The sequence below is a fragment of the Pongo pygmaeus genome, chromosome 7, assembly GCF_028885625.2.
Source record: "Pongo pygmaeus isolate AG05252 chromosome 7, NHGRI_mPonPyg2-v2.0_pri, whole genome shotgun sequence".
Classification (NCBI taxonomy): Eukaryota; Metazoa; Chordata; class Mammalia; order Primates; family Hominidae; genus Pongo; species Pongo pygmaeus.
Window position 1 is genome coordinate 68,040,456 of NC_072380.2, and position 72,089 is coordinate 68,112,544.

Sequence of the window (72,089 nt, forward strand, 5' to 3'; positions counted from 1 at the left end):
CCATTCCTTCTGAAACGAATCCAAACAATAGAAAAAGAGGGACTCCTCCCTAACTCATTTTATGAGGCCAGTATCATCCTGATTTCAAAACCTGGCAGACACACATCAAAAAAAGAAAATTTCAGGCCAATATCTCTGATAAACATCGATGGAAAAATCCTCAGTAAAACACTGGCAAACTGAATCCAGCAGCACATCAAAAGCCAAGACAAAGTTGGCTTCCTCCCTGGGATGCAAGGCTGGTCCAACATATGTAAATCAATAAATGTAATCCGGGGGGAGGCGCCAAGATGGCCGAATAGGAACAGCTCCGGTCTACAGCTCCCAGCGTGAGCGACGCAGAAGACGGGTGATTTCTGCATTTCCATCTGAGATACCATGTTCATCTCACTAGGGAGTGCCAGACAGTGGGCACAGGTCAGTGGGTGAGTGCACCGTGCGCCAGCCGAAGCAGGGGCGAGGCATTGCCTCACTCGGGAAGCGCAAGGGGTCAAGGAGTTCCCTTTCCAGGGGTGACAGATGGCACCTGGAAAATCGGGCCACTCCCACCTGAATACTGTGTGTTTCCGACGGGCTTAGGAAATGGTGCCCCAGGAGAGTATAGCCCGCACCTGGAACAGAGGGTCCTACGCCCACGGAGTCTCGCTGATTGCTAGCACAGCAGTCTGAGATCAAACAGCAAGTCGGCAGCGAGGCTGGGGGAGGGGCGCCCGCCATTGCCCAGGCTCGCTTAGGTAAACAAAGCAGCCAGGAAGCTTGAACTGGGTGGAGCCCACCACAGCTCAAGGAGGCCTGCCTGCCTCTGTAGGCTCCACCTCTGGGGGCAGGGCACAGACAAACAAAAAGACAGCAGTAACCTCTGCAGACTTAAATGTCCCTGTCTGACAGCTTTGAGGAGAGCAGTGGTTCTCCCAGCACGCAGCTGGAGATCTGAGAACAGGCAGACTGCCTCCTCAAGTGGGTCCCTGACCCCTGACCCCCGAGCAGCCTAACTGGGAGGCACCCCCCAGCAGGGGCAGACTGACACCTCACACGGCTGGCCAGGTACTCCAACAGACCTGCAGCTGAGGGTCCCGTCTGTTAGAAGGAAAACTAACAGAAAGGACATCCACACCAAAAACCCATCTGTACATCACCATCATCAAAGACCAAAAGTAGATAAAACCACAAAGATGGGGAAAAAACAGAGCAGAAAAACTGGAAACTCTAAAAAGCAGAGTACCTCTCCTCCTCCAAAGGAACGCAGTTCCTCACCAGCAACGGAACAAAGCTGGACAGAGAATGACTTTGATGAGCTGAGAGAAGAAGGCTTCAGACGATCAATTACTCTGAGCTATGGGAGGATATTCAAACCAAAGGCAAAGAAGTTGAAAACTTGAAAAAAATTTAGAAGAATGTATAACTAGAATAACCAATACAGAGAAGTGCTTAAAGGAGCTGATGGAGCTGAAAACCAAGGCTTGAGAACTATGTGAAGAATGCAGAAGCCTCAGGAGCTGATGCGATCAAATGGAAGAAAGGGTATCAGCCCTGGAAGATGAAATGAATGAAATGAAGCGAGAAGGGAAGTTTAGAGAAAAAAGAATAAAAAGAAACGAGCAAAGCCTCCAAGAAATGTGGGACTATGTGAAAAGACCAAATCTACGTCTGATTGGTATACCTGAAAGTGACGGGGAGAATGGAAACAAGTTGGAAAACACTCTGCAGGATATTATACAGGAGAACTTCCCAAATCTAGCAAGGCAGGCCAACATTCAGATTCAGGAAATACAGAGAACGCCACAAAGATACTCCTCGAGAAGAGCAACTCCAAGACACATAATTGTCAGATTCACCAAAGTTGAAATGAAGGAAAAAATGTTAAGGGCAGCCAGAGAGAAAGGTCAGGTTACCATCAAAGGGAAGCCCATCAGACTAACAGCGGATCTCTTGGCAGAAACCCTACAAGCCAGAAGAGAGTGGGGGCCAATATTCAACATTCTTAAAGAAAAGAATTTTCAACCCAGAATTTCATATCCAGCCAAACTAAGCTTCATAAGTGACGGAGAAATAAAATCCTTTACAGACAAGCAAATGCTGAGAGATTTTGTCACCACCAGGCCTGCCCTAAAAGAGCTCCTGAAGGAAGCGCTAAACATGGAAAGGCACAACCGGTACCAGCCACTGCAAAATCATGCCAAAATATAAAGACCATCGAGACTAGGAAGAGACTGCATCAACTAACGAGCAAAATAACCAGCTAACATCATAATGACAGGATCAAATTCACACATAACAATATTAACTTTAAATGTAAATGGACTAAATGCTCCAATTAAAAGACACAGACTGGCAAATTGGATAAAGACTCAAGACCCATCAGTGTGCTGTATTCAGGAAACCCATCTCACATGCAGAGACACACATAGGCTCAAAATAAAAGGATGGAGGAAGATCTACCAAGCAAATGGAAAGCAAAAAAAGGCAGGGGTTGCAATCCTAGTCTCTGATAAAACAGACTTTAAACCAACAAAGATCAAAAGAGACAAAGAAGGCCATTACATAATGGTAAAGGGATTAATTCAACAAGAAGAGCTAACTCTCCTAAATACATATGCACCCAATACAGGAGCACCCAGATTCATAAAGCAAGTCTTGAGTGACCTACAAAGAGACTTAGACTCCCACACATTAATAATGGGAGACTTTAACACCCCACTGTCAACATTAGACAGATCAACGAGACAGAAAGTCAACAAGGATACCCAGGAATTGAACTCAGCTCTGCACCAAGCGGACCTAATAGACATCTACAGAACTCTCCACCCCAAATCAACAGAATATACATTTTTTTCAGCACCACACCACACCTATTCCAAAATTGACCACATACTTGGAAGTAAAGCTCTCCTCAATGTAAAAGAACAGAAATTATAACAAACTATCTCTCAGATCACAGTGCAATCAAGCTAGAACTCAGGATTAAGAATCTCACTCAAAACCGCTCAACTACATGGAAACTGAACAACCTGCTCCTGAATGACTACTGGGTACAAAACGAAATGAAGGCAGAAATAAAGATGTTCTTTGAAACCAACAAGAACCAAGACAAAACATACCAGAATCTCTGGGATGCATTCAAAGCAGTGTGTAGAGGGAAATTTATAGCACTAAGTGCCCACAAGAGAAAGCAGGAAAGATCCAAAATTGACACCCTAACATCACAATTAAAAGAACTAGAAAAGCAAGAACAAACACATTCAAAAGCCAGCAGAAGGCAAGAAATAACTAAAATCAGAGCAGAACTGAAGGAAATAGAGACACAAAAAACCCTTCAAAAAATAAATGAATCCAGGAGCTGGTTTTTTTGAAAGGATCAACAAAATTGATAGACCGCTAGCAAGATTCATAAAGAAAAAAAGAGAGAAGAATCAAATAGATGCAATAAAAAATGATAAAGGGGATATCACCACCGATCCCACAGAAATACAAACTACCATCAGAGAATATTACAAACACCTCTACGCAAATAAACTTGAAAATCTAGAAGAAATGGATAAATTCCTCAACACATACACCCTCCCAAGACTAAACCAGGAAGAAGTTGAATCTCTGAATAGACCAATAACAGGAGCTGAAATTGTGGCAATAAACAATAGCTTACCAACCAAAAAGAGTCCAGGACCAGATGGGTTCACAGCCGAATTCTACCAGAGGTACAAGGAGGAGCTGGTACCATTCCTTCTGAAACTATTCCAATCAATAGAAAAAGAGGGAATCCTCCCTAACTCATTTTATGAGGCCAGCATCATCCTGATACCAAAGCAGTAACTGGCAGCCTCAGTTCAGATGTGTGCACTGAACTCTGTGCTATTTGGGAGCAGTCACAGAATCCTGTCCTAACACTTAGAGGGCTAATATGCTGCATGCAGGTGACAGATTAAGAAATCAGGTTGTACAATCACAGTATCTGGGTCTCTTTTGGCCCTATCAAATCATTCTTGCAGCAGCCTCAGCCCTTACCTCAGCTTCAAATTAAGTCTCAGGACCTGGCTGCGCTACTTGCCTTGGGAGGGTCAACAGTGAACATCCCTGTTGAAAAGGCAGCCTCTTTAACAAGGCCAAGCTCTATGTTTTTTTCTAGAAAAAAACTATGTACATGTTAAAATAAATATGGGAATGTCAACTTCTAATAAGGGCAATATGGTGTAGAAGAAAGAGCTGCATTAGCCATCATTTTCAATACAGAAGAAGGGGAAACAATTACAGAAAAAAAGAGACTTAAAATTAATAAAAGAGTATTATAAATAGCTATATGATAACTGAAAACTGGAATAAAATTACTACATTCCTAGAAAAATATACAGTTTACAAATTAATGCAAGACAACAAAAGAAACTATCAGCAGAGTAAACAGACAACCTACAGAATGAGAGAAAATATTTGCAAGCCATGTGTCCAACAAAGAACTAATATCCAGAATCTATAAAGAACTTAAACAAATCAACAGGAAAAAAACAAATAACCTCACTAAAAGTGAGCAAAAGATGAAAAGACGCTTCTCAAAAGAAGACATACAAGTAGCCAACAAACATATGAAAAAATACTCGACGTCACTAATCATCAGAAAGATGCAAATCAAAATCACAATGAGATACTATCTCATACCAGTCAGAATGGCTATTATTAGTCAGCAAAAAACAGATGTTGGTGAGATTGCAGAGAAAAGGGAACATCTATACACAGTTGGTGGGAATGCAAATTAATTCAGCCATTGTGGAAAGAAGTTCTGAGATTTCTCAAGAACTAAAAATAGAACTGCCATTTGACCCAGTAATCCCATTACTGAGTATATACTCAAAGGAAAATAAATCATTCTATCAAAAAGACACATGCACTTATATGTTTATAGCAGCACTATTCACAATAGCAAACACATACAATCAACCCAGGTGCCCATTAACAGTGGATTGGATAAAGAAACTGTGGTACCTATACACCATGCAATACTATGCAGCCATAAAAAAGAGCAAAATCACGTACTTTGCAGCTGGACGCCATTATTTTAAGCAAGTTAATGCAGAAACAGAAAACCAAATACTTCATGTTCTCACTTATAAGTGGGAGCTAAACATAAGGTACATATGGACACAAAAATGGGAATAATAAACACTGGGGATTCCAAAAAGGAGGAGGCAGAGAAGGGGTAAGGGTTGAAAAACTATCAGGTACTATGTTTGCTATTTTGCAACAGAATCATTTAGAAGCCCAAACTCCAGCATCAGGCAATATACCTACATAACAAACATGCACATGTAACCCCTGAGTTTAAAATTAAAAAATAAAATTTATGCAAGAGAAAATAGAGAACTTGAATCAACCAATGTGAATTAAATGAGTGAAAATAATGATCAAAGTACCTCCCTCTCAAAAGCCTACAAGCCGATGCAGTAAAGTTTGCCAAACTTTTTATGTACAAATTTGGTAAATTTGTACCAATTCCAGTTTTATACAAGTTATATCACACAGTTGAAAAATCATATTTATAAGTTTAGAAACCCTTGGAAAATTTGGACTGGGAGGAAACTTTCTTCATTTGATAAAGTTTATATAGCAAAAGACCTATAATAAACTTTAAACTTAATTAAGAAGCTTTATGCACATTTCTTTTTTTTTATTATTATACTTTAAGTTTTAGGGTACATGTGCACAATGTGCAGGTTAGTTACATATGTACACATGTGCCATGCTGGTGTGCTGCACCCATTAACTCGCCATTTAGCATTAGGTATATCTCCTAATGCTATCCCTCCCCTCTTCCCTCACCCCATAACAGTCCCCAGAGTGTGATGTTCCCCTTCCTGTGTCCATGTGTTCTCATTCATAAACAGGAACAAGATATATGTGCTCACTATTACCACTAGTGAAGATCCTAACCAATATTGAAAGGAAAGTGAAATAAGAGATGTAAAGATTGGGCCAGGCACGGTGGCTCATGCCTGGAATCCCAGCACTTTGGGAGGCCAAGGCCGACGGATCACCTGAGGTCGGGAGTTTGAGACCAGCCTGGCCAACATGGAGAAACCCCGTCTCTACTAAAAATACAAAATTAGCTGGGCATGGTGGTGCATGCCTGTAATCTCAGCTACTCAGGAGACTGAGGCAGGAGAATCACTTGAACCCAGGAGGCGGAGGTTGCCGTGAGCCGAGATCACGCCGTTGCACTCCAGCCTGGGCAACAAGAGTGAAACTCCATCTCAAAACAAACAAAACAAAACAAAACAAAAACAGAGATGTAAAGATTGGATGTGATGCAGATGATAAGATCACCTACCTAGAAAACCTGACATATTCAACAGATAAACTATCAGAACTAATGAAAAATCAGCAACTTTCTCAGATATGAGAATAGCCTATAAAAATCAAACGCATTTCTCTAATAAGTAATAACCAACTTGAAAAAAATTCGTTAATAAGATTGTACTCACAACAGCAGCAAAAACTGTAATGATATCTAGGAATTAACCAAGAATGCACAAGACCTCTATGGAGAAAAAATTTAAAACTATTAAAAGACATTAAAAATCATTCAAATAAATTATCACTCTATTCTTTTGCATAGGATGTGGGGGTGATTTAATATCATAAAGATGTCAAATCTCCTTGAAAGAACCCATAAATGTGTTCAATACTCCTAAAACCCAGATTTTTAAGTGAACTTTTATACATGTAAAAATTATATGATGGAATTAAAGTCTAAAGTCCGTTTAACTCAATCTTAAAAACACTGCCTTTTCTACTAGACATTAATAAAACTACAAAGCTCTACTTAGAAAAACCATTAGTACTGATGCATGGACAGACAAGACCAGTGGAACAAAATAGTGAGTCCAGAGACAGACTCACGTAGATATAACAACTTAAAATATGATGAAGGAGGAATAATGAGGAACAAAGAGAAAGGCTGAACATGCAGAGAATATCAAAAATAGATTAGTACTCAATGCCACATATGAAGGTGGAATCTAGATGGATTAAAAGCCTACATGAAATATAAATTAGAAGCAGAAAAATATATTATTATAACTTATGGGCAGGGAGGAACTTCTTTTTCTTTTGACATGGAGTTTCACTCTTGTTGCACAGGTTGGAGTGCAATGGCATGATCTTGGCTCACCGCAACCTCTGCCTCCCGGGTTCAAGGGATTCTCCTGCCTCAGCCTCCTGAGTGCTGGGATTACAGGCATGTGCCACCATGCCCGGCTAATTTTGTATTTTTAGTAGAGTTGGAGTTTCTCCATGTTGGTCAGGCTTGTCTCGAACTCCCGACTTCAGGTGATCTGCCTGCCTTGGCCTCCCAAAGAGGGAGGAACTTCTTAATCAAAACTTAAAAAATGAACTAGTGGCTTGATTCCATCAAAACAACAGAATTAAGAAGATGGTAAGCTGGGAGAAGATATTTGCTGTATGTAATATCAGATGAGATAGGGCGCATTCAGGGTGGTATGGTCGTAGGTGGCTGTATGTAATATCAATAAGCAGTTAGTGCCTGGCATAGAGAAGAAACTGCAAATGAACAATCCCAGCAGACAAAAAGGGAAATAATATGAACTGGCAATTTACAGAAGAGGAATCACCAAGGGCTAATAAGCATATCAGAGATGCTAAAAAATTAGAGAAATGTTAATTTATTTAAACAATGATATGACTTGAACATTATTAGACAGAGTAATACCGAAAACCAGGATAATGGCAAGTGTGGGGTTTCAGGTCCCCTCCCACACCCCAGACCCAGCATGTACAGTTCATCCTCATTATTCATGAATTTCATATTTGTGAATTTGCCTACTTGCTAAAATTTATCTATAACTCCCAAATCAACACTTATGGTGCTTTCATGGTCATTTGTGGACATGCTAAAAGCAATGAAAAATTTGAGTCTCCCAACATGCATGTTTTTACCCGAGGTTGAACAAGATTGAACACTATGCTTTCTTGTTTGTGCTCCCATAGTGTAAACAACTGTCCTTTTTACAATCTATTCAGTATCACATTTTTTGCATTTTTGGAATGTTTGTTTGGTGATTTTGGTGTTTAAAATGGCATCCAGGTGAAGTGCTGTCTAGTGTTGCTAAGCCAAGAGACTGTGATGTGCCTTGCGGAGAAAATATGTGTGTTACATAAGCTTCCTTCAGGAATGAGTTACAGTGTTGTTGGAGTGGGTTCAATGTTAATGAATCAACTATACATATATATGTGTGCATGTGTGTGTTTATGTGTATACATATATACATATATATAAAATATAAAATAAGGTATCTTTAAACAGAAACACACATAAAACAAGGTTGAGTACTAATGGGTTGACAAAAGTATCACCAGAGGCTTTTAGGAACCTAAACTTGTATTTCCTGTTGGGAGCAATGGTTCAGTATTCACAAATTCAGGGTTTGTACAATTTTCTAGAACTTAACTACTGTGAATAATGAGAATCAACTATGTGATAGCTATAGCCCTTGTTTTTCAGATGTCCAACTCCCTCTACTATTCTTTAAGCAATGATTGGTAACCTGATTATTCAGTGGCTCCACTCAGTGGGACAGGTCAGTAGATAGCTGCCTTTTCTTCTCACTCCTGTGTTCTGCCAGAGCTCCCTTTCCCACCTTTTAATAGCATAATTAGCAGATCTCATGGTTTTCAGTCATTTTTAACCTCATTTTTGGAGATTTTAAAGTCGAATCCACTCTAAATCAAAGCCTGTTTAAGATCTGTCCTGGAGAGGGTGGGTGGGGAGGTACGATCTACTTTTTCTCTTCTTATATCTTGTTCTGTTGATGCTTTCCATGCATACTTCCGTGGTGAGGAGGAAACAAACAGGGCAGGAATAAAGTCATAAGAACAGTGGGATGGCTGCTGATGTGATGCAGTTGTCAATGTCTGCAATAACAGGTGTCCAAATGCTCTCTCTCTTAGGGGCTCGATTTTGGCAGTCTTGGGAAGCCCTGCCCCTTTATGCCACCATTCTCCAATGAGGTAAGATTTCTCATTGAGCTGCATGCACATCCCAGCTCCTGCACACCAGCAGTAAATGCTTACAAATTCTTTCTGCAGGGGTCTCTTTTCGCTGGCTGGCAACCCTCTTTGCTTCAAGGAGGCTTAAACATCCATTTGTGCTTCTTGACCTACCACATTACATTTCTGCTTGACCAACTGCTGAATCACTTCCCAGGATCCTGCCATACTGAGCAGCTCTAGTCAGTCTCCTGGAGTTAGAATTCTTCAACCAAGAGGTAAGAACCTTTTTCATGTAGGCCTGAAACCCCGGTGGACACATGTCAAGTTCTCTCAATAGCATTTCTACCCAAATGCTGCCTATGATCCTGGCAGCTTAGCAAGCCTCCAGCTGGACCACGAAATTGTAAATTCCCTATCTTCACGGACATCTCCTAGTTTGCCACCAATAACCTGTTTGGAGAATATGCCATCAGACGTGGTGGTGGGGAAGGACAGTGCAGGGAGTGGTGGGGAGGAGAAATGTAAAGTGCTCTCTGATCTGAGGGACTTACACTTCAAAGTGCCTCTTCATTCAAGCTCCTGTTAAAACTCCAGTTCTCTTTTGTGGTTGTTGAGAAGAGTAGTTGCTGAACTGGCTTTGCTGTCTTTGATTATCCTTTTAATTTTCACAGGATCAGTAGTGATGACTCCTTTTTCATTTCTGACATTGGTAATTTGTGTCTTCCTTTTTTTCCCTTAATCTGGCTAGAGGACAATCAATTTTGTTGATCACTTTTTCTGCCTTCTCTGGTTTTAATTGAGCATTTTATATGATACAATTTTATCACTTAGCATTTCACTGATTTTAAAAAATTGTTTTCCTGTTTTGAATTTTATTGATTTCTGTTATAATTTTTATTTTTTTTTTTCTGTTTGCTTTAGGCTTAAATGGCTCTCTTTGTATGGTTTCTTAAGGTGGAGGCTTAGGTTATTGGTTTGTGAGCTTTTTTCCTTTCTATTCAACACATTTAACGAGATAAATTTCCTTTTAAGCACCGCTTTTCTTGGATTTCATACATTTTGGTAAGTTGTATTTCCATTTTTATTTAGTTTGAAATATTTTTAAGTTTCTTTTGAGAGGTCTTTGATCCATGGGTTATTTAGAAGTGTGAGGCTAACTTCCAAATATTTAGGGTCTTTCCAGCTATTTTTCTGTTATTTGTTTCTAGTCCAATTCTACTGTAGTAAGGATTTGGTGTATGCCATTAATTTTGGAAAGTTCTCAGCTATAATGAGTTTAAGTATTTCTTTTGCTTCCTTCTGCCTTACTTTATCTTTTGATATTCTAATTACACATCTGACATGTATGTTTTTCTCTTGTGTTTCATTCTGGGAAATTTCTATTGACCTGTCTTCACTCTCACTGAGTTTAAAATTTTTCCTCAGCTGTATCTAGTCTATTGATGAGAATACCATCAAAGGTATCCTTCATTTTTGTTATGGAATTTTTGATTTCTAGCATTTTCTTTAGATTTTTTTCTTAGCATTGCCATTGCCCTGTTTTCATTATCCATATGCTTGTGCATATTATTTACTTTTTCCATTACAGTCCTTAAAATACAAATCATAATTATTTTAAATTCCTGTCTGACAAATCAAACATTTGTGTCATATCTGAGTTTGGTTCTGACAATTTATCTCTTGAGGCTGTACTTTTTCTTAGTTTTGGTATGCTTTGTAACTTTTTCTTGAAAGCTGAACATGTTTTATTGGGTTATAGGAACTGAAGTAAATAGGCCCTTGGTGTGGGGATTTATGTTAATCTGGCTAGGAGTTGGGCGATATTTAATGTTTGCTGTAGCTTTAAATGCCAGAGGCTTCAAATTCCACTTGGGTGCTTGTTTGTGTCTCCTGTATTGTCTTTGGGTTTCCATAAGTGTTTCTTTTCAGAGAGAGCCTATGTCTTGTAACTTTTGCAGCTGCGATCCACTGTTATACTGGAGCTCTGTTGGTGCAGAGGCAAGGTGCAGGGAGAGGGATAATATTGTATTATCTTTTGTTTAAACCTTAGCCTTGGAGGCCCTGCTTCTGAGAGCTGACATGCACAAGTGTTTGTCCAGGTGTATAGCTTTTCCCATCTCCTCTTCCTTCCCTGAAGCCCTGGCCCATTTTGAATCTTGTTTCCCCTTAGGTGAGACAGCAGAGCTGGAGAGAGCCCAGCTAGCAGACTCCTTTTTCCTGGAGGGTAAACTTTTGCATGGGGAAGGTTCTCACCCTATTTCACAGTGATTACTCTGCCCCAGAGCCAGAGGGGATCTTTCTCAGTGCTTCCCTGTGAGAACCTGCTGGGATTCCTGGATGTGAAGCCCACATTTTTGTGGAGGTCCTACTAAGACTTTGATCCCCAAGAGCTTCTCACTCTTACGCTAATTCACACTCCTCCGGCAATTTGTTGAAATCTTCATGTCAAGGCTCCCACCAGTCAAGAGCTCCAGGTAGCTTCTGCTCCAGATGAGCAAATCTTGGCTGTGTATTTCTAAATGAGCCTGTTTCCCCAGATTTTTTTGGTTGGCAGTTTGTCCTATGGCCTCTATTCTCTGATGGGTCCAAGAAAAGTGATTTATTTCCCATTTATCCAGCTTTTTATTATTGTAAGGAAAGGAGTGTGACTTTTATGTCCTTTACATGTTGGAAATGAAATCTGAAGTCTGGTTTTGATATGTTTTTCACAAGCTCTACATAGATAAGTAACCCAAAAAGTGACTGAAGCAAATCTCAATTGATTTAGACATTTATTCTGCCCAGATTGAGAATGCAACCAGGAAAAAGAAACACACACAGCAGGATCTGTGTCCTGGGCTTTTTCCAAAGAGAGTTTTGAGGACTTCAATATTTAAAGGGGGAAGAGTGAGCATGAGGGGAAGGAGGAAAGGAAAAAAGAGGTGAGTAGGCAATGACGCCGATGATTGCATTCTTGTGAAGCTCTGATTAGCACTCAATGGACCTACAGTTTACATGTGAAAAGAACGAGTTGGGGGGGTGTCAATTACACATTCATCTTGCACTCAGTAGATCTATATTTTAGGTTAGATAAAGTAAGCATGTGAAATCACAGCTGTTTGGGAACAAAAGGAAGGCGGTTTTTGCATGACTCAGTTATCAAGCTTAACTTTCCTTTTGGCAGAGTTTGAGGTCCTCAGATTTTTATTGTCGTTTCACAGATATGGCTAGGACCCTTTTTTTTGAGGCAGAGTTTTTGCTCTGTCACCCCGGCTGGAGCGCAGTGGTGCGATTTTGGCTCACTGCAACCTCCATCTCCTGGGTTCAAGCGATTCTCCTGCCTCAGCCTCCTGAGTAGCTGGGATTACAGGTGTGTGCCACCACGCCTGGTTAATTTTTGTATTTTTAGTAGAGATGGGGTTTCACCACGTTGATCAGGCTGGTCTCGAACTCCTGACCTCATGATCCATCTGCCTCGGCCTCCCAAAGTGCTGGGATTACAGGCGTGAGCCATCGTGCCCTGCCAGGACCTTTTTTGAAGAACATAAAGTACTTACCATCCATATTCTTTCTCAGCTTTATGGCTTCAGCCAAAATTTCAAGACATCAAAAAAGTTCCATTTGACGTCCTGTAACCTATATTTATATACCTATTATGTAACACGTGGTAAAGGGACTGAAACATAACAGGCACTCACTACATATTTTTGAATGGAAAAATAAGGAGAGGAAAAGAGACAGGGCAGTGAGAAGGTAGCAGGGGAGGAAGAAATGGAGATAAAATAGGAAGCATAAGGGCAAAGAGGGCCAAGATTCAAAATTTATCAAAAATTATATCAACATAAATGGCATACATAGAGTATGTTGAATAGCAGCATAAGCAGAAGTTCAAAATGAGGCATTATATTTTCTCTTTTTTAAATAAACATACTAAAAAAAGAGTGAGGCAAACAATTTTCTATTAAAAAGAATTAAAATCCATAGCTTTAAGCAATTCTACTTCCCAGAGTGAAATATCAAAATATTCTTAACATATAGAGGGAAAAAGTGAATAGATATATAAATGTTAATATAAAGAGATTTCAAATGATACCACAAGTTCAAGGTCAGAGTTTAGATAGGGGACACAGTAGATACTGATGTCTGTTGAGCATTAGCATGTGTCAAACCCTGCATTTGGCATTTTACAATTGTCAACTCATTTAATCCTTGGGACAGTCATATGAAGAACTGCAGCCATTTACAGATATGGGAAAAGGGTCTCAGAAAGTTCAAATCACTTGACTTCAATCAGTTTAGTTGCATAGCTAAACTGATTGATTTGAATCCACATCTGTGACTTGAGAGAGCCCATGGCCAAGATTACTAATGCTTTCCTACTCTTAGAAATCTTCACAGTCATTCGACAGAATCATGGCTACTGTCCTAGAAACTACAATCACCCGTCTCCCTGGCATCCTTGCATCTCATCTGATGGTATTTGAGGGGAGTGTTGTGTGAGCTTCTAGAAATAGTCTTTTTATTATGTTTTTTTTTAATGGGGGTCTGCTTTCTAGGGAATAGAAATATTCTTAAAAGGCAAATCGGTGCCTTGATTGCTTTCATCTTTATCCCTTCCTAGGTCTGCTGCTCTCTTGACCCTAATGATGATGGTCATGTTCTTGGGATGGCAGAGGGAGGAGCTGTCAGTAGCTTGGGTTCCTTCTTCTTATAGCAGAACCAACATAGAAGACATGGTTTGTCTTCCTTTGGACTTTGACCTGACAAGAGCAGACTTTCATAGCTCTTACATGGCTGTTTACTTGGGGCCACAGTTATAGTGAATATAGAACTTAGTACCATACAGGAAGTGCTGCCCATAACGGAAATGGAAATATGTGGTATAATGAAGGTCGTGTCATAGGTGAGAGGTGGTAAGTGTTCAGAATCTTCCAGATTCTACAGAAATCTGGGCATACTTGTTTGGCAGTGGAAACATTTGGTTGAAATGGATCCTACTTTACCTTGGAAAATGTATTACCTGCTGAGTATGACTGTAGCATGAAGGGAAAAGGTAAGACAAATTTGGAATTTTTCTGTGGCTTGGGTGCTCTGCAGCTTTGAGCAGAGACTCACAGAAGGGAGCTCAGTCTGGAGAGCATAGCGTGTGAGCAGAGGAGGGAGGGAACCCAGCCCTCTCTACCTGCAAGCCAAGTTGACTGAGAGCATGGCAATTTGGAGCCTTGGAGGGTTGAAACAGCCAACACCCTCTGTGCCTGATGGGAGGCCCTCAGAAGTGTAGATCCCAGACAATGGCCTTAGGGGAAGAAATACTGTGGTCCTAAGTTTTTCCCCAGCACCTTCCATTAAGGATTGACTGCCAGACTTGGGATCCAGTCAGCAATAAACATCACACGATGGGTGTGGCCTTTCCCCTAAACCTTTTTCTCCACATCTACCAAACAGAGACAGAGGCAGGCATGGGCAGAGCACAGGTGCCAGTTACAGAGCAGCTTTCAGTCTTAAAGCTTCATCCAAGCAAGATCTGTAGCGGTGGTTTAAACAGCCAATGAGGAGGATGAAGTAAATACACAAGAAGCCAATTGAGTTATTGGAGGCAATTGTATTGCAAAAGTGAAGACAGCCTTGACACAGGCTATAATTCTTCTTCCCTCTAGTTTGAGACTATACAATCTGTGTAGCCTTGAGAGAGAATATAGTCTGCAAAGCTCACCTCAGCTGCGGGAAAAATGTTAAACAACAAAGAACCCTCTAGGTTCATGGAGGACAATGGACAAGATGGCATATCACAGAGTAGAAGCAGGCAGGGCTGCCTGAGAAGGGAAGCACTTGTGATTCCTGCCCAGCAAAATCCCATCATTGTGGACCATCACTGTGTTTCTTCTGTCCCCTTCCTGGTTTTGAATGGAAAGTCTCCTGGCCTCCCCTCATTCTACTCCCCTCCCTCTTCCTCTTCTCTTCTCCCCTTCCCTCGAATCCCCTCCTCTCTTCTCCTCTCTTCTCCTCTTTTCCTTCCCCTCCCCTTCTCTTATTTTTACCCCTCTCCTCTCCTTCCTTCCCCTCCCTTTCTCTCTCCTCCTGTCTCCTTTCCTTCTCATTTCTGACTCTAATTGTGGCTATCCTGCTTCTCATGCACCACTGTATGTAGAGTGAGATGGGGGTGAATCACTCAACTTGTCTCTTCTTGGTCGTTTGGCCATGAGGAGTCATATTAGGATCTGATGGAGGGTGCTGCCTAGTGCCATAGGTTCTGGACTTCTGGTGACCTGCAGTGACTGGGCAGATCTTTACAGTGGAGAGGGTCTGTGCGTTCTGTCTGATTAGAAGAGAATACATAAATGTATGGGGAAGACTGTGGCAGAAACTGTTAAGTTAACATCCAACATCTGGATCTTCTCTTTTCCCACAGTAATAGGATCCCTGGTGTTTAGGTGGCTCAGGGTGGTGCAAAATAAAGACCATATTTCTCAGCATCATTTGAGGGCTGCTTTAGTCATGTGATGAATTCTGACCAATAGGATGTGGTGTTTTGGGGAGTGCAATGCCCACGGATTGTACTGAAAGAGTGCAGGGGTGCCTTATGCCCTCTGGGTTCTTGCGGGCTGGAATGCGAGCATAATGGCTGAGGTTTCAGGGGTCACTGTAGATCACACTTATCACTGATGTTCAGGACGTGAGCCTGCATAGCCGAGCAAATGCACAGATGGAGCTTGGGTCCCTGACTCTGTGGAGCACCCTACCAACCCTTAATGGCTACCCCAAGGCCTTTAAACATCAGGGAGAAACACACTTCTGCTTTCTTCAAGCCATTATTACACTGGAGTTTTCAGTTACCCCAGCTGAATGAAATCCTCGCTGACAAAGCAAGCAAGCCTTGATGCAGAAAGAGTGGCCAGGAATCTATTGCCCCGGTAGGGAACTGAAAATGAGAGCCTGAACTAAGGCAATAGCAGTTGAGATGGTGAGGACAATATGCTAATGAGGTCGAGAGGTAGCACAGACTGGATTTAATTAGTAATTGGACAAGGAGATGACAGGTAAAGTAAAAGTAGAGCATTATACCTGGGTTTCTAGCTTGGATGGTGTGGAGGAGCAATGGGCATGGTTAAGAGTCCTCAGAAGGAATCTACAAAGTCAAAGAAATCCAAAGATAGAAACTTGAAGAACACAAACAATTTAAGGAGTGAACAGCAGAAGAGACCAGTAGGTAGAGGTGTCACCAGGACCACCTGGTTGAGAGATTAATAATGTCAGTCGTGAGAAATCAAATCTCATGAGGAATGAAATCCCTGGGGATCTTTTCATAAAAATCACCATGACATGGTAGACACGAAAGCTGGGTGGCTTAGAAGCCAATGTGAATCAAAGAGATGGACAAATTACCTGGGGTTGTATTTTACTTATTTTTTATTTAATATTTTAGAGACAAAGTCTCACTCTGTCACCCAGGTTGGGGTACAGTGGTGTGATCATAGCTCACTGCTGCCTTGAACTCCTGGGCTCCAGCAATCCTCCTACCTTAGCCTCCTGAGTAGCTGGGACTACAAGTGTGCACCACCACATCCGGCTAATCTTTAAATTTTTTGTAGAAACAGGGTCTTGCTGTGTGCCCAGGCTGGTCTTGAATTCCTGGCCTCAAGCTATCCTCCTGCCTTGGCCTCCCAAAGAGCTGGAATTACATGCGTGAGCCCCGCTCCTGGTCCAACATGGTTCATGAGCCTGGAATGTTGAGGGTGCCTAGCACCAGACATGTTCATCCCAGAGCTGCTCTGCACGGGACGTCTGGCTTCACAACAGTTTTTGTCTGGTGGCCCAGATTCTCAGCCATGTTTTTCTCAAGTGCTGACTCTGGGAGGTTGGAATTAGTTTCTTTCAGGCATTCTCAATTCACTCTGCCTCCAAGATTCAGAATTATTTCATCTGATGAACTGTGACCATCTCAGCATGAGGACTCTAAGGAGTGTAAATGTCATTTGTGGTCTGGTTTCTATCTTGGCATCTGTTATGGTCTGCATGTCTGTGTTACCCCAAAATTCATATGGGATGATGTGGGACTTTGGGAGGTAATTAGGGTTAGATGAGGTCAAGAAAGTAGAGCCCTTATGATGCAACTGGTGTCCTTAGAAGAAGAAATAGGTCTTTCTCTCTCTCTCCACACACACACACCAAGGAAAGGCTCTGTGAGGACACAGCAAGTTGTCCACAGGCCAGTAAGAGAGCCCTCACCAGAAAATGAATCAGCTGGCACCTTGATCTTGAACTCCCAGCTTCCAGAATTCTGAGAATTAAATTTCTGTTGTTTAAAGTACTCAGTTTGTGGCATTTTGTTATGGTGGCCCCAATGGACTAAGACAGCATCACAATGTAAAACTACACACACACACACACACACAAACACACACACACACACACGGCATGACACACATTTTTACCCAGCAAAACTCCATCTTACACCAAGAATTCTTCTCTGCTTTGGAGCAGCTCAGTGAGTACAAGATGCTGGAAGATGTGCCCTGCAGGGCAGAATGCCCAGGCATGGGGCACAGCCCTGGCCCTGTGTCCTTCCATTTCCTCAGGCTGGCTTAGGTGTTGGGCTCTTGGTCACGGCTTCATTAGGACTAAATTTTGGATGGAAAAGGGCATGACACACATGCCAAGAGCACTCCTTGCTCCCCAGGGCATTAAATCACCTTGTTATTTAGTGCCCTCTAGAATCCACTAATTTACATGTGGTCTCTTCTCATAGAAGCATCTCAAGTAAATCTGAATTTGTTTAGACAATTTTATGGGTATTGTAAAACCACAATTGAATTTCAGGCCTTTGTCGCAGTCCAGCCAAGATGCATTCCAATTAGAAATAATTGCTATTAATGCTGTTATGATGTGGGCGATGCCTGCAGTGCTCCTGGACCTTTGTTGTACTGAATCCCTGAAGAGTCTGAGCTTTATTCTTTAACTAAATAGACAGGACCCTAGAAGATACGCTTCTGGAATTGTAATATTACAGCAATATTGTGCTTCTCTCTTAATTAACCTTGTTAACCAAGGATTTGGAACATCAGTGGGTGACTCTAAGAGGGCCTTTGATCCTCTCAGTACACATCTACAGTGGAATAAGATGTCACTCTGTGATAAAACGCCTTTATTCTCTGGCATACACCAAATACCTTCATCCTTCTTTGAGTAATGATTGACAGTCTCGTTTAATGAAATAACGTTTGTCAAATACTTAATTTGCTGCCGGGCACAGTAAATGTTAGTTATGATTGTTATAATATTATCATAAAACAAGTTGTTTTTTTTTTAAGGCTTTCTGAATGGAAAGGAAATACAGGTCAGGGCTGTCATGTTTGTGCAGGCCACTCAAGGTAAATCAGACCACAGTGGATTCCAGAGTTTACGCTCCCTGAGACCGCTGCCCCTATGACAGCATTTTACCCCCAAGATAGTAAAATTCTCAATTCTTTAGACTTTTACAGGGTCTCCCAAGGTACTGCTCATCCCTTCCTTGCTCCCCACAGAGGGAAGAGACAAAGGCTGCTGTTTCTCTTGCAAGGCTGCCCCCACCAGCCTGAGAAGGAGTTCTAGGGATATGGTAATTAACATATTTTTCTTAATCTTGCTTTTATAGTTAATCTCCAAAGCATGAAAGCACTTTGCCAGTTGATTAAACTGTAAGAATACAATAGATCCAAAGTGAGGGCAGCACTGATGAATATAAATGCATAAAATTGCCCATTCTGCAGGAAAATGCCTCAACCTGAATCCCAACTTGAAATACTAAGTTGAACACTTAACATTAATTGCACAAATATATTTTTTGGATTAATAGATAGCAAAAAACCTAACTTGGTAGAATTTCATCTTCAAAGTAAGAAGCAACCACTCTTTGATCTCTTCTAGGAAACAAAAGTGATTCTATCTAAGAGTTTGGTCTAGGATCACTGCCTATGAGGGGGCTTCAGGGAATGCCCAGTAAGGCTCTTGGGCACAATAGCGCTGGATGGGCCTTTAGCCAGACTGCCACTCTGTCTGCGTATCCAGGGCATTCAGAAGTATTTGTGTAGCTGTTTTGGAAAGAAGGGCACTGGAGGCGGGCCTTTTCTACATTAGGTGGTACAGGTTCAAAAAGGCCAGAGAGGATAGCAAGGGGGTAGGAATCCAGAGCTGTGTATCCTCTGGAAAGAGGGCATTCTGGCTGGATACCCACATGTCCTCTTCCCCCTCAGCCCTGCTCCCCAAGGCAGGTCAACCTCAGCCGATGGCTCCATTTGAGCCACCTCCCCAACGACCAAAGCTCAGGGCAGCTCGTGGCCATGGCTTATCACTTTCTTACATCTGTGGTAATGGAAATGACAAAAATGGGCTGTCTTTATTTTTGGAAAAAAATAGAAAAAGAAAAAACCAAAACTCAACCACATAGGTGATAGCAACATTATTTTCAAACACATTGGTTGAAAATTCTAGTCCAGATAACAGAATAGGAGTGGTACTTGTGGTCTCCAGATATATTCCACTGTCAGACAAAAATACTTTTCTTCATTGAAGTATGCATTATGTAACATTGTGTATCAGATGACCTTAGCCATAGAGTTGGTCTTTAGAGCTTCTTCTTTTGGTCAACAAACCCATCCACTGCATGAAGGATGCCCAAATAGTCAGCTATAAGCAGTGCTGTCTTGAGGGGCAAAAAGCTAAAGAGAACACAAGAATAAACTTCCTTTATTATCATTCATGAAAGCCTCTTTACCACCTCTACTGAAAAGCAGTGTCACCTCTTGTGGCAGATGAAGTCACTCACTCATGCACACACTATGCAGCCTGAGTGCTACCTGCCTCAGGGTCACTGGGCCTTGTTCACTATATCGGAGGACACTTGCCCAGGGCCTTGACAGGTCTTGTGGCTTAAGTTATTCAATTCACTTCTCATTTCGGTTTCCAAAGCATCACTCCACTGTACAATGACACAGAGGAAGCAGTGGAGTCTTGTCATGTAGGCATGGGCTTTGGGGGCAGATGAGCCTGGCTGGAATCCTACCTCTGTCATTTGCAGTGCCACCTTAGGCAATCGACTCAGCTCATAGACCTCAGTTTCCTCAACTGTAAAATGAGGTCATCAGTCTGCCTTTCTGGCACTACTGTGAGGATGAGATGCAATAGCTCCTCAAACCTTGGGCAAGACCCAACTAACACTGTCCATCTTCTCCATCCATGCCTGCCCCTCTGCAAAGCCATATACATGCATGATCATCATCCCAACAGAGCACTCTGCTCCACTGGCCTTTGCATTCAATACTGCAGAGCAAGGAAACAAAGCAGGCACAGGAAACCTGAGACTTATCCTAAGGTGGGGGTAAAGGAAAGGACCCCATGATCCTTGTTCCCGTTTGGGCACCTCAAGATCTCCAGGTGGTTCATCCCTTCCACAGCTTCAAGTCTCTGGTCAAGTACTACCTTCTTTATGAGACTCCCTCCACCCACCAAACACCATTCTTAAAATTAAATCTCACCGGCTGGGCGCAGTGGCTCACGCCTGTAATCCCAGCACTTTAGGAGGCTGAAGTGGGCAGATCACAAGGTCAGGAGTTTGAGACCAGCCTGGCCAATATGGTGAAACCCCATCTCTACTAAAAATACGAAAATTAGCCAGGTGTGGGGGCGCATGCCTGTAATCCTAGCTACTCAGGCGGCTGAGGCAGGAGAATTGCTTGAACCCGGAAGGTGGGGGTTGCAGTGAGGCATGATCGCGCCACTGCACTCCAGCCTGGGCAACAGAGCAAGAGCCCGTCTCAAAAAAAAAAAAAAAATTAAATCTCACTTAGATGTGGTGGCGCATGCTTGTAATCCCAGTGCTTTGGGAGGCTGAGGTGGGAGGATTGCTTGAAGCCAGGAATTTGAGACCAGCGTGGGCAACATAGCAAGACCCTATCTCTAAAAAAATAAAAATAAATTAGCTGAGCATAATGGTGCACAACTATAGTCCCAGCTATTTGGGAGGCTGAGGTGGGAGGATGGCTTGAGCCTGGGAGTTTGAGGCTGCTGTGGGCTATGATCACGCCACTGCACTCTAGCCTGGGTGACAGAACAAGACCTTGTCTCCAAAAAAAATTAAAGAAGTAAAATAAAAAAAAACAACAACGTAAATCTTGGCTGGGCGCGGTGGCTCACGCTTGTAATCCCAAAACTTTGGGAGGCTGAGGTTGAGAGTTCGAGACCAGCCTGGCCAATGTGGTGAAACCCCATCTCTACTAAAAATACAAAAATTAGCCCGGCATGGTGATGGGCACCTATAATCCCAGCTACTCGGGAGGCTGAGACAGGAGAATCACTTGAACCTGGGAAGGAGGGGGTTGCAGTGAGCCAAGATTGTGCCATTGCACTCCAGCCTGGGTGATGAGCGAAACTCCATCTTTAAAAAAAAAAAAAAGAAAAAAAAAGTAAAATTGAACTTGCACCCATCTACCTCCCACTGTGGGGTTTCCTTTTTTCGCTTTCCTGCTTTATATTTCTTCAGAGCACTTATGGTCTTTTCTTTTACCTTACTTTTTTGTTTGTTTCTTTTCTGCCCCCTCACCCCACAGGAAGTGATTTCCACATGGGCAGGGACCACTGTTTGTCTTGTTCTTTGTTGTAACCCTAAGTGCAGATCCTTGGATGGTGGGTGATTCATGACACACACAGCACTCTCTGAATATTTGCTGAATGAATGTTTGGTGGAGTGTTTGATGTGATTGCCTTTACTGAGCTTCTTCACCTTGCCTTTAGCTTACTCAGCAGTTATCTAGCCCTCTCTCAAAACATGTCCCATAACTAGTATGTCATAAAACTAAACATAATCTCCACAGTTATTCAAAGTGGAAAAATTAAGTTCCGCGTTCTTACCATTGGCATTACTATACTATAATCTGCTATCTATTAAGCAAAAAGAACTTAGTGTGTTGTGAATGCACACCCTGCCCAAAAAACATTGCATTACATGAATCTACAAGCTACGACAAACATTGTCTCTACATTGTAAATGAAGAAGCCAAGACCTGGAGAATAAAGGGCATGCTCAGAGTCACAGACTTAGTGTATAGTGGGATCATAAGCCTGAATTTCGAATTGCTTGTCAAGGATCCCTTTGCTCTGTCCCACATAGCCTCAGTCAGGCACTCTGACCCGTCCTGTGCCAGGTGAAGCCTGGAAAAATGATAGTATGCAAGAATGACATTTGGTTCATTGCACAAAGTAGATATAATTAGCTAATGAGAAAAGAAATTTCTGTACACAGGATGGGCAATGGCTGCTGGCCATGTAGTGGATGTGAGGTATAATATCTATCTTCAAATAACTAGGAATTGTCATTGGCAAGACTGATGGAATTGCACATGGAGCTGGGGGAGAAGCACAAACCAATGAGGGGAAGTTCAAATGAGGCAGATTTCAACTCAAGGTGCTTCCTCACATAGCAGAAAGCCCAGTGAGGAAAGATTTAATTAGATGACCTGTTACAGTCTAGAAAATGAATTGAGATAATAGGAATCAGCAGCTCACCACTATCCTTGTAACTGGGTCAAATGTTCATTCAGTGCCTATGAATTTCAGCACTGAAACTCCATGGAGAGCAGGGAAGGGTGCACAAGAATGCTTTTTGTACTTCTTTTTTTTTTTTCTTTTGAGGTGGAGTTTTTGCTCTTGTTGCCCAAGCTGGAGGGCAATGGCGTGATCTCAGCTCACTGCAAACTCTGCCTTCCTGTTTCAAGCGATTCTCCTGCCTCAGCCTCCTGAGTAGCTGGGATTACAGGTGTGCGCCACCATGTACTTTTTTTATTTTTTAAGAGACAGGGTCTCACTCTGTTGCCAAGATGGAGTGCAGTGGTCTGGTCATGGCCCACTGCAGCCTCAAACCCCTGGGTTCAAGCAATCCTCCTGCCTCAGCCTCCTGACTAGCTGGGACTATAGCTATATACCAGCCTCAAACTCCTGGGCTCAACCAATCTTCCCGCCTCAGGCTCCTAAGTAGCTGGGACTACAGGCGTGCACCACCATGCCTGGCTTATTTATTATTTTTGGAGAGGTGGGGTCTTGCTTTGTTTCCCAGGCTAGTCTTGAACTCCTGGCCTCAAGCAATCCTCTCACCTTGGACTCCCAAAGTGCTGGGATTACAAATGTGAGCCGCTGCTCCCAGCCTGTTCTTTTGCTTTTAAGAGGTGGTTTTAAGTTTTTTCCCTCAAATTCTTTAACCATCCTAAGAGCTCAAATTTATTATATATTGCTAATTGTACCCATACGACAAATTTCTATAGCACTTGGCTTACTGTCTAGCCTTGACTTTTCGACCCTGTACTTGAGGAGGCATGGATACAATATCTATTCCAACAGGATTATTTTATCATGAGCACAAGAAAATCTCTCCTAAAAAAATCATTTCAATCTTTCCATCTATCAGTACATCCACTTCTTTTTCAGAATAATTCGATACTAAGGTGGCAGGAAGGGTTAGACCCCATTTTCTTCACTCACGGTGGGCACTGCAACTGTGTAAATTTGGTATTGTGTCAGCAATGGGCACAATGATAGGACTAACAGGACTTAATAGAATTAAATTAATGAATTTTAATTTATCAGGTATTTTTAAAGTGGCTTCTCCTAGTGGGATTTGGAGTAAACTGTAGACTGGCATGTTAGGGAAGTAATAGAAGCTGATGTAATTACCTTTTAAGAAACATCATGAAGTATAACAACCTTGGTATATACAAGTACATTTTTTCTTGTAGAATAGCTTCTACTATTTTTTCAACTGCATATTTTGGTTCCAGAATTGGCAACAGAGAAGGACAGCTAGGATATAAAATGACAACAATTAAAAAAAACCCCAAAGGCCAAATTCACAAATAAAGATAATTTTTCAAATTAGGGATAAAAGGTTTTAAGACGTTATCACTTATTTCTTTCCCTTTCAAATTTTATTTATTTTTATATTTACTCCTTTATTATCAATGTGTCAATGCGGTAAGTAGTAACATAACTAAAATATGAAATGAAAAATGATTATTAATACACTGATATTACAATATACATATACGTGAAACCATATTAAACAAATATTCCAAATATTTGTAAGGCAAGTTGTTGAAAACACATTGCCTGTAGTCTCCATGAGATACAGAATTGGGCATCTGTGACTGCTACGGACTGGGTATTTGTGTCCCCCCAAAAATTCACGTTGAAGCCTAAACTCCCAATGTGATGGCATTTGGAGGTGGGGCCTTTGAGGTGTAGCTAGGTCACCAGTGTGGAGCCCTCATGAATGGGATTAGTGCCTGTCTGAGAAGAGCCTATCAGCACTTTGGTCTTGGACTTCTAGCCCCCAGAACTGTGAGAAAGGCATTTTTCTTGTTTAAGCCACCTAGTGTATGATACTTCATTATAGCAGCTCCTTCTATATGACCAAGACAATGTCTCTCCAATTATTTCTAGTCCTCCTGGAATCAGAGAGGGAGCAGAATGGGATTGGATGGCAGGAAGGAGATGTGGCCCTGAGAGCCTGGGAAATGGAGGAGCAGATCCAGGGCCTGGGGGGCTGAGAGACACTGCCTTGATAAACCATTCCCATTCAGCTTGGTATCCTTCACACAAACACATACTAAGAAAGACAGAATTCTAAAACCATTTATAAATCATACTGAATCCCAGAACAATCTATTTTAAACAACTTTAAAAAAAAGAGCAAAATAAAATAGCAAAACATTTTTAAGAGTGTAGATTCAAAAAAAAAAAAAAAAAGAAATTAAAAAAAAAAAAAGAAATTAAAGGACATACTTACCCTGTAGTACAACCTTCAAACATTCCAGTTTTTATAAAAAAGGGGCACACAATCGTGGTTTTGATCCCCTTTTGTTTTTGGACAAATGTTTCTATAAATACAGATTCAGCAAACCCAAAGGCTGCAAATTTACTTGCACAATAATCTGAAAAAGACAAAGCATGATAATGTATATTCCAAAGTTTTAAAATGGCATTACATTAAGGTTTACCCGTAACGCTAACAGCGACAGAAAATAAGACAATTTCAGAGTTCTCCTTTTGTGTAATCTTGGTCTACTCCCACTGCAAGAAGTGAGCAGGGAGTGGGAAGGGACATGGTTTACTGAAGATCAGGGTCAGTTGACAATGACCAAGTAGAGCCCAGCACAAGAAGGGTTGCAGAGATCCTGTCTCAGGTCACACTGCTGGACTTTACTTACAACTCAATGCATTGTGAGCCCCTGTGCTAGTTCTTACATGGGGCCTTGTCCCAAAAAATTGCAATCCCATTGGGCATGAAGACATTCAAAAGAAGAAATAAAACACTAACTGATATAGGAATCTAGGCAAGAGAGGCCAGCATGGGTTGTGATTCTCAGATCAAGTTTTCTTCCAACTATAACACTTTCCTTCACTTCCAGAAAAAAAAAACAAAAAAAAACACAAAGGGCTTGGTAGCTTCAACCTCCACCTCTTAAATACCTTGAAAATGTAGGGTGAGGGCAGACGGAGGAGTGGAAAGTGGCATTTGTGTCCATTTTGAGCTTTTTGTCTTTAATCATACTTGTTTTAACAAAACATCTGACTATTCAGTTGACTAAGTGAAAAAGTTTGGAGAAGAAATGGCATTGAGGTGCATTAACACTTTCTTTTGCCCCACACATTCAGAGGAGGCATATTTAAACTTGCTATGTTACGGTGCAGCTACTGCAACTGGCAAGAGCCAGTTTATAAGTGCCAGGCATGGGGTTGTCCAGCCCTAGTGCTGTCCAGACAGTGGGTCAGAGGCTAAGGACTGGGAAGGGGGACGAGGAGTCCAGAGCAGCTTCTAGGGTCATTGGAGTCATCAGGTATAAATGCAGCTAAGTCCCTTGACCCCTGAGATTCTGATGAGCAGATATGGCCCATGACCCAAGGAATCTGCATGCGAAACTGGCACCCCTGGTGGTTCTGATGCAGGGGGGTAAAGACTCACATGGTGGGAAATACAAAAGGCTTATACTTGTTTCTAAGATGAGCTGCGGGTGCGAGAGTCCTGTATCTCAAGACAGGAATGTTCTGTCTGAAAAGGATTGATAAGGAGCTGTAAATATACCTGAATGATTTCAACGGCCCATGACAACAGATATATAAGAGGGAGGTAAGAATAATACCTGATAAGTTCTAAGAAGGAGAGAGGAAGGGAAGTCCTGGGTCATAAGGAGGATAGACTGGTGATATTTGGGGTGACTGGTGGTCCTGAAAAACCTATTCATGTAATAGATATACTGAGCTAAGACTGGTTTTGTGAATCTTGAACTACGCCACTTTGCTTCCAAAGCATTAGGAACCACCCAACTGGCAAACTGGCTTATCTATTATCCGAATGTTGCTGCTACAGTTCTGTTGGATGAGTTTTAGCAATCCTTGTAAGCCAGGACCTGGGACATTTCCTCTAGGGGATGCTGCGGTAGGTTAGGTCAAGGTTTCTGTTCCTTCTAGAGCCAGCTCCCAAGTTGGGCCTCCTTGGTTGAGGGTCTTGAAGGATCTCTTTGCCCCCTCCCCACTGCTACTGTCAAGTCAGTTGGCTGTTGCAAGGGAGATGAAAATGCCCACCACTTGCTGCAGGTCTTCAACCAGTGGAAAAACAAAGCAGTTAACTTTAGGTTTCTTGAGGTGTAGAAACTTTATCCAAACTCACAGCAGTGGGGAGACCACTTAAAGGAAACTTCAGGAGAAGACAGGGTCATCCTCCTTACCATCCTGTGACAGTGTCAGTGTGAAGTTTGGGGGGACAGTTGTTATGTTGATCACTTGTGCAAAAAATTTATCAGTGAGGCCTCTCTCTCTTTTAAACACAGGGGACTGCATAAGACCTAATGATTCCAAAGGGCATAGTCCAATTTCATGTAAGCCTATCTGATGGGCAGTTTTGCTACATGGTGAAGTTATCAACCACTTATTGACTATACTTTTTAGTTTATTATCCTTTATCTTAGGGCATCAAGTCAGTGCTAATTATTCAGAGCTATTAAGTAAGTTAAAGTTATAGGGAATTTTGCAATTGTAAATTGCTATGTTTTTCTTACCTGCCAGCCCATTTATTCCAGCTAATCCAGCTGAACTTGAAATGCAAACCAAATGTCCATGGTCATTAGCAATCATAGCAGGTAGAAAGGCTTTATAAGTCTAAGAATACAAAGGAAAACTTTTAATGTTTAACGCCACATTGTATAATTTTCTCAGATATTTATATACTCATTGTGATTAAAAAATCTTTTTTTTTCAGCCTGTAAAATATCTGAAGGTATGGCGATATAAAAACTTAAACATCTAGAAAGTAATCATTTTAACTTATTTAACCTGTTAAATCAGTTTTTTATGGCAATTCCAGTATTATTAAAATAATTTATTCAGACATGTTTTTGCTCATATTTGACTTTTTTTTTTAGTTTTATTTTTATTTATTATTATTATACTTTAGGTATATCTCCCAATGCTATCCCTCCCCCCTCCCCCCACCCCACAACAGTCCCCAGAGTGTGATGTTCCCCTTCCTGTGTCCATGTATTCTCATTGTTCACTTCCCACCTATGAGTGAGAATATGTGGTGTCTGGTTTTTTGTTCTTGCGATAGTTTACTGAGAATGATGATTTCCAATTTCACCCATGTCCCTACAAAGGACATGAACTCATCATTTTTTATGGCTGCATAGTATTCCATGGTGTATATGTGCCACATTTTCTTAATCCAGTCTATCATTGTTGGACATTTGGGTTGGTTCCAAGTCTTTGCTATGGTGAATAGTGCCGCAATAAACATACGTGTGCATGTCTTTATAGCAGCATGATTTATAGTCCTTTGGGTATATACCCAGTAATGGGATGGCTGGGTCAAATGGTATTTCCAATTCTAGATCCCTGAGGAATTGCCACACTGACTTCCACAATGGTTGAACTAGTTTACATTCCCACCAACAGTGTAAAAGTGTTCCTATTTCTCCACATCCTCTCCAGCACCTGTTGTTTCCTGATTTTTTAATGATTGCCATTCTAACTGGTGTGAGATGGTATCTCATTGTGGTTTTGATTTGCATTACACCTTATACAAAAATCAATTCAAGATGGATTAAAGACTTAAACGTTAGACCTAAAACCATAAAAACCCTAGAAGAAAACCTAGGCATTACCATTCAGGACAAAGGCATGGGCAAGGACTTCATGTCTAAAACACCAAAAGCAATGGCAACAAAAGCCAAAATTGACAAATGGGATCTAATTAAACTCAAGAGCTTCTGCACAGCAAAAGAAACTACCATCAGAGTGAACAGGCAACCTACAAAATGGGAGAAAATTTTTGCAACCTACTCATCTGACAAAGGGCTAATATTCAGAATCTACAATGAACTCCAACAAATTTACAAGAAAAAAACAACCAACCCCATCAAAAAGTGGGCGAAGGACATGAACAGACACTTCTCAAAAGAAGACATTTATGCAGCCAAAAAACACACGAAAAAATGCTCACCATCACTGGCCATCAGAGAAATGCATATTTGACTTTTAACGACACAATATTAAGACAAGAAATGAAGGAGTAAATCTTTGTTGTGACAGCTACAACCCCAAACCTCACAAACATGATGCTTTAGATTTAGATTGCCTTCTCTCTCCTTAGCTTGATTTTGAGTTTCAAATTTTCCCTGAACATTGTTCACAGGACATCTGGCTGTTGACTTCAATTTTAAAAGAGCACTTTGTTTTAAACTCATCTCTTATTTTTGTTTCATTTCGTAAAACAGAATATCTATTAGAAAGAGGGCACATCTGTATACTGTCCAACACCTTCACCCTTGATTGGGGGCCTGGAGAAAGAAGGTAAAAGAGACAGAAATGAGCTTTTAAGGAAGACATCTTCTGCAACAAAGGAGTAACTAATCACACCAAAGACAAGGAGGTGAGAAAAGGGATCTCTTACAAAGGCCAAACCTCACTTGTTTGCCTGCATTGCAATAAGTCTCAGAGAGAAACTAACAGGTAGAGAGAGGTGGGAAATCAAAACAAAGCAAAAGGAAGCAGTGCAGCGAACAATCTGGGGTCTGCCATGAGTTGGGACACTTCTCAGTAGGGACACTGCCTTTGAGAGCCCAGCCTTCAGGTAGCTCTCGGATGCTCTAGCAGTTAAGTCACTGTCTTTGTGCCTGGCATGTGCAGATGCTCAAAGAATGTACATGAGCTTGCCCAGAAGAAGTAAAGGGAGTGAGATGACATGAGGAGTGGTAGGAGCCAGGGAAACACCAGCATTGAAGGAAGAGGAGGAGGATGAGGAAGAGGAGGTAGAAGAGAAGTTGGAGTTGGAGGAAGAAGAAGAAGGAGGAAGGAGGAGGAGGGAGGAAGGAGGAGGAGGAAGAAGAAAGAAGAAGGAAGAAGAAGAAAAGAAGAAAAGAGAGAGACAGACAGACACCACGAAGGCACCTGGAGAAAAACAGAGAGGTAGGAAAAGAACACAAAGCCAGGCTGAGCGCAGTGGCTCACACCTGTAATCCCAGCACTTTGGGAGGCTGAGGCAGGCGGATCACAAGGGCAAGAGATGGAGACCAGCCTGGCCAACATGGCAAAACCCTGTCTCTACTAAGAGTACAAAAATTAGCTGGGTGTGGTGGCGTGCGCCTGTAGTCCCAGATACCTGGGGAGGCTGAGGTAGGAGAATTGCTTGAACCCGGGAGGTGGAGGTTGCAGTGAGCCGAGATCGCTCCACTGCACTCCAGCCTGGCAGCAAAGTGAGACTCTATCTCAAAAAAAAAAAAAAAAGAACACAAAGCTATGGGAGTGGAGACTTTCAGGGACCATGGTCTTTATCTTCATTCCAACTGTATATGAGTATAAGCAAGCATCAAGGAGAGGGACATTTGGGACAAGATAAATCATTTGCAGTAGTTCCTGTAGGAACATGGTAGCCACTAAATTCTGAATCTTTCCATTTTTCTCCTGAAAACTTTACAAAACACCAAGAATAGCACCAGCACCATTACATTTTTGGTGGAAATAGGGGACAGAAAATCTACAAATTTCAAATTACATTTGAAGGCTGCTAAAGAAGAGTTGGGTGGAAAGGTGTGAGGAGAATGGAGGAGGAGCTCGGAAATCTCCAGCAAAGACTCCCAGGAGAGAGCCTTGCCCAGGAATGACGAGCTATGAGCAGGGCTGGAACCAAACAGGTCAAAAGTCCTGTGATCCCAGCACTGTGGGAGGCCGAGGCAGGTGGAACACTTGAGGCCAGGAGTTCAAGACCAGCCTGGCCAACATGGTGAAACCCTGTCTCTACTAAAAACACAAAAAATTTGTTGGGTGTGGTGGCACGCACCTGTAATCCCAGCTACTCAGGTGGCTGAGGCACGAGAATCGCTTGAATCCGGGAGGTTGGAGGTTGCAGTGAGCTGAGATCGTACCACTGAACTCCAGCCTGGGAGACAGAATGAGACACTGTCTCAAAAAATTAAAATAAAATGATAAAGTAAAATAAAAATACAACTTTTAATAAAAGCTGGGAGAGGCAGCAAGAGGGTGAATGCATAGTGTGGGGAGGCCTGAGATGGCTGGTCTCAGCAAAGGCCAGAAACATGCAACTTCTGGAATTGACTGGGTGGCTTTAGAAGTCAGGACTGTGCTTTTAGCGCTGGTAGCAGGTGGTAACCCGGGTTACCAGTGGAACCTCTAATTTCTCTGGTTGGGTACTAACTAAGGTGACTATAGGTTTTGGTTTGCCCATAACAGACCTGATTAACACTTGCTCATTAATAATGCTGAATTTCACTTCCAAAAGTGTCCCAGCTTAGGCAAATTACAAAACTACCCTGGTCCTGTCTAAGTGCAGTTGCTCGCTATGTAGCCTGGAGCAAATCTTTTAAGTTCTATGATCCCTTATGTCACCGAGCTGTTTTAAGGAAAATATGTGAGCCACCTGGAGTATTTCCTAACATTTGCAGCTAATCAATACATGGTAGCAGGCCCATGAGGACAGTTCTGTCGTTGTAGAATTCCCTAAACAGAGGTCCTGGGGGCTGTAGATTAAGTGGCATCAGAAAAGGACAACTGTTCTGGGGACTGTTGTGGGGTGGAGGGAGGGGGGAGGGATAGCACTGGGAGATATACCTAATGCTAGATGATGAGTTAGTGGGTGCAGTGCACCAGCATGGCACATGTATACATATGTAACTAACCTGCACATTGCGCACATGTACCCTAAAACCTAAAGTATAATAATAAATAAATAAATAAATAAATAAATAAATTGATTAATTAAAAAAAAAAGACAACTGTGTAGACCAGGACAAGTCCAAAACTGAGAAGTCTCTGCTTTACTAAGAGGCTAATAATATTGTAAAAGAGCAAGAGGAAAGTACTTCTAAATGCCAGAGTAATTTTACATTTATGATGAGAAGAAACAATTATTACCCATAAATGTGCTTTGAAATTCACATCAAATGACTTTTCCATAAGCTCATCTGGACAGTCAAGGAACTTTTTGCCTGTTACAATTCCGGCATTGTTGATTAGGATGGAAACATCGCCGACTTCTTTTTTAACCTGAATTGAATAAGAGCAACACCACCAATGTAGTAATTCCTTATATGATCTAGGTTGTATTTTCCCAGAGTTTTATGTTTTTTTATCTTGGTTAATTCATACTGAGTTTATGCACTCTAAAAATACAGCTTGGGGCCAGGCGCAGTGGCTCACACCTGTAATCCCAGCACTCTGGCAGGCCGAGGCAGGGGGGTGACTTGAGGACAGGAGTTTGAGACCAGCCTGGCCAACATGGCAAAATCCTGTCTCTATTAAAATTACAAAAATTAGCCAGGCATGGTGACGGGTGCCTCTAGCCCCAGCTACTCGGGAGGCTGAGGCAGGAGAATTGCTTAAACCAGGGAGGTGGAGGTTGTAGTGAGCCAAGATCACACCACTGCACTCCAGCCTGGGTGACAGGGTGAGACTGCGTCTAAATAAATAAATAAATAAATAAATAAATAAATAAATAAACAAATAAATACAGTTTGGTTTATTTCCATTGCTGAGTCTACAATGCACCACAGATCAAGTCTATTTTTTTATTTTATTTTATTTTTTTGAGATGGAGTCTCGCTCTGTCGACCAGGCTGGAGTGCAGTGGCACGATCTCAGCTCAGTGCAAGCTCCACCTCCTGGGTTCACACCATTCTCCCGCCTCAGCCTCCCAAGTAGCTGGGACTACAGGTGCCCGCCACCACACCCAGCTAATTTTTTAATATTTTTAGTAGAGATGGGTTTTCACCGTGTTAGCCAGGATGGTCTTGATCTCCTGACCTCGTGATCCACCCGCCTTGGCCTCCCAAAGTGCTGGGATTACAGGCATGAGTCACTGCGCCCGGCCTCCAGAGATCAAGTTTTGATGTGCTTTTCCCATTTTTCTCTTCTTAAGAGGAGTCCATGTTCAAAATGCTACTTTCTGTTTACAGTTAGAGCTGCTCTTCTACTCAGTGGTTAGTCTTTGTTCTGTGCTCTGTATGTGGCATTTCATTTTAATCAATATGATGGGACATAAGAATAGCTTCATTATAGCCAAATGTGACATAGATCAAGACCTCGCACACATGGAGAAGGGGCTGGATTAGGGAATAAATGGAGGAAAAGAGAAAATACAGTCATAAATCACTTAACAATGGAGATACATTCTGAGAAGTGCATTGTTAGGTGACTTGGTTGCTGTGTGAAGACCACAGAGTGTACTTAAACCTAGATGTGTGCCTACTACACATCTTAGGCCATATGGTAGAGCCTATTGCTCCTAGGCTACCCACCTGTACAGTGTGTTACTACACTGAACACTGTAGGCAACTGTTAACACATTGGTTAAGTATTTGTGTATCTAAACATAGAACATTGGGACAGTAAAAATACTGTAATAATCTGTCCCATAATGTGGGACCACCATTTTGTATATGGTCCATCATTGACCAAAATGTCATTATATGGTGCATGACTGTATATATTTTAAACACACAGCACAGATTAGAATCTGCCTGTCCTGTTTTCATCAACTGGCTGGTTTTCTTCTTTCCAAGGATGGACTTCCTGAACTCAAGGCTAAGCTATGGCCTAGGGATATAAGCTTTCAAAGTTATTGGAGACTCAGCAGAGACAAAACGCTGTCATATCACTCTGAAAGCTTTCTCTTTGATTGCTCGTCTAAGGGCTACTTCTTAAAAATTCTCTGGTATTGGCTGGGCGCGGTAGCTCACACCTGTAATCCTAGCACTTTGGGAGGCCGAGGCGGGTGGATCACAAGGTCAAGAGATGGAGACCATCCTGGCCAACATGGTGAAACCCTGTCTCTACTAAAAATACAAAAATTAGCTGGGCCTGGTAGCGTGCACCTGTAGTCCCAGCTACTTGGGAGGCTGAGGCAGGAATACCACTTGAACCTGGGAGGTGGAGGTTGCAGTGAGCCAAGATCATGCCACTGCACTCCAGCCTGGAGACAGAGCAAGACTCTGTCTCAAAAAAAAAAAAAAAAAAAAAAAATTATCTGGTACTTTACTTTCTATCCAGAATAAAAAGTGGAAATGGTGGGTTTATAAGGATAGGGAGTAATTTCCTTCCCCTGAATTCAGAGGAGCACATAAGTAATTCCCTCCAAGATCCCACAGTGCTAAAACCTGAATAATAAGCTAGTAATATGACATGTTTGGCTATTTCTGAAGTCAAGCACCTGGGACAGAACTAAATCACAGTTACAGGGGAAAGGGAAGTAATTATTTATAGAGTGCTTCATACTAGTTTATCCCATAGCTAACAATCTTCATTGTTTGAATATCAACCAGTTATTGCTTAAGGCTGGCCAGATAAATTGTAGTCCGTGTAAGTCAACATGCCAGGTGATCAGTGCTTAACTTCTAAGTAGCTGAATTTGTGAGATCAGTTGTGCTTGGAAGAGTGGGCCCAGCGTAGGCCCGAGCAAACTTGTCAGGTGTGGATCTCCAGCCTGTACTGGGCAGCCTGTGTTTGGAGATGGTGGTGGCAGAGAGGTAAAATGTAAAGACAAACTTGAAAGTCATAAACTTATCTGCCAGGGACCTGCAAACCTTAGCAAGGAAATCCTGGTTGAGCCTAGAAGCTAAGGAGCAACTTCACAATGTAGTCAGCCTGCTCACGGCAGGCTTGGTTGGTTCTTCCCTTCTCAATAAGTTGGGCAATTCTGGGAGGCACAAAGTGTCCCGGGAGAGTGATGAGTGAAGTACTCAAGCCAATGTGAGGGCACAAAAATCCTTAGGCCGGGCACAGTGGCTCATGCCTGTAATCCCAGCACTTTGGGAGGGTGAGGTAGGTGGATCACCTGAGGTCGGGAGTTCGACCAGCCTGACCAACATGGAGAAACCCCGTCTCTACTAAAAATACAAAACAATTAGCCAGGCATGGTGGCACACGCCTGTAATCCCAGCTACTCGGGAGGCTGAGGCAAGAGAATCGCTCGAACCCAGGAGACAGAGGTTGCGGTGAGCCGAGATGGTGCCATTGCACTCCAGTCTGGGCAACAAGAGTGAAACTGCATCTCAAAAAAAAAAAAAAAATTCCTTGTGAAGGACGGGCACATGCCTCTATGACGGTAAGAAAATCCCTACCATCTTCATGTTGGAGCTTTGGTTTCCTGAAAGCTTTATGTGTGTATCTGTATAAACCCCAAAGAAGAAAATGTAGCTGAGTCTTTAGGATTAATAAAAGATTCTGATTGTCTTATGACTACTTAAGAGCAATACACATTCAAACGTACGGTACTGTGGTGGAGTGGACACAGCCTAAATTTAAAATCAGACAGAATATGGATTCAAATCCTGCTTCCATCACACACTAGGTCTGTGACCCCTGGACAGGTTATTTAATGTCTCTGTATCTCGATTCTTTATCCTTAAAGAAGGATGCCTCTATCCCTCCATTAACTTATACAGTAATAGGGGCCGGTATGGTCAGTGCAGTGTAATGTTAGAAGCAGGTACTCAGGTGTCAATAGACGCAAGTGGCAGCTATAGTCTTGCTGCTTACTAACTGTGTTTCTTAGGGCAGCTACATACCTGCCCTAAGCCTTAGTCTCTTTACTTGTGAAATGGGGATAATAATGGGTTTTACTTTATAAGGTTATAATACATACATGGTAGTTAGTACAGTGTCTTGCATATAATAAGAATTCAAAAATCCCAATTCCCATTCTCCCATAATCTTGTTTACATTAAAGGGACACTGGAGACAGGCTAATAGGCACTGAGAAATGCAAGTGAAAAAGAGCGTGATGTATGTCAAATTATAATAGTAAACACACAAGTTACCTGATCGGCTACTCTATACACTTCTTCCTTTTGGCTGCAATCGCAGGTATAGGCGTGCACTCTTGTGGCCCCAGCTTCCTGAGCCATCTTACATGTTTCCTCATTCCCCTCCTTATTGATATCCCAGAGAACAAGAACAGATCCCAGCCGGGCAAACCGCAAGGCTAAGAGCCTTCCGAGTCCACTTCCAGCACCTGTGATGAGGACTATTTCACCAGCAACGTTCTTCCGTGGCTTTGGGAGTAAGGCAAAAATCATAGCCTCCAGAAGACTAAACAGTGATTTTCCTAAGAAAGTGAACAGTTTCTTTGATGATTGCAGGTTGAAAGACATGTTCTGGCTGACACCTACGAAGAAAGACAGATTCACATGAAGACTTATTTGTCCATTTCCTCTGAGTTGTTTACTCCACGGAGCTCCTATTTTCTGAAACAGTGAGAGTAACTGAGATTTGTGATTTAAACAGCTCTCCTGGTAGCAGACTCCGAATTCAGAAAGGGGGAGGAGGAAGCCACAGGGACTATACTTATTCAGCTTTCTTACTTGGCCCCAAGCTCAGCATGTTATCTGCATGCCTGCTATGTGCAGTACACAACAGAAATGTTTGTTAACCAGGAACTGTAACCACCACACCCAAATGTAACACAAAGAATAAGTTCATTATTCCTCATAGTTAGCCTTTCTTCATAATAATCATGAATCCTGTTGGCTGATTTTATGTTCAAAGTCTTGACCACATCACAATGTTTATAACATCATTACTACCTCTCCGGCTTTGTTTCTCTCCTTTGATGTTTGTGCTTTCTCATTTGCATTCTCGTTAATTTTGCATTACTATTTAAAATCTGAGATTTGAGAGGAAAATGTAAAGTCCTATTTGTAGAAAGCATTTCACAGGAAGTAACCAGATGTTCTAGACCTTTTCCGACAGATTTGCAATCAGCACCAGATAGCCCTTCCCTAGGCTCTGAGGTCCCGGCGCCAGCAGCTCTATATCGCTTACCACTCTGTGTGATTAAAGGTCACAGGGCAGGCAGACCCGGACTCCCGCCCTGCACTGCCTCTGCCTACCTGTGAACCCCATGGGGGGGCTTCTTGGCCTTACACTGGGCCTTGGTCTCTTCATCTATATTGGTCCTGTGGCATAGGGTGTTTTTGCAGATGAAATGAGAATATTCCACGTATGACCACAATGCCAGGCTTATAGTCAGTGCTTTACAGATGTTATCACATTTCTCAGATTCATAGTGCTGCCCACCAAGAAGGCATCCACTAGGTCTGCTGAATGAATAAAAGGCCTCCCCTTGACAAACTCATACAGAGCTTAGTGCTTACATCCTGCTACCAGTTACTCACACTCTAGTGTGAATAAGTATATAAGATGTGCTTTACTAACCACTAGCTGAGAAAGAAGGGAAGGTCTTATTTCCTTCAGGATGAGAACAGAAGACATATTTAGCAGAGAGCATACTGTGCTAGGGGTGGGAGACTTCTCTGAATGGGGTGTTTAATTGAGAGGCTCAGACAAAGGCACAGGTGTGAGGAGACGGGAGGGGAGTAATGAAAAAACAGCAGGTCTTCACAGTTTGGCTGAAGTCAGCCTAGTTACGGTTAATGAGTAAGGGTGGATAGATTCATCTACAGGAGGACTTGGTGTGTGGTCACACCCTTAGGAAATGTCAAGAGTCGATGAGATCCAGGCTGTTGTTCCTGGCTTATTGTACAGATGAGACTGAGGATCTGAGAGGAGATGTATGTGAATTGTTCCGGGTCTCTGTGCTGGTTAGCTGGTGCGGGCCAGATTGGTTCATGTGTTGTGTTTATTGAGTATCCACCCTGTGCTGGTTCTATCTGGGCACTGGGGCTGAGGGGATGGGCAGCCTCTCATAATCTCTTTGCAGGTGAGCCAAGTAATCTAGTTGAAGAGACGTATTCAGCAAATAAATAGATCGTTATAAGCCACAGTGTTATAAAGAAAAGTGCAGTGTGCTATAGAGAGGATGATGGGAGAGCTGATTCAGATTGGGCTTGGGAGAGGAAGCAACAGAGGTCTGCTGGAAAGTGACCCTTTGAGTGGATATCCAAATGATGATGGTGGGAGGTAGGGATATTGAGCAGTAGCTTTCCTGGCAGAGGGATAAAATAGTTTTAAGGCAGGTTTGACCTGTGTGTCCAGGGCTGTCCAGAGAATAAGAATGCTTGCTCTAAGGAACATGGATGCTCTGGTCAAATGAAGAACGTTTTCATCCATGCTTCGATGAAATAGACCTCAAACTCTCTGTGATCTTTGCTCTGATTTACATTCACAGAGTAACTTTTGGATGATTGATCAGGCCTCCCAGGCACTGCAGAACTTGAAAAGAAGGTGTCCTGAAAGAGGACTCTCATATCAAATACACAGTCATGGAGCCTGTAGCTGTGGATCTGCAAGGATGAGGGTCAGACTGTGCACACAGCAATGGGAAACCCTAGGCACCCTTCTCAGACAGCAGCCTGGGCATCGCCAACTTTGGAAAATCCACACCAGGAGTAGCTGGTCAGACCACCACACTCCCTTTTATATCACTACTTGAATTCACATAGAGGGACAGAGGTCTACTTCTCCCATCACAGGGCTCCAGCACCTCAGCAGTGGCCAGAAGTCTCAACATTGACCTGGGTGACGTGAACGCTCTTAATGTCAGGACATTCTAGATTTCAGTGTTCCACTGTCTCAATGTTGGCTTGATGCAATACCTAAAATATGTCCATCTTTTAACCCTGTCTTGGCAGATGCTTACTAGATTTCTAAGAGCTTATCAGCCTGAGTTACCCCCCCCTCCCCAGTTGAAGTTTAGGGTGCCTGCTGGGTACCCACATAGGCAATGAGGTCTAGAGATTAAAGTTGGGGTTGGAATTCCAGATATATCACTGATTTTCCCTGCAACTTTGGTAGAAATGATTTAATCTCTTGTGCCTCAGTTTCCTCCTCTAAAAAGGGAGTTTCTAATAGTGCATAGGAATACTTACCACACAGAGGAGCTGTGAGAATTAAACCAGTTTATATAGGTAAAGTATTAAGGAGCATTATGTGGTCACTACTAGCTTGTGTGAAACCTTTGAACAAATTAGAAAAAAAAAAAAAAGGCATTGCCCTGCACAAAGTCCTCTGCGGGGTGCACGGGGTTGGGGAGGGGGTGCAAGAGGAGCTGTTTGGATTTCAACACCTGCCAGCTTACATGTCTCCCCCTCTGCTCCTCAATCCTCATAATAATGTGGCACAGCCATAAAACATCGAGGCCTTTCTAGAACAGTGCCAGGCACAGAATGACAGCAAAATAATTAACGGCTACAACTTCCACTGGTGTTCCTGTTAAGCATATGAATTAATAATCCCTGGCTATATCAATGAAATATGGTTATAGTATACTTACAAACAAGAGTGAATGTACGGTTCCATTTTACTGCAAAGACTTTCCTAGAATGTTACGGAGCGTATACAATTTAATCTGGCAGAAGGCTTCTAGGTGTCCCTGTCTCGGGGCCTACCCAATCCAAACAGGCGCCCTCGCCTTCCCAGGCCAGTGCGCGGCAGCAAGTCGGCTCTGGTGAGGGCACCCGAACTAAACGGGAGGGCAGACAGACTGACAATCACAGCTTGGGTTGAAAGGGGTGATACGGGGGGGTGATAGGGCCCGGGAGGTGGATGCACTGAGCAGCAGAGAGCAGGGAACCTGGGCAGAACGGACCGAAGAAGAGGGTCCAGGGAGGCATCCTGCCCTCTGCTCCGGGTGGGGAGGGAGGCTGGCAGCTCACCCCCGGGGACGAGGGGTCTGCGTTAGCCGTAGCCACGGGAGTCTGGGCTTCGGGGACGCTGCTGCCGTGCGCTACCCAGTGGAGCTGCGTTCTCACTAGCTCGCGGGTGGGTCCTGCCGCGGCTTGGCGACCCGCGCCCCCTTGCGCGCGACCCAGCGTGCAACCAGCCCAAAGGGCCGCCTCGCCCGACCCCCGCCAGCGCGACCTCCTCCGGGAGCCAGCACACAGGACCGACGACCTCGGCAACTCACCCAGGACACTCTCCCTAGCTGCCCGCGGAGAAGCTGGCCTCGTCTGCCCCAGGCACCCGAGTCCCTGGCTCCGAGCTCAGTGAGGTTCAGGTGTTTATCCAGGCGCCGCCCAAGTCCAAAGGCGGGACGGCCGCGGCAGCGCCGAGGGTGGGGCCGGCCGTACCCCCAGCGCGCGACGTGGGCAGCACTCCTATCTTCTTTTTTTGGACCTGCAGATTTAAGAAGCTGGAAATTCGGTGGTGGAAACTGGATGCGTGCGCCGGATTTCTCTGAGGCTTAACGTTTCAATGCCTAGACTGTACCCCGATTATTAGATGGGAATTTCTGGGTTGGCAGGGGCCTAGGCATTAGCTAGAAAAGTTTCCTAGGTATTTGCAAGGCACAACCCCGAGGTTGGGAACCCTGGAATTAGAGAACAGAGCAGTGTAGGCGTCCATGGGGGAGGGGCCAGGTCGTGTGTCTGGAGCCTGCAGTGCGAGGAGTTCTCCAGCAGCAACTGATTGGTCCACGTGGGATCCTAAGTCAACAGCTACCTTGCCCCTTGGAGGTAAAGGATGTGGGCGTGGGCTCGGAAGTCCCCGGGAAGTGGGTGGGGTGCACGCAGGGGCGGGAGTGGTGCGGCGCTGGCAGGCGGCCTAGGAGCAGAGGGCGAGGAAATTTGTTCTAACAAGATGAAGCTGAGAAATGAGGCTAGCGTAAGAGTCACCAGGCACTCTGACCCAATCAAGATATATTAAGCATCTGGGTGTACAGCGATCCAGAAGATACAGCGATGATATATCTGTCAAGAAAAAAAAAGGATAAACATTCATTAATAAATCAATAAAAGAGTTAATATAAGCACAAGACACCACTGAGGTGCTAATAATAGAGGGTGAACTTTTCTGGGGGCAATGAGGAGCAGAAATGACAATAAATTATGGGATGTTGAAAGAAAAACAGGGGAGTCAGGATGAGATTGGGTTTGAAATTTATCCCGGGGCTGAGTAGGACAGGAAAAGTGGTGAGGGGTCGAAGAGCAGCCTTAGCCAGCCCATATCTGGGACAGATCTGGAGTAGAGGAACTGCACATTTGTTCTTTATTTGGGTGACAGAGGAAACAGGCAGGTCGTATAAGCTTGGAAAAGTAGGTTCAGGGGAAACCCTCGACTGTCTTTTCAGTACTTAAGAGGTTACTTGTGTGCTTTAGGCAGCAGCAGCGAGCTGTGGCAAGCTATGCGAGGCATGTGGGAAGGTGAGTGGGGTAAATGTGTGTGCATTGGTTTCAGGTCAGCCGTCACCACACAGCGACACTGCTGTGTGGGGCTCTGGGGAGTTGCAGGGCTTCTGAGGGAGAATGGAGACACATTCATGAACAGTGCGGGTGATAGACATGCACCCCAGGTGCCTCCAGAGTCCACAACCAGCCTGCAGGAGGAGAGGCAGTTGGACTCAAAGGGCCTTCCAGAATGGGCTAAGGTGTGGAGGTGAGCAGCACCTGGGAGTGAGAGTGGACTGAGGCAGAGAAACGTCGGGTAATGGGCCCTTGATGGTGCAGCCTGCCTGCAAGAGTTCAGATGACTGGACACTGGGAAACACCAGCCTCTTATTATCTTCATGGCTTCTCTGAGCAGAATCCTGGGCTGTCACTCTTCTTTCTGGTCAGAAGCCCTGGGTGGACCTCAAGAAAGAAATTTGGAGCATTAGTAGAAATCTCATCAGTACAAAAGATGAGAGTGAGTAGTGGGGGATGCAGCGGTCATGCAGTGAAAGAAGCCAGAGGCCCTGCTGGTTGGAAAGGGTCCTGCTTTGACTTGCTGTGGGGGAAACTCAGAGGACTGACCATAATCCTAAAAGCTGGGAAAGGATTTCTAAAGGGTCTCTTTTGGCAAAGGCTAGGAATGGACAGTTTATGATAGAACATGTGTCATGGGCTAATAAACATGAAAAAGTGGTTTACTCTTATTCTCAATGTCTTTGATCTTAGGGCCAAAGAGATGCATATTAAAACATTTCTTGTCTTACAAATTGAAAGTTGTTTTTAAAAGAATGACTTCATATGGGGGTATAAATTATGCATTTCTGGAAAACAAATATGTATCAGGAATTAGAAAGGGATATATCCTCTGACCCAATTCCACCTTTATCTTTACCAAATACCCAGATATTGTCTGTGGCCTTTCAGGAAGGGAAACTGGGTCACTGAGAGTCAGGGATGGGAAAGAGACTTTCCACTCCACTGAATCATGTGAAGTAGTACCTTTTTAGGAAACAAGTATATTAATAAAAATAAATTGATCTTTAATTCCTAAGAAGTATGTGCAGATGGAGTACTCTACAGCCATCTTTATAAAATGATGTTTTTCAAGGGTATGAAGTACACTTCACAGAATATGAGTTTAAAAAACACAGTACAAGACTAAATATATTTGCTATGATCCTAATTTCTGTGAAAATTTTCTGTACATGCATTAGAAACACTGGAAGTGAGTTCACCAACATCTTAACGTTTTTTGTAATATAGTAGTGGAATGTTGGTTGAATTTAATTTATTTCTTTGTATCTTTTTTATTTTCCAAATTTTCCATTATGTGTATATCTTTATCTCATAATAAAAATGTTTCTGTGCCCACACATACACAGATGCTTCCATTCCCGATAGCACAGTGAGCATATGCATTCATATCCTATTTTCTTCCAAAATTCCATTGAAATAAAAGAGAAAATATAAAAATGCAAATAAACACGTTAGTGCTAGAAAAAAGAAAGGCGCTACCAGTGAGGGTTGAGTTCGTTAAGCAGGTGGATCCTATTTCCAGAAACCAGAGCAAAAGATACCTTAAGCTATGACACACGGAAGATACTGCAAAAATGAGTCATTCTTCCCAACAGAAAGCCTGAGTAACCACAATTCAGTAAACAAACACAGAGTGTAAATAGGACACGGGACACTCAGATGGAATAAGAGTGTTAATATAAAAAACAAAACTCTGAAGGTATTGAAATACAATATTGAAAAATTGTTTTGAAATTTGGGACTAGGCAAGGAAATATCATAAGCAAAGTAAGATGATAAACAACAGACTAGGAGAAAATAGTTTTGCATAAAGAGTTGACCATTGATAATTGGCCATAATATATAGCATTTCTATAAACTGAAATAAGACAGTGGAAAAAATTGATAAAGAAATTTATAGGGAAATAAATAGAAATTACTGAAAATGCCTAAAAAGATGCTAAATTTCACTCATATTCAGAAAAAGGAAATTGGAAAAGGAATAACCTTTTTTTCATTCATTAATATCCACATATTAAAAAGTCAGATAAGAATTCAGGATTGGGGCTGGGCATGGTGGCTCATGCCTGTAATCCCAACACTTTGGGAGGCCAAGGCAGGCAGATCACCTGAGGTCAGGAGTTCAAGACCAGCCTGGCTAACATGGTGAAAACCCGTCTCTACTAAAAAATACCAAAATTAGCCGTGGGTGGTGGCGGGCGCTTGTAATCCCAGCTACTCACTAGTCTGAGGCAGGGAGAATTGCTTGAACCCGGGGGGCGGAGGTTGCAGTGAGCAGAGATTGCGCCATTGCACTCTAGCCTGGGTGACAGAGCAAGACTCCATCTTGGAGAAAAAAAAAAAAAAAAGAATTCAGGATTGGCAAGGGTGTGGGAACACAGGCATTCTCACACAATGTGGGGGTATTTGTCTTTGAGTCTTTTATGGACAGTAATTGGGCAGCAGCTGTCATAACTTTTGACTGCTATTTCACATCTAGGAATCTATCACATAAGAATGTTGATACTTCCAGCACTCTGGGAGGCCGAAGCAGGTGGATAAAGAGGTCAGGAGATCGAGACCATCCTGGCTAACATGGTGAAACTCCATCTCTACTAAAAATACAAAAAATTAGCTGGGTGTGGTGGCATGCACCTGTAGTCCCAGCTACTCAAGAGGCTGAGGCAGGAGAATCGCTTGAACCCAGCAGGCAGAGGTTGCAGTGAGCCAAGATCATGCCACTGCACTCCAGCCTGGGTGACAGAGTGAGACTCTGTCTCAAAAAAAAAAAAAAATTGACCCTTTTTTATTGAAGATTGTGATAGCAAAAAATGAGAAGCTACTTGAATGCGCAGCTATTCCATTAATCATGATATAGTCATGTAATAGAATTCTCTGAAGCTGAAAAAAAGAATGAAGTTAGAAATATATTTACTGGCAGGGAGAAATCTCCAGGCTGTGGTCAGTGAAAAAATACAGAATTATTCCACTGAAATTAAATTGATGATTACTGTGCATTGTGCATGTGCATGTGTGTTCACATATGTGTAAAACAGATGGAAACGCACAGAAGAATGGATCTGGAAGGCTACACACCAAACCGTTGGCAGTGGTTACCTCTGGAGGGGTACAGAATTGAGTAAGGGGCAAGGAGAGTCGCCTCCGTTATGATAAATATTTCTGTATTGTTTGTTTATAAATGGCATGCAATATTTTGTTATATTAAAAACAAAGATGAAAAAATGCCTACTTTTAAAAGACTCATTTAAAGAACATGTTGTCTTTGGGGATTACTTGGTAAAATAGTAGAATAAGTACAGTCAGCAGATGATACTTTCACAAATATATATGTTTAACCAAAATGCATTATTTGGCAGAAGGAGATTGTGAAATCCTCAGAGAAGTACATGATTAGTGTAAAGGTAGACTTATTTGTTCAATGACAGGAAGAGAGTAGTGTTAGGCTGGAACAGAAGTAGTAAACAAACATGTGAAAGAGTAGGATGAATAATATATACTGATAATAAATCCAAGAGTTGAAGGAGAAAGGGGACATGTGCCCTGTCACTTTGTTGGGGAAAGTAACTGTATACCAAAGAAATGCAAAAGTTTCAGAAAGCCAAGACTCAAGGAAGACAGTGATAGGACTGGGCACATGACTGAATTTCCCTGTTTACTACATTTTTCAGAACAACTGGGCATGAAGCCCGACACTCCTCGTTCCATCTCTCACCGAAAAGACAAAAGAGTGTGTTGTTTTATGTTTGTTCTTGCTCTTCTATTTATCCTATGGTCATTATCACCTCTAACAAGTTTTTTTTGCCCTGAATAATCATAGCTACCACTCATTTATGTAGATTTGACCTGGCTTGTTGTGCCAAGGTTACTTACAGCCAGAGACTTATGGGCCCAGATAAATTTTCTCCTCTTTTCATTTTCATTCTGCTTTTCTCATCAGGAATTTCTCTTCCTTTCTGATTCTCTCTGTGATCAGTGGAAATACTATTTGTGAAGGGCATTTTTTTGCTTATACAGTTATAGACAAAAAAGCTTTTGGTGGATATATGATTAGGATGAGGAGTATGACAGGCATGCTCTCTCCCTTACTCTGTTTTACTGAAGTATAATTTATATGCTATAATGTACCCATTTTAAGTGTATAGTCTGTGTTGTAGTAAATTTACAGAGTTGTGCAGTTGTGCATTACTTCATTCCAGTTTCAGAATGCTTCCATCACACCTGGGAATATTTTTAACAAAATATTTGACTTAGATTTATTGGAGAGTGGAGGTAGCCCCACTCATGGCCCCCATGGCCCTAACCCATGTGGTAACAAACTTGTGGTTAGGTATTCTCCAAGGATTCCCACCTCTCATTTTTATTTTTTATTTAGATCTAAAGATGATAAGTAAGTTGCTCCATTGTTTTCTCTAGAACCCTCCTTCCTGCCCTCACTCACCACCATTTTTCAGGTCAAGCCTCTGACAGTGCAACCTTTCTGGGATTCTGGTGTCATGTGGTTTTCCAGTCCATCCTCTTGGTTTCATGTTTTTATCTGTTCTCCCCATCACATGAGCATCTGGGATAATGAATATACTTCCTGTCACTACCTCCTGACAGTGAGGAGGTGTGTCCTATATGGATGGCAATCTGGCATTAGCTGATAATGCCTTAACTTTCAGGATTAACTCTCAGGAATTTTAGTTTCTTATTATCTAGGGTACAGATCTTACTTCTTTCCCCAACAGTTCATTGATTACTTTAGAGGATTAAACAAAAATTTTTATGCATAATTTTTAGATCTATACTGAAACACTTTCTCTGAACATCTAGTAATTCCTACAGCCAGAAATGGCTGTCATCATAGTCATCTTTGTAAACATTTTCTTTGAGTTTTTGTTTTATTTTTTATAGAGACAGTTCTTATTCTGCAAAACTTTTTCACCTAGCTGGAAACTATGAAAAAAAATTAGCAGAGGGCCTATCCAGTTACCAAATACAATAAAGCTATGGTTAGAAATTAGTTCTGAGTTGAAAGAGGCTTTAGTAATTTAGGGTCCACTTCATTTGAATGACTTGTACAAAGTGCTAATTTTGGCATTATTTGTAATGGCCCAAAACTGGACGAATACCCAAATAACTTGTATATTTCCACAATGGAATACTATACAGCAATGAAAAGGGATGGACTACTGCTACATACAATTTGTAGATGACTCTCACAAACATAATACTGAGCAAAAAAAAAAAAAAAAGAATGACACACCTAAGTACATACTATGTGATTGCACTTACATAAAGTTCAAAAACAGCAATACTAATCCATGTGATAAAGTCATAAGAGTGGTTACCTTTGAGGAGTCGTGATCAAGAGAGGGTAAATGGGAAGTTTCTGAGGTGGCATCCATGTTCTACATCTTGACCTGGGCAGTGGTTACACAGTTATGGTCACTATCTAAAAACATATCTAGCTATATACACTTCTATGCATTTTTTTGAATGTATGTTCTATTTCAATAAAAGTTCCTGTATTCCAAGTCCTTCCACCCTCCCAACTGTGAACTAAAGAAAAAATCAGGCTTTCAAACAGTTAAAGTTCATTTTGTTCAGTCTTACTGAGGATTGCAACCTGGGAGTGTTTTACAGAGGGTTTCTACGTGGCTCCAAACCAGTGTTTCAGTCCACAGCTTGTATATCAGGTGGTGGAGATTCTGCGTGTGCTATGAACTTACATTACAGCAAAATTTCATCAAAGTTTGGGTTCAAGAGGACATCCGGTTATAGATTACAGAGGTGTAACCATCAATCCTGTCAGATATCATGTACAGAAAGAGTCAAAGGCTAGGACAATTGAACTTATCTTTTTTTTTTTTTTTTTCCTTGAGCTACTATATTCATTTTCTTTTTTTTTTCCCCATAAGTTATTGGGGTACAGGTGGTATTTGGTTGCATGAGTAAGTTTTTTCGTGGTGATTTGTGAGAATTTGGTGCACCCATTACCCGAGCATTATACACTCCACCATATTTGTAGTCTTTTATCCCTCACCCCCGTCCCACTCTTCCTCCCAAGTCCCCAAAGTCCATTGTATCATTCTAATGCCTTTGTGTCCTCATAGCTTGGGTCCCACATATCAGTGAGAACATACAATATTCGGTTTTCCATTCCTGAGTTACTTCACTTACAATAATAGTCTCGAATCTCATCGAGGTCAAAGGAAATGCTGTTAATTCATTCCTTTTTATGGCTGTGTAGAATTCCATTATATATATAAATGTATATGTATAAATATATAAATATATATATATATCACAGTTTCTTTATCCACTCATTGATTGATGGCCATTTGGGTTGGTTCCACAATTTTGCAATTGTGAATTGTGCTGCTATAAACATGCATGTAAAAGTACCTTTTTTGAATAATGAGTTCTTTTTCTCCGGGCAGATACCCAGTAGTGGGATTTCCGGATCAAATGGTAGTTCTACTTTTAGTTCTTTAAGGAATCTCCACACTCTTTTCCATAGTGGTTGTACTAGTTTACATTCCCATCAGCAGTGCAGAAGTGTTCCATGTTCACTGCATCTACTCCAACATCTACTGTTTTTTGATTTTTTGATTACGGCCATTCTTGCAGGAGTGAGGTGGTATCACATTGTGGTTTTGATTTGCATTTCCCTGATCATTAGTGATGTTGACCATTTTTTTCATATGTTTGTTGGCCATTTGTATATCTTCTTTTGAAAATTGTCTATTCATGCTCTTAGCTTACTTTTTGATGGAATTGTTTTTTTCTTACTCATTTGTTTGAGTTCATTGTAGATTCTGGATATTAGTCCTTTGTCAAAATATAGGTTGTGAAGATTTTCTCACGTTCTGGGGTTGTCTGTTTACTCTGCTGACTGTTCCTTTTGCAGTGCAAAAGCTCTTTAGTTTTATTAGGTCCCAGTTATTTACCTTTGTTTTTACTGCATTTGCTTTTAGGTTCTTGGTCATGAAATCCTTGCCTAAGCCAATGTCTAGAAGGGGTTTTCCAATGTTACCTTCTAGAATTTTTATAGTTTCAGGTCTTAGGTTTAAGTTCTTAATCCATCTTGAGTCGATTTTTATATAAGCTGAGAGATGAGGATCCAGTTTCACTCTTCTACATGTGGCTAGCCAATTATCCCAGCATCATTTGTTGAAAAGGGTGTCCTTTCCACACTTTATGTTTTTGTTTGCTTTGTTGAAGACCAGTTGGCTGTTAAGTATTTGGGTTTATTTCTGGGCTCTGTTCCATTGGTCTATGTGCCATTTTTATATCAGTACCATGGTGTTTTGGTGACTATAGCCTTATAGCAAGTTTGAAATCAGGTAGAGTGATGCCTCCAGATTTGTTCTTTTCACTTAGTCTTGCTTTGCTTATTCAGGCTCTTTTTTGGTTCCATATGAATCTTAGATTTGTTTTTTCTAATTCTGTGAAAAATGATGGTAGTATTTTGATGGGGATTGCATTGAATTTGTGGATGGCTTTTGGCAGTACGGTCATTTTCACAATATTGATTCTACTCATCTGTGAGCATGGGATGTGTTTCCATTTCTTTGTGTCATCTATGATTTCTTTCAGCAGTGTTTTGTAGTTTTCCTTGTAGAGGTCTTTTGCCTCCTTGGTTAGGTATATTCCTAAGTGTTTATTTATTTATTTATTTTGTAGCTATTGTAAAATGGGTTGAGTTCTTGATCTGATTCTCTGCTTGGTTGCTGTTGGTGTATAGAAGAGCTACTGATTTGTGTATATTAATCTTGTATCCAGAAACTTTGCTGAATTCTTTTATCAGTTCTAGGAGCTTTCTGGAGGAATCCTTAGGGTTTTTCAAGGCAAATGATCATGTCGTCAGTGATTCTTTTTATGTGGTGTATCACATTCATTGACTTGCTTATGTTAAACCATTGCTGCATCCCTGGTATGAAACCAGTTGATCATGGTGGATTATCTTTTTGATATGTCATTGGATTAAGTTAGCTAGTATTTTGTTAAGGACTTTAGTATCTATGTTCATCAAGGATATTGGTCTGTAGTTTTCTTTTTTGGTTGTGTCCTTTCCTGGTTTTGGTATTAGGGTGGTGCTGGCTTCATAGAATGAATTAGGGAGGTTCCTTCCTTCTCTGTCTTGTGGAATAGTGTCAAAAGGATTGGTCCCAATTCTTCTTTGAATGTCTAGTAGAGTTGTGCTGTGAATCCGTCTGGTCTAGAACTATTTTTTATTGGTAATTTCTTAATTACCATTTCAATTTTGCTACTTGTTATTGGTCTGTTCAGGGTATCTAATTATTCCTGATTTAAGCTAGGAGGGTTGTATTTTTCCAAGAATTTATCCATCTCTTCTACGTTTTCTAGTTTATGTGCATAAAGGTGTTCATAATAACCTTGATGGATCTTTTGTATTTCAGTGGTGTCAGTTGTAATATCTCCTGTTTCATTTGTTAGTGAGGTTATTTGGATTTTCTCTCTTCTTTTCTTGGTTAATCTTGGTAATGGTCTATCAATTTTATTTATCTTTTCAAAGAATCAGCTTTTTGATTCATATATCTTTTGTATTTTTTTTCTGTTTCAATTTCCGTTAGTTCTGCTCTGATCTTGGTTATTTCCTTTCTTCTGCTGGGCTTGGGTTTGGCTTGTTCTTGTTTCTCTAGTTCCTTGAGGTGTGACCTTAGATTGTCTGTTCATGCTCTTTCAGACTGTTTGATATAGGTGTTTAGGGCTATGAGCTTTCCTCTTAGAACTGCCTTTGCTGTATTCCAGAGGTTTTGATAGATTGTGTCATTATTGTCATTCATTTCAAAGAATTTTTCAGTTTCCATCTTGATTTTGTTTTTGACCCAATGCTCATTCACGAGCAGGTTATTTAATTTCCATATTTTTACGTGGTTTTGAAGTTTCCTTTTAGAGTTGATTTCCAGTTTTATTCCACTGTGTTCTGAGAGAGTGCTTGATATAATTTCAATTTTCTTAAATTTATTGAGGCTAATTTAATGGTCTATCATACGGTCTATTTTGGAGAGAAAGTTCCAGGCACTGTTGAATAGAATGTGTATTCTGTGGTTGTTGGGTGAAATGTTCTGTATGTATCTATTAAGTCAATTTGTTCCAAGGTTAGTTTAAATTCATTGCTTCTTTGCTGACTTTCTGTCTTGATGTCCTGTCTAGTGCTGTCAATGGAGTATTGAAGTCCACCACTATTCCCATGTTGCTGTGTATCTCATTTCTTAGATCTATTAGTAATTGTTTTATACATTTGGGAGCTCCAGTGTTAAGTGCATATATATTTAGGATTGTGATACTTTACCCTTTACCATTATATAATGTGCCTCTTTGTCTCTTTTAACTGCTGTTGCATTAAAGTTTGTTTTGTCTGATATAAGGATAGCTACCCCTGCTCGATTTTGGTGTCCATTTACATGAAATGCCTTTTTCTACCCCTTTACTTTAAGTTTATGTGAGTCCTTATGTGTTAGGTGAGTCTCCTGAAGGCAGCAGATAGTTGGTTGGTGACTTCTTATTCATTCTGTGGTTCTGTACCTTTTAAGTGGAGCATTTAGGCCATTTACTTTCAATGTTAGTGTTGAAATGTGAGGTACTGTTGCATTCATCGTGCTACTTGTTGCCTGTGTACTTGGACTATTTTTTGTTTGTTTTTTTTTTTTGCTTTTGCTTTTTAACTCGTATATTGTTTTATAGGTCCTGTGTGATTTACGCTTTAAAGAGATTCTGTTTTGATGTGTTTCCAGGATTTGTTTCAAGATTTAGAGCTCCTTTTAGCAGTTCTTGTAGTGGTGGCTTATCTGAAAACAACAGTGTCTTTCCTTCATATTTGATGCTTAGTTTCACTGGATAAAAAATCCTTGGGTGATAATTGTTTTGTTTGAGGAGACTGAAGATCGGTCCCCAATCCCTTCTAGCTTGTAGGGTTTCTGCTGAGAAGTCTGCTGTTAATCTGATAGACTTTCCTTTATAGGTTACCTGGTGCTTCTGTCTCATAGCTTTTAAGATTCTTTCCTTTGTCTTAACTTTGGATAACCTGATTATAATGTGCCTAGGTGAAGACCTTTTTGCAATGAATTTCCCATGTGTTCTTTGTGCTTCTTGTATTTGCACGTCTAGGTCTCTCTGGCAAGGCAGGGGAAATTTTTCTCGATTATTCCCCCAAATACATTTTCCAAGCTTTCAGAATTCTCTTCTTCCTCAGGAACATTGATTATTCTTAGGTTTGGTCATTTAACATAATCCCAGACTTCTTGGAAGCTTTGTTCACATTTTCTTTTTTTTTTCTTTTTATTATTATTATTATTATTATTATTATTATACTTTACGTTTTATGGTACATGTGCGCAAAGTGCAGGTAAGTTACATATGTATACATGTGCCATGCTGGTGCGCTGCACCCACTAACTCGTCATCTAGCATTAGGTATATCTCCCAATGCTATCCCTCCCCCTCCCCCCCACCCCACAACAGTCCCCGAAGTGTGATGTTCCCCTTCCTGTGTCCATGTGTTCTCATTGTTCAATTCCCACCTATGAGTGAGAATATGCGGTGTTTGGTTTTTTGTTCTTGCGATAGTTTACTGAGAATGATGATTTCCAATTTCATCCATGTCCCTACAAAGGACATGAACTCATCATTTTTTATGGCTGCATAGTATTCCATGGTGTATATGTGCCACATTTTCTTAATCCAGTCTATCATTGTTGGACATTTGGGTTGGTTCCAAGTCTTTGCTATTGTGAATAATGCTGCAATAAACATACGTGTGCATGTGTCTTTATAGCAGCATGATTTATAGTCCTTTGGGTATATACCCAGTAATGGGATGGCTGGGTCGAATGGAATTTCTAGTTCTAGATCCCTGAGGAATCGACACACTGACTTCCACAAGGGTTGAACTAGTTTACATTCCCACCAACAGTGTAAAAGTGTTCCTATTTCTCCACATCCTCTCCAGCACCTGTTGTTTCCTGACTTTTTAATGATTGCCATTCTAACTGGTGTGAGATGGTATCTCATTGTGGTTTTGATTTGCATTTCTCTGATGGCCAGTGATGGTGAGCATTTTTTCATGTGTTTTTTGGCTGCATAAATGTCTTCTTTTGAGAAGTGTCTGTTCATGTCCTTCGCCCACTTTTTGATGGGGTTGTTTGATTTTTTCTTGTAAATTTGTTTGAGTTCATTGTAGATTCTGGATATTAGCCCTTTGTCAGATGAGTAGGTTGCGAAAATTTTCTCCCATTTTGTAGGTTGCCTGTTCACTCTGATGGTAGTTTCCTTTGCTGTGCAGAAGCTCTTTAGTTTAATTAGATCCCATTTGTCAATTTTGGCTTTTGTTGCCATTGCTTTTGGTGTTTTAGACATGAAGTCCTCGCCCATGCCTATGTCCTGAATGGTAATGCCTAGGTTTTCTTCTAGGGTTTTTATGGTTTTAGGTCTAACATTTAAGTCTTTAATCCATCTTGAATTGATTTTTGTATAAGGTGTAAGGAAGGGATCCAGTTTCAGCTTTCTACATATGGCTAGCCAGTTTTCCCAGCACCATTTATTAAATAGGGAATCCTTTCCCCATTTCTTTTTTTTGTCAGGTTCGTCAAAGATCAGATAGTTGTAGATATGTGGCATTATTTCTGATGGCTCTGTTCTGTTCCATTGATCTATATCTCTGTTTTGGTACCGGTACCATGCAGTTTTGGTTACTGTAGCCTTGTAGTATAGTTTGAAGTCAGGTAGTGTGATGCCTCCAGCTTTGTTCTTTTGGCTTAGGATTGACTTGGCGATGCGGGCTCTTTTTTGGCTCCATATGAACTTTAAAGTAGTTTTTTCCAATTCTGTGAAGAAAGTCATTGGTAGCTTGATGGGGATGGCATTGAATCTGTAAATTACCTTGGGAAGGATGGCCGTTTTCACGATATTGATTCTTCCTACCCATGAACATGGAATGTTCTTCCATTTGTTTGTATCCTCTTTTATTTCCTTGAGCAGTGGTTTGTAGTTCTCCTTGAAGAGGTCCTTCACATCCCTTGTAAGTTGGATTCCTAGGTATTTTATTCTCTTTTAAGCAATTGTGAATGGGAGTTCACTCATGATTTGGCTCTCTGTTTGTCTGTTATTGATGTATAAGAATGCTTGTGATTTTTGTACATTGATTTTGTATCCTGAGACTTTGCTGAAGTTGCTTATCAGCTTGAGGAGATTTTGGGCTGAGACAATGGGGTTTTCTAGATATACAATCATGTCATCTGCAAACAGGGACAATTTGACTTCCTCTTTTCCTAATTGAATACGCTTTATTTCCTTTTCCTGCCTAATTGCCCTGGCCAGAACTTACAACACTATGTTGAATAGAAGTGGTGAGAGAGGGCATCCCTGTCTTGTGCCCGTTTTCAAAGGGAATGCTTCCAGTTTTTGCCCATTCAGTATGATATTGGCTGTGGGTTTGTCATAGATAGCTCTTATTATTTTGAGATACGTCCCATCAATACCTAATTTATTGAGAGTTTTTAGCATGAAGGGTTGTTGAATTTTGTCAAAGGCCTTTTCTGCATCTATTGAGATAATCATGTGGTTTTTGTCTTTGGTTCTGTTTATATGCTGGATTACATTTATTGATTTGCGTATATTGAACCAGCCTTGCATCCCAGGGATGAAGCCCACTTGATCATGGTGGATAAGCTTTTTGATGTGCTGCTGGATTCTGTTTGCCAGTATTTTATTGAGGATTTTTGCATCAATGTTCATCAAGGATATTGGTCTAAAATTCTCTTTTTTGGTTGTGTCTCTGCCCAGCTTTGGTATCAGGATGATGCTGGCCTCATAAAATGAGTTAGGGAGGATTCCCTCTTTTTCTATTGATTGGAATCGTTTCAGAAGGAATGGTACCAGCTCCTCCTTGTACCTCTGGTAGAATTCGGCTGTGAACCCATCTGGTCCTGGACTTTTTTTGGTTGGTAAGCCATTGATTATTGCCACAATTTCAGCTCCTGTTATTGGTCTATTCAGAGATTCAACTTCTTCCTGGTTTAGTCTTGGGAAGGTGTATGTGTCCAGGAATTTATCCATTTCTTCTAGATTTTCTAGTTTATTTGCGTAGAGGTGTTTGTAATATTCTCTGATGGTAGTTTGTATTTCTGCGGGATCAGTGGTGATATCCCCTTTATCATTTTTTATTACATCTATTAGATTCTTCTCTCTTTTTTTCTTTATTAATCTTGCTAGTGGTTTATCAATTTTGTTGATCGTTTCAAAAAACCAGCTCCTGGATTCATTTATTTTTTGAAGGGTTTTTTGTGTCTCTATTTCCTTCAGTTCTGCTCTGATTTTAGTTATTTCTTGCCTTCTGCTGGCTTTTGAATGTGTTTGCTCTTGCTTTTCTAGTTCTTTTAATTGTGATGTTAGGGTGTCAGTTGTTGATCTTTCCTGCTTTCTCTTGTGGGCATTTAGTGCTATAAATTTCCCTCTACACACTGCTTTGAATGCATCCCAGAGATTCTGGTATGTTGTGTCTTGGTTCTCGTTGGTTTCAAAGAACATCTTTATTTCTGCCTTCATTTCATTATGTACCCAGTAGTCATTCAGGAGCAGGTTGTTCAGTTTCCACGTAGTTGAGTGGTTTTGAGTGAGATTCTTAATCCTGAGTTCTAGCTTGATTGCACTGTGATCTGAGAGATAGTTTGTTATAATTTCTGTTCTTTTACATTTATTGAGGAGAGCTTTACTTCCAAGTATGTGGTCAATTTTGGAATAGGTGTGGTGTGGTGCTGAAAAAAACGTATATTCTGTTGATTTGGGGTGGAGAGTTCTGTAGATGTCTATTAGGTCCGCTTGGTGCAGAGCTGAGTTCAATTCCTGGGTATCCTTGTTGACTTTCTGTCTCGTTGATCTGTCTAATGTTGACAGTGGGGTGTTAAAGTCTTCCATTATTAATGTGTGGGAGTCTAAGTCTCTTTGTAGGTCACTCAGGACTTGCTTTATGAATCTGGGTGCTCCTGTATTGGGTGCATATATATTTAGGATAGTTAGCTCTTCTCATTGAATTAATCCCTTTACCATTATGTAATGGCCTTTTTTGTCTCTTTTGATCTTTGTTGGTTTAAAGTCTGTTTTATCAGAGACTAGGATTGCAACCCCTGCCTTTTTTTGTTTTCCATTTGCTTGGTAGATCTTCCTCCATCCTTTTATTTTGAGCCTATGTGTGTCTCTGCACATGAGATGGGTTTCCTGAATACAGCACACTGATGGGTCTTGAGTCTTTATCCAATTTGCCAGTCTGTGTCTTTTAATTGGAGCATTTAGTCCATTTACATTTAAAGTTAATATTGTTATGTTTGAATTTGATCCTGTCATTATGATGTTAGCTGGTTATTTTGCTCGTTAGTTGATGCAGTTTCTTCCTAGTCTCGATGATCTTTACATTTTGGCATGATTTTGCAGTGGCTGGTACCGGTTTTACCTTTCCATGTTTAGCGCTTCCTTCAGGAGCTCTTTTAGGGCAGGCCTGGTGGTGACAAAATCTCTCAGCATTTGCTTGTCTGTAAAGTATTTTATTTCTCCTTCACTTATGAAGCTTAGTTTGGCTGGATATGAAATTGTGGGTTGAAAATTCTTTTCTTTCAGAATGTTGAATATTGGCCCCCACTCTCTTCTGGCTTGTAGGGTTTTTGCTGAGAGATCCGCTGTTAGTCTGATGGGCTTCCCTTTGATGGTAACCTGACCTTTCTCTCTGGCTGCCCTTAACATTTTTTCCTTCATTTCAACTTTGGTGAATCTGACAATTACGTGTCTTGGAGTTGCTCTTCTCGAGGAGTATCTTTGTGGCGTTCTCTGTATTTCCTGAATCTGAATGTTGGCCTGCCTTGCTAGATTGGGAAAATTCTCCTGGATAATATCCTGCAGAGTGTTTTCCAACTTGTTTCCATTCTCCCTGTCACTTTCAGGTACACCAATCAGACGTAGATTTGGTCTTTACACATAGTCCCACATTTCTTGGAGGCTTTGCTCGTTTCTTTTTATTCTTTTTTCTCTAAACTTCCCTTCTGACTTCATTTCATTCATTTCATCTTCCAGGGCTGATACCCTTTCTTCCATTTGATCTCATTGGCTCCTGAGGCTTCTGCATTCTTCACGTAGTTCTTGAGCCTTGGTTTTCAGCTCCATCAGCTCCTTTAAGCACTTCTCTGTATTGGTTATTCTAGTTATACATTCTTCTAAATTTTTTTCAAAGTTTTCAACTTCTTTGCCTTTGGTTTGAATATCCTCCCCTAGCTCGGAGTAATTTGATCGTCTGAAGCATTCTTCTCTCAGCTCGTCAAAGTCATTCTCCGTCCAGCTTTGTTCCATTGCTGGTGAGGAACTGCGTTCCTTTGGAGGAGGAGAAGTACTCTGCTTTTTAGAGTTTCCAGTTTTTCTGCTCTGTTTTTTCCCATCTTTGTGGTTTTATCTACTTTTGGTCTTTGATGATGGTGATGTACAGATGGGTTTTTGGTGTGGATGTCCTTTCTGTTAGTTTTCCTTCTAACAGACAGGACCCTCAGCTGCAGGTCTGTTGGAGTACCTGGTCGGCCGTGTGAGGTGTCAGTCTGCCCCTGCTGGGGGGTGCCTCCCAGTTAGGCTGCTTGGGGGTCAGGGGTCAGGGACCCACTTGAGGAGGCAGTCTGCCCATTCTCAGATCTCCAGCTGCGTGCTGGGAGAACCACTGCTCTCCTCAAAGCTGTCAGACAGAGACATTTAAGTCTGCAGAGGTTACTGCTGTCTTTTTGTTTGCCTGTGCCCTGCCCCCAGAGGTGGAGCCTACAGAGGCAGGCAGGCCTCCTTGAGCTGTGGTGGGCTCCACCAAGTTCAAGCTTCCTGGCTGCTTTGTTTACCTAAGCGAGCCTGGGCAATGGCGGGCGCCCCTCCCCCAGCCTTGCTGCGGACTTGCTGTTTGATCTCAGACTGCTGTGCTAGCAATCAGCGAGACTCCGTGGGTGTAGGACCCTCTCAGCCAGGTGCGGGGTATACTCTCCTGGGGCACCGTTTCCTAAGCCCATGGGAAAAGCACAGTATTCGGGTGGGAGTGGCCCGATTTTCCAGGTGCCGTCTCTCACCCCTGGAAAGGTAACTCCCTGACCCCTTGCGCTTCCTGAGTGAGGCAATGCCTCACCCCTGCTTCGGCTGGTGCACGGTGCACTCACCCACTGACCTGCACCCACTGTCTGGCACTCCCTAGTGAGATGAACACGGTACCTCAGATGGAAATGCAGAAATCACCCGTCTTCTGCGTCGCTCACGCTGGGAGCTGTAGACCAGAGCTGTTCCTATTCGGCCATATTGGCTCCTCCTGTTCACATCTTCTTATTCTGTTTTCTTTGTGTTTGTTGGATTGGGTTAATTCAAAGATTGTCTTTGAGCTCTGAATTTCTTTCTTCTACTTGTTCAATTCTGTTGCTGAGACTTTCCAGAGCATTTCACATTTCTAAAAGTGTGTCCAGAGTTTCCTGAATTTTTGACTGTTTTTTCTTTTTTTGTTTTTTAGACAGTCTTGCTCTGTCACCCAGGCTGGAGTGCAGTGGCACAGTCTTGGCTCACTGCAACCTCTGCCTCCTGAATTCAAGGGATTCTCCTGCCTCAGTCTCCTGGATAGCTGGGGCTACAGGTGCCCACCAGCACGCCTGGCTAATTTTTTTGTATATTTAGTAGAGACGGGGTTTCACCATGTTGGCCAGGCTGATCTCCAACTCCTGACCTCAGGTGATCCACCTGCCTCAGCCTCCCAAAATTCTGGGATTACAGGAGTGAGCCACTGCATCTGGCCGGTTGGTTTTTCTTTAAGCTATCTATTTGCTTGAATATTTTTCCCTTCACTTCTTGTATCATTTTTTGGATTTCCTTGCACTGGGCTTTGCCTTTCTCTGGTCCCTCCCTGGTTAGCTTAATAACTAACCTCCTGAATTCTTTTTCAGGTAAATCAGGGATTTCATCTTGGTTTGGACCCATTGCTGGTGAACTAGCGTGATTTTTTTGGGGGTGCTGAAAAGTCTTGTTTTGTCATATTACCAGGGTTGGTTTTCTGGTTCCTTCTCATATGGGTAGGCTTTGTCAGAGGGAAGATCTAGGGCTGAAGGCTGTTGCTCAGATTCTTTTGTCCCACAGGGTGTTCCCTTGATGTAGTACTCTCCCCCTTTTCCTATGGAAGTGGCTTCCTGTGAGCTGAACTGCAGTGCTTGTTGTCTCTCTTCTTGGTCTAGCCACTCAGCGAATCTACCCATCTCTGGGCTGGTACTGGAGGTTATCTGCCAGAGTCCTGTGGTATGAACCATCTATGGGTCTTTCAGCTGTGGATACCAGCACCTGTTCTGGTGGTGGTGGGGGAAGGTGCAATGGACTCCGTGAGGGTCCTTAGCTTTGGTGTTTAATGCTGTATTTTTATTTATTTATTTATTTATTTATTTATTTTTGAGACGGAACCTTGCTCTGTTGCCCAGGCTTGAGTGCAGTGGCGTGATCTCGGCTCACTGCAACCTCTGCCTCCCGGGTTCACACCATTCTCCTGCCTCAGCCTCCTGAGTAGCTGGGACTACAGGTGCCTGCCACCACGTGCAGCTAATTTTTTGTATTTTTAGTACAGGCAGGGTTTCACCGTGTTAGCCAGGATGGTCTCGATCTCTTGACCTCATGATCCACCCGCCTTGGCCTCCCAAAGTGCTGGAATTACAAGTGTGAGCCACTGTGCCCAGCCCTAATGCTCTATTTTTGTGCTGGTTGGCCTACTGCCAGGAGGTAGCATTTTCCAGAAAGCATCCTCTGCAGTAGTATGGAGAGGGACTGAGATTATACACCCTTTGTCATCCGATACCAGGGTGGATAGGGAAGGACCATCAGGTGGGGGCGGGGCTAGGCATGTCTGAACTCAGACTCCCCTTGGGTGGGTCTTGCTTTGGCTGCTGTGGGGGATGGGGGGAGTTGCGTACCTAGGAGGATTATGGCTGCCCCTGGAGTCATGCAGGTTGTCAGGGAAGTGGGGGAAAGCTGGCAGTCACAGGCCTCAGCCAGTTCCCATGCAAACCGAAGGACCCGACTCACTCCCACAGTGCCCCCACCAACATCCCCGAGTTTGTTTCCAGGCAGAGGGGGAGACCACTTTGAAAACTTGCTGGAGGCTCTCTGCCTCCCAGCTGTGAAAGAAGAGCTTTAGCTCTTCCTCCCTCCTGTGAAGTCTGAACTCTGGAGTTCTGGCTAGGAGGCTTCCCACCCCATTCAAATTGTTACAAAGTTCAGCTAGAGAACTCCTTCCTATGGAATTTTACCCCATGCTCCTCTGGCCATCCTCCTGATGGATCCTGTGATGCCAGGCAAAAATGGGCTGCTTGGGGACCCAGTGAGCTCCCAGTGAGAGGTGACGCCAGCTGGGCTTCTGGGTTGGGTGGGGACTTGGAGAACTTTTCTGTCTAGCTAAAGAATTATAAACACACCAATTAGCGCCCTGTGTCTAGCTAAAGGTTTATAAATGCACCAAGCAGCACTCTGTAAAAACTCACGTATCAGTGCTCTGTGTCTAGCTAAAGGTTTGTAAATGCACCAATCAGCACTCTGTAAAAATGCACCAATCAGTGCTCTGTGTCTAGCTAAAGGTTTGTAAATGCACCAATCAGCAGTCTGTAAAAACACACCAATCAGCACTCTGTAAAATGGACCAATCAGTGCTCTGTAAAATGGACCAGTCAGCAGGATGTGGGTGAGGCCAAATAAGGGAATAAAAGCTGGCCACCCAAGCCAGCAGCGGCAACCCCTTCGGGTCCCCTTCCATGCTGTGGAAGCTTTATTCTTTTGCTCTTCACAGTAAATCTTGCTGCTGCTCACTCTTTGGGTCTGCACTACCTTTATGAACTGTACCACTCACTGCAAAAGTCTGGGGCTTCACTCTTGAAGTCAGTGAGACCACAAACCCACTAGAAGGAAGAAACAACTCTGGACATGCCACCTTTAAGAGCTGTAACACTCACTGTGAAGGTCTGTGGTTTGACTCCTGAAGTCAGCAAGACCACAAACCCACCAGAAGGAAGAAACTCTGGACACATCTGAACATCAGAAGGAGCAAACTCTGGACACACCATCTTTAGGAACTGTAACACACTCACCACGAGGGTCCGCGGCTTCATTCTTGAAGTCAACGAGACCAAGAACCCACCAGAAGGAACCCATTCTGGACACACCAGGACCTTTTTGCTGCTTCCCCTACCCCTGTATTTCACTTGGCTCTCTAACTTGACTCAGCTCTAGGTAAAGTTGGAAACTTTTCCCACAAACAGACCTTCAGCTTCTCCAGTGGGGGTGTGTTGGTTCGGAAGAGCAGGGTCTCTCTTTCCCACTTTGCAGTTGGGGCACTCACAGTATTTAGGGTGTCTCCTGGGTCCTGCAGGAGCAGTCCACTTCCTTCAGAGGGTCTGTGGGTCCTCTTGGCATTGTGGTTTGTTATCACAGTTGATCTGGAGCTAAAATTCACAGTGCAAGCCTCTGCATGCTGCTGTGTACAGAGCTGCAATCTAGTCCTGCCTCCTGTCTGCCATGATGTTCGAAATCCACCAAACTTATTTTTTTTTAAAATGCAGTGATTTAGGCAAGACATGGAAACCTGTGCTCCTTTCTGCTTTTTGTCTTTGAGGCATTTTTCATGGGCTGTGCTCAGCCAGAGCCAGGGCTTTGTGAGGCTATGCTGACAAGCTGAATGAGTAAACACGGCCTCTTTATGACAAGGGCTATGTGGCTGGCCAGAGGCAGAGGTATGCTACTTTGCCTCACACCACCCGCCCCTGCTGTGCTCCCACGGAGGAGTGCCTCACATGTAGTGGGAGCCTCTGGTACCAAGACAGGCAGCCTTTGTTTTTAGACTGAGTAGATTTCTCAAAAGTTTAACAGCAGGCTCATGTTCTGAAGATGGAGTCATTCACAGAGAACTTCCATGCTATCAGATGTATAATTATGGCTTTCTCACATATCATGCCACAACTTTATCTTTACGACTTGAAAAATGACAGTAGTCATAACTTCTGGAGAATCACTTCTTTAGATTTGCCAGTGGGAAGAAGGACTGTCCTCCCCAGAGTGAGGCCAATGATATCTGGTCCCTACCAGGACCAGCAGCTGGTGTACCTGACCTCTCTTTCTCTGCTGAGGGCCTTTCTTTCCCCTCTCTCTGCCCACACCCAGGAGCTACTCTTGTGTGAGTTTATTGCTCAGCCTGGCTTCTCCCGGAACATGTCTGTTCCATAGTAGTGGGGTTTCAAGGATGGATGGGGAAGAAAGAAGAGGAGAGGACCATGAGATAGCAATTACATTGAACCCTGGCTCAGCGGGAACTGAGGAGGAAGCTGAACTGCTGACTGTGGCCAAAGACTGGCAGGCAACACCATCATGTGATCTCCTTTGTCTGCAGATATAGTGAATCTGTCCAGGTAGTCCAGTTATGTCACTGTGTGCTGGGGAAAGTGCAGGTGAGTGAAAGTCACATGGAAGCAATGTAACACATTTTGACATTTTATAGGGTGTTAGAGCTGGGCAGGATTTTGGAAATCCACAAGGCATGTGGTTTTACAGAAGTAACTTGGGAGATGTGGGACCCTCACTGCCAAGTTAACTGGATGAGTCCTGGGTGGAATGTTCTCTGCATCAGGGAGTAGCAAGGGTTATGAGCTTAGCCTTCAGAATCTGCGTGAGCTGGATGGCAGTTGTGTAGCCTTGTGTTTAAGACCTAGTTCTTCCCCTTGTTGGCAGTGTAACCTTAGATTAGGTCACACAAACCAATGACCGTGGAAAAGACCACACAACCTTATGTTTCAGACCTAGTTCAACCCTGCTGCTGCTTGACCTCTTGGAGCTTCAGTTTTCTCTGTAGAGTAGGCATGACAACACATATCTATTCCAGTTGTTCCAGAAACTTTGAAACTTTCTTCTCAAAATAAAAAATTACAAAAAATTTTCTGCGATATTTTATTTCCCTGGTTGTTTTGAGGAATAAATTATTATTACTATTATTTTTTATTATACTTTAAGTTCTAGGGTACATGTGCACAACGTGCAGGCTTCTAACATATGTATACATGTACCATGTTGGTGTGCTGCACCCATTAACTCGTCATTTCCATTAGGTATATATCCTAATGTTATCCCTCCCCACACCCCCCACCCCATGACAGGCCCCAGTGTGTGATGTTCCCCATCCTGTGTCCAAGTGTTCTCATTGTTCAGTTCCCACCCATGAGTGAGAACATGCGGTGTTTGGTTTTCTGTCCTTGCAAGAGATTGCTGAGAATGATGGTTTCCAGCTTCATCCATTTCCCTACAAAGGACACGAACTCATCCTTTTTTATGGCTGCGTAGTATTCCACAATGTATACGTGCCACATTTTCTTAATCCAGTCTGTCATTGATGGACATTTGGATTGGTTCCAAGTCTTTGCTATTGTGACTAGTGCCGCAATAAACATATGTGTGCATGCGTCTTTATAGCAACATGGTTTATAATCCTTTGGTTATATATCCAGTAATGGGATGGCTGGGTCAAGTGGTATTTGTAGTTCTAGATCCTTGAGGAATCGCCATACTGTCTTCTACAATGGTTGAACTAGTTTACAGTCCCACCAACAGTGTAAAAGTGTTCCTACTTCTCCACATCCTCTCCAGCACCTGTTGTTTCCTGAAGTTTTAATGATCGCCATTCTAACTGGTGTGAGATGTTATCTCATTGTGGTTTTGATTTGCATTTCTCTGATGGCCAGTGATGATGAGCATCCTTCCATGTGTCTGTTGGCTGGATAAATGTCTTCTTTTGAGAAGTGTCTGTTCATGTCCTTCGCCCACTTTTTGATGGGGTTGTTTGATTTTTTTCTTGTAAATTTGTTTAAGTTCTTCGTAGATTCTGGATATTAGCCCTTTGTCAGATGGGTAGATTGTAAAAATTTTCTCCCATTCTGTAGGTTGCCTGTTCACTCTGATGGTAGTTTCTTTTGCTGGGCAGAAGCTCTTTAGTTTAATTAGATTCCATTTCTCAATTTGGCTTTTGTTGCCATTGCTTTTGGTGTTTTAGTCATGAAGTCCTTGCCAATGCCTGTGTCCTGAAAGGTATTGCCTAGGTTTTCTTCTAGGGTTTTTATGGCTTTAGGTCTAAAATTTATGTCTTTAATCCATCGTGAATTAATTTTTGTATAAGGTGTAAGGAAAGGATCCAGTTTCAGCTTTCTACATATGGCTAGCCAGTTTTCCCGGCACCATTTATTAAATAGGGAATCCTTTCCCCATTTCTTCTCTTTGTCAGGTTTGTCAAAGATCAGATAGTTGTAGATGTGTGGTATTATTTCTGAGGGCTCTGTTCTGTTCCATTGGTCTATATATCTGTTTTGGTACCAGTACCATGCAGTTTTGGTTACTGTAGACTTGTAGTATAGTTTGAAGTCAGGCAGCGTGATGCCTCCAGCTTTGTTCTTTTGGCTTAGGATTGTCTTGGCAATGTGGGCTCTTTTTTGGTTCCATATGAACTTGAAAGTAGTTTTTTCCAATTCTATGAAGAAAGTCATTGGTAGCTTGATGGGGATAGCATTGAATCTATAAATTACCTTGGGCAGTATGGCCGTTTTCACGATATTGATTCTTCCTATCCATGAGCATGGAATGTTCTTCCATTTGTTTGTGTCCTCTTTTATTTCCTTGAGCAGTGGTTTGTAGTTCTCCTTGAAGAGTTCCTTCACATGCCTTGTTAGTTGTATTCCTAGGTATTTTATTCTCTTTTAAGCAATTGTGAATGGGAGTTCACTCATGATTTGGCTCTCTGTTTGTCTGTTTTTTGTGTATAAGAATGCTTGTGAGTTTTGTACATTGATTTTGTATCCTGAGACTTTGCTGAAGTTGCTTATCAGCTTGAGGAGATTTTGGGCTGAGATGAGGGGGTTTTCTAGATATACAATCATGTCATCTGCAAACAGGGACAATTTGACTTCCTCTTTTCTAATTGAATACCCTTTATTTCTTTCTCCTGCCTGATTGCCCTGGCCAGATCTTCCAACACTATGTTGAATAGGAGTGGTGAGAGAGGGCATCCCTGTCTTGTTTGAGTTTTCAAAGGGAATGCTTCCAGTTTTTGCCCATTCAGTATGATATTGGCTGTTGGTTTGTCATAGATAGCTCTTATTATTTTGAGATACGTCCCATGAATACCTAATTTATTGAGAGTTTTTAGCATGAAGGGCTGTTGAATTTTGTTGAAGGCCTTTTCTGCATCTATTGAGATAATCATGTGGTTTTTGTCTTTGGTTCTGTTTATATGCTGGATTACATTGATTGATTTGCTTATGTTGAACCAGCCTTGTATCCCAGGGATGAAGCTCACTTGATCATGGTGGATAAGCTTTTTGATGTGCTGCTGGATTTGGTTTGCCAGTATTTTATTGAGGATTTTTGCATCAATGTTCATCAAGGGTCTTGGTCTAAAATTCTCTTCTTTTGTTGTGTCTCTGCCAGGCTTTGGTATCAGGATGATGCTGGCCTCATAAAATGAGTTAGGGAGAATTCCCTGTTTTTCTTTTGATTGGAATAGTTTCAGAAGGAGTGGTACCAGCTCCTGTTTGTACCTCTGCTGGAATTCTATTGTGAATCCATCTGGTCCTGGGCTTTTTTTGGGTGGTAGGCTATTAATTATTGCCTCAATTTCAGAGCCTGTTATTGATCTATTCAGAGATTCAACTTCTTCCTGGTTTAGTCTAGGGAGGGCGTATGTGTCCAGAAATTTATCCATTTCTTCCAGATTTTCTAGTTTTTTTGCATAGAGGTGTTAATAGTATTCTCTGATGGTAGTTTGTATTTCTGTGGGATTGGTGGTGATATCCCCTTTATCATTTTTTATTGCGTCTATTGATTCTTCTCTCTTTTCTTCTTTATTAGTCTTGCTAGTGGTCTATCAATTTTGTTGATCTTTTCAAAAAAACAGCTCCTGGATTCATTGATTTTTTGAAGGGTTTTTTGTGTCTCTATTTCCTTCAGTTCTGCTCTGATGTTTGTTATTTCTTGCCTTCTGCTAGCTTTTGAATGTTTTTGCTCTTGTTTCTCTAGTTCTTTCAATTGTGATGCTAGGGTGTCAATTTTGGATCTTTCCTGCTTTCTCTTGTGGGCATTTAGTGCTATAAATTTCCCTCTACACACTGCTTTGAATGTGTCCCCGAGATTCTGGTATGTTGTGTCTTTGTTCTCATTGGTTTCAAAGAACATCTTTATTTCTGCCTTCATTTCGTTATGTACCCAGTAGTCATTCAGGAGCATGTTGTTCAGTTTCCATGTAGTTGAGCAGTTTTGAATGAGTTTCTTAATCCTGAGTTCTAGTTTGATTGCACTGTGGTCTGAGAGACAGTCTGTTATAATTTCTGTTCTTTTTCATTTGCTGAGGAGTGCTTTACTTCTAATTATGTGGTCAATTTGGAATAAGTGTGATGTGGTGCTGAGAATAATGTATATTCTGTTGATTTGGGGTGGAGAGTTCTGTAGATGTCTATTAGGTCTGCTTGGTGCAGATCTGAGTTCAATTCCTGGATATCCTTGTTAACTTTATGTCTCATTGAGCTGTCCAGTGTTGATAGTGGGGTGTTAAAGTCTCCCATTATTATTGTGTGGAAGTCTAAGTCTCTTTGTAGGTCTCTAAGGACTTGCTTTATGAGTCTGGGTGCTCCTGTATTGGGTGCATATATATTTAGGATAGTTAGCTCTTCTTGTTGAATTGATCCCTTTATCATTATGTAATGGCCTTCTTTGTCTCTTTGGATCTTTGCTGGTTTAGTCTGTTTTATCAGAGATGAGGATTGCAACCCCTGCTTTTTTTATTTTCCATTTGCTTGGTAGATCTTCCTCCATCCCTTTATTTTGAGCCTATGTGTGTCTCTGCACGTGAGATGGGTCTCCTGAATACAGCACACTGATGGGTCTTGACTCTTTATCCAATTTGTCAGTCTGTGTCTTTCAATTGGAGCACTTAGCCGATTTCCATTTAAGGTTAGTATTGTTATGTGTGAATTTGATCCTGTCATTATGATGTTAGCTGGTTATTTTACTCATTAGTTGATGTAGTTTCTTCCTAGCACTGATGGTCTTTAAAATTTGACATATTTTTGCAGTGACTGGTACCAGTTGTTCCTTTCCATGTTTAGTGCTTCCTTCAGGAGCTCTTGTAAGGCAGGCCTGGTGGTGAGAGAATCTCTCAGCATTTGCTTGTCTGTAAAGGATTTTATTTCTCCTTCACTTATGAAGCTTAGTTTGGCTGGATATGAAATTCTGGGTTGAAAATTCTTTTCTTTAAGAATGTTGAATATTGGCCCCCACTCTCTTCTGGCTTGTGGAGTTCCTGCAGAGAGATCTGCTGTTAGTCTGATGGGCTTCCCTTTGTGGGTAACCCAATCTTTCTCTCTGGCTGTCCTCGACATTTTTTCCTTCATTTCAACTTTGGTGAATCTGACAATTATGTGTCTTGGAGTTGCTCTTTCAAGGAGTATCTTTGTGGTGCTCTCTGTATTTCCTGAATTTGAATGTTGGCCTGCCTTGCTAGGTTGGGGATGTTCTCCTGGATAATATCATGCAGAGTCAGAGTGTTTTCCAACTTGGTTCCATTCTCCTTGTCACTTTCAGGTCCACCAATCAGATGTAGATTTGGTCTTTTCACATAGTCCCATATTTCTTGGAGGCTTTGTTCATTTCTTTTTACTGTTTTTTCTGTAAACTTCTCTTCTCTCTTTATTTCATTCATTTGATCTTCAGTCACTGACACCCTTTCTTCCACTTGATCGAATTGGCTACTGAAGCTTGTGCATGTGTCATATAGATTTTGTGCCATGGTTTTCAGCTCCATCAGGTCATTTAAGGTCTTCTCTAGGCTGTTTATTCTGTTTAGCCATTCATCTAATCTTTTTTCAAGGTTTTTAGCCTCTTTGCTATGGGTTCGAATATCCTACTTTAGCTTGGAGAAGTTTGTTTTACCAATCGTCTGAAGACTTCTTCTCTCAACTAGTCAAAGTCATTCTCCATCCAGCTTTGTTCCATTGCTGATGAGGAGGTGTGTTCCTTTGGAGCAGAAGAGGCTCTCTGATTTTTAGAATTTTCAGGTTTTCTGCTCTGGTTTCTCCCCATCTTTGTGGTTTTATCTACCTTTGGTCTTTGATGATGGTGATGTACAGATGGAGTTTTGGTGTGCATGTCTTTTCTGTTTGTTAGTTTTCCTTCCAACAGTCAGGACCCTCAGTTGCAGTTCTGTTGGAGTTTGCTAGAGGTCCATTCCAGACCCTGTTTGCCTGGTTATCACCAGCAGAGGCTGCAGAAGAGCAAATATTGCAGAACAGCAAATGTTGCTTCCTGATCCTTCCTCTGGAAGCTTTGTCTCATAGGGGCACCCGGCCATATGTCAGTCGGCCCCTACTAGGAGGTGCCTCCCAGTTAGGCTATTCAGGTGTCAGGGACCCACTTGAGGATGCCATCTGTCTGTTCTCAGATCTCAATCTGTGTGCCGGGAGAACCACTACTCTCCTCAAAGCTGTCAGGGATATTTAAGTCTGCAGATGTTTCTTCTGCCTTTTGTTCAGCTATGCCCTGCCCCCAGAAGTAGAGTCTACAGAGGCAGGCAGGCCTCCTTGAGCTGTGGTGGGCTCCACCCAGTTCGAACTTCCTGGCTGCTTTGTTTACCTACTCAAGCCTCAGCAATGGTGGACACCCCCAACCCCAGGCTCACTGCTGCCTTGCAGTTCGATCTCATACTGCTGTGCTAGCAGTGAGCGAGGCTCCATGGGTGTGGAACCCTCCGAGCCAGGCGCGGGATATGATTTCCTGAAGTGCCGTTTGCTAAGACTGTTGGAAAAGTGCAGTATTAGGGTGGGAGTGTCCCAATTTTCCAGGTACCATCTGTCACTGCTTCCCTTGCCTAGGAAAGGGAATTTCCCAACCCCTTGTGCTTTCCTGGTGAGGTGATGCCCCACCTTGCTTTGGCTCATGCTCTGTGGGCTGCACCCACTGTGCAACAAGCTGCAGTGAGAGGAACCCAGTACCTCAGTTGGAAATGCAGAAATCACCCATCTTCTGCGTCAGTCACACTGGGAGCTGTAGACTGGAGCTGTTCTTATTCGGCCATCTTGGAATCTGGCATTGTGAGGAATAAATTATGATAAAGAAAAATATTCTTAGCTAACACTTACTGAGTACTTGTAAGGCATCAGGAAAATTTCTAAGTTCTTTACACGTATTAATCAATTAGTTTTATTGCAGATGAGGCACATGAAGCCCAGAGAAGTTAACCTGCCCAGACTTACCATTAGCAATTAGCACCAGGATTGTATTCTAAACAAGGCCACAATTTCAATCATGAGGCTCTCCTGCCTGTTTTCATGGGTAATAACATATTGAGCCCTACAATTTATTGAGCACTTACTATGCTCGAGGCACTGTGCTAAGAGATTTACATGGATTGTTGTAAAGTCATTTCTACAGCGATTGAGTTGTGGCATGTTATTATTTGCATTTTACAGATAAGAAAACTAGGGCTTAGCAACCTCAGTAATAGTTACCTAGTTGGTAAATTGGGATCTGAATTTGAATAAGGGAGTTTGACTCCACCATATGGCCTTTCTTATGGAAGTTCCAGCACAGTATGTGACACATAGGGATAGGGCCAGCTTCAGGGACCTTCAGGGCCACACCCAGTCTTGTGCTCAGAAGGACCTTATGCTTGGTTTAATGTTTTGCCTTTACTGTATTAACATTATACATAATTCATCTTTGAACTTGTGTTTTGTAAGAGAAGTTTGATGGGATAATGGAGCCTGGGCATGAGCACAGAGGATGTGCCTGGTGGCAGTGTGCACACAGGGTTGGTCCAGGAGCAGACCACACATTAGTGGGCTCAGGCTCCAGGTAGAGCAAGGAGTGCACATATAGTAGTTGGTTCTATATGCAGATGCATGCCTTGGGGGAGTCTAGAGTGCTGCAGAGCCCCAAGGAGAGGGTTAAACCTGTAAGTGGTCCCAGATTGGTGCTGCTATGGTGGTAGCAGCAGCAGAATCAGCCATGGCAGTGGCTGTACCCACAGGAGAGAGAACAGTTGTTTCACATGGGGGCAGCACCAAGACCTGCAGTGAAAGGCTGGCTTGCCTGTCATCTCCAGAGTCTGTCCCTGAGGTATCTACACAAGCATTAACTCTCCCATCTGAGCACCAGAATAGGAATGGCCTGTGTTTAGGCAGTAAGCTTTGTGGTAAGTCATTACAAAATAAGATTGTAAGCATGGACATTTCAATAAAGCATATCGAAGATTTATTAGACTATTTAGAATTTCTGTTTTTGAGAACTGCCACATTACAAAGCAAATATTCACAGGCTTAGAAATAGAAATTATATCTTAAGATCATTGTATTGGATGGAAAAAACACTTTTCATTTGAAGCTTCACATGAACCAGTAATTAGTAAGGAAGACAATTTTAAAATTAGTTTTTTCCTTGTCACTGAAGGTAAGTGACAGAATTCATAAACAGGTATTTTGAATTATGTACAAATCATAAAGCCACTTTGGGTTCCTTGTGTGGCATTCACAAGTCAAAGGAAACATTAAAATGCCATTGTATGAATTTGTGTGTTTATTTATTTATTTAGAGATGAGTCTCACTCACGCCCAGGCTGGAGTGCAGTGGCACGACCTCAGCTCACTGCAACCTCTGCCTCCTTGGTTCAAGTGATTCTCCTGCCTCAGCCTCCTGAGTAGCTGGGATTACAGGCACCTGCCACCATGCCCAACTAAATTTTTGCATTTCTAGTAGAGATAGGGTTTCACCATGTCAGCCAGGCTGGTCTGGAACTCCTGACCTCAAACAATCCACCCACCTCAGCCTCCCAAGGTGCTGGGATTACAGGCATGAGCCACAACGCCTGGTCTGAATATGTATTTAATATCATACTTACATGTAATTGATGTGTATGAGGAATTATATCTTAGAAAAATTATTCCATGAGATTCATCAGCTGTAGATGTACTAAAATTTATGTTTTGAAATAATTTGTCAGAAATACATCTCAATATTATTAGAGTCTATAACATACTCTTGACAGTCACCTCAGCAGAAAGTTCCTTCTCAAAATTAAAAATTATTAAGAATTTTCTTCAATCTTTTATTTGCCTAGAGTGACAAATGTTTCTTTCAATTATATTGATTGAAAATGAAGTGACAAAAGATACAGATTTTGATGATCTAACAAATGAAGTTGCAAAAAAAGAGTGAGAAAAATCTCATGACTAATCAAGTTATCACATTGATAAATTATTACTTAATGCATCATGTAAAATTATTAAAGCAAGAAAATTTTTTGGGTAATTTTTAAGTTTCTGTTGGTACCCATGTATGAGAATTATCCCTAGTATGTTATATTAGTAATATAATATTTTTTAAAAGAAAAAGCTTTATATTTTAGGACCTTTTATGGCACTTTTTTCCTGCTTTTTGAACAAAGGGCTCCACATTTTAATTTTGCAATGGCCCTGCTCTTCCTGTTCCAGCTTTGCACAGCTGTTCTCTCAACTCTTAGGTCCTTTGTCACTGAATGCCTTGAAGCTGACTGTGACCAGAGCCCCCTGAGATACCCCAACTCCTGCTTCTGACCCTGGGGTGCTTGATAGAGGCATCTTTCCTTCATTTTGAGAAGAATTGTATATAGTCCATGATTTACTTTCCTCATTATTTTCTTTGATTTGCCTCCAGTGTGTGTGTGTGTGTGTATATATATGTGTGTGTGTGTGTATATATGTATATCTATATATATGTGTATATATGTGTGTGTGTGTATATATATGTACACACACACACACACACACACACATATGTATATTTTTTTGCCTCCATGTGATCCAAGTATGGGGGGCTTTTATGGGCCAAACTACTTTTATCCTGGCTGCACTTGAAGGCCATACTTAGCACTTTATATCAATAGCATCACTCAAAACAGATTTATCTCCACAGGACACTAACTGAAAAATTTTGAGAATAGATGAGAAAGATAATCCATATCCCATAACACACAGCAGAAACACAATGAAATTCCCATGTTAGGGTTTGTCCTTCCCCTGAAAGTTTATCTTTTATCTAGCTAGTGTATCACTATCTTTTTAATCCACACAGTCTCTCAAGAACTCTTCTAATGTCCTAAACAATTCAAATTTATCCTTAAGGTTGTATACTTGAGTAAATCAAAGGCCAAAAGTGAGCCAAGGATTGCCTGCTGTTCTCATTCCTGCTTCTTGGACCAGGGAGGGCTCATTCTGTCTTCTGAGAAGTTTCTCAAATTCCTCCTAGAAAAAGAATGTTTCACCCTAGGTACAATTCTTGTAAGAAAAGATATCCTTTATTTTCTATTTGGCCTCCCCTCTTTTCATTGTTTTTTCCCCAAATTCTGCAAAGTTACCTTCAGATTCTTTTATTTTCTTTTTCTCCTACTCAGTTTTATTTGTGAGTCAAAAGTACATTTAGTAATTTCACAGGTATTTATGCTTTACACTTAGTTTCTCAATAAAGATTTATTGCAAGAACAAGCTTTAAATAATTATATTATTCTCAGAGATTTTTAGGATTGGAAGGGATCCAGGTAATTTAGTCATTAACCTTAGATTTTCAGAAATGGAAAACTCCATTAATACTCAAAACAGTCATTTTTATTTTGGGAAGCGGTTATTAGAAAGTTCTTTCTTATGTTAAGCCAAAATCTGCCCTCTTCCCAGTATTAAAGTAAAGAAAAGGCTTATTTTTAAAAATAAACTCAGGCAAAAGAAAGTGCTCTCATTTTTCAAAGCCCCTGGGAGATTGTAGGAGTCTCTTTCAGAGTCACTGCAAACTTCTCTTTTATTGGTTAAAAATTTTTTTTCAACCATTTGATTTTTAAATGCCTAATTCATTATTAAACACTGTTTTCACATATTTTAATGCTTAAAATTTTTGACTATTTTCTATTGCACTGGGTTGGGAAGACTTTTGTATGGTGAGACTAACTACTAGTTATAATATTCTTGTAATGCAAAGTGAATCTTTACTTCCCTAAACTGGCGTGCCCATGAAGTGTTTTAAGTACAGATTGCTAGTAAGGTGGAGTCTACACATGAAAAGTGTTATAACCACAGGCTTTTTAAGAACTGGGTGGGAGGAAATAATTGAAGTGATCAAATTGTAGGCCCACTCAATTCAGTGTTGTTGCTTTGTTAGATTTCAGGACTGTATGCGAAGATTTAGAAAAAAAGTTCCATGGAAAGCTACTATAAACTCTGAAATTTCAAAGATATCTAAATAGGAAGAGAAATACAAAACCCACTAGGGAGACTTTTTAGGTTCAACTCAATCTTCAGACTCAGAAGACAAGCATGAGCAGGAGCCCACTAAGAGGGTGGGAGAAGGAGCTGCAGGTGTCAGCGGGCAACGGCAGAC

General features: G+C 41.9%; 1 protein-coding gene across 2 annotated transcripts; it reads right to left on the reverse strand.

Annotated features, from left to right (window-relative positions):
* Positions 1–18,119: 18,119 nt before the first annotated feature.
* SDR16C5 (short chain dehydrogenase/reductase family 16C member 5) lies at positions 18,120–60,344 on the reverse strand. 2 transcript variants are annotated; one of them, XM_054499555.2, is made up of 11 exons: positions 60,007–60,298; positions 45,971–46,042; positions 40,842–41,024; positions 39,898–40,145; positions 39,365–39,573; positions 35,319–35,665; positions 31,417–31,548; positions 27,051–27,150; positions 24,782–24,926; positions 23,671–23,796; positions 18,120–19,667 (listed from the first exon to the last, which is right to left on the reverse strand). In XM_054499555.2, exons 6-11 carry the CDS (start codon positions 35,649–35,651, stop codon positions 19,574–19,576), a joined length of 930 nt encoding a protein of 309 aa, XP_054355530.2. In that variant the 5' UTR covers positions 35,652–35,665; positions 39,365–39,573; positions 39,898–40,145; positions 40,842–41,024; positions 45,971–46,042; positions 60,007–60,298; the 3' UTR covers positions 18,120–19,573. The 2 variants fall into 2 exon arrangements, with proteins under 2 accessions (XP_054355530.2, XP_054355529.2); XM_054499554.2 differs by lacking the exon at positions 45,971–46,042 and having other exon boundaries at positions 39,365–40,145; positions 60,007–60,344.
* Between the last annotated feature and the right edge of the window lie 11,745 nt (positions 60,345–72,089).

Bases quoted from the DNA above. Each gene is read 5' to 3' on its own strand.
- SDR16C5 (XM_054499554.2), bottom strand. From the start codon at position 35,651: ATGTCTTTCAACCTGCAATCATCAAAGAAACTGTTCACTTTCTTAGGA. The intron at 31,549-35,318 runs GTAACTTGTGTG...TATTCAATTCAG, and splicing joins TGTATAGAGTAGCCGATCAG to GTTAAAAAAGAAGTCGGCGA. The intron at 24,927-27,050 runs GTAAGAAAAACA...TGTCTTTTTCAG, and splicing joins TGGAATAAATGGGCTGGCAG to ATTATTGTGCAAGTAAATTT.